This window comes from Wyeomyia smithii, chromosome 1 (assembly GCF_029784165.1).
Source record: "Wyeomyia smithii strain HCP4-BCI-WySm-NY-G18 chromosome 1, ASM2978416v1, whole genome shotgun sequence".
Classification (NCBI taxonomy): Eukaryota; Metazoa; Arthropoda; class Insecta; order Diptera; family Culicidae; genus Wyeomyia; species Wyeomyia smithii.
Window position 1 is genome coordinate 132,814,490 of NC_073694.1, and position 68,511 is coordinate 132,883,000.

At 39.3% G+C, this 68,511-nt stretch overlaps 1 protein-coding gene across 1 annotated transcript; it reads right to left on the bottom strand.

Annotated features, from left to right (window-relative positions):
- Positions 1-23,924: 23,924 nt before the first annotated feature.
- On the bottom strand, positions 23,925-43,029 carry LOC129732204 ((E3-independent) E2 ubiquitin-conjugating enzyme). Its single transcript, XM_055692845.1, has 8 exons — positions 42,610-43,029; positions 42,039-42,152; positions 41,778-41,917; positions 39,754-41,125; positions 37,973-38,959; positions 34,679-35,378; positions 34,409-34,618; positions 23,925-25,343 (listed from the first exon to the last, which is right to left on the bottom strand). The coding sequence occupies exons 1-8, from the start codon at positions 42,880-42,882 to the stop codon at positions 25,165-25,167; spliced, it is 3,975 nt and encodes a 1,324-aa protein (XP_055548820.1). The 5' UTR covers positions 42,883-43,029; the 3' UTR covers positions 23,925-25,164.
- Positions 43,030-68,511: the final 25,482 nt, after the last annotated feature.

The following is a 68,511-nucleotide window of genomic DNA, read 5'->3' on the forward strand; positions in this document are numbered from 1 at the left end:
TTCTTAGCAATCAATTTTCTCAATATTATCCGTCCACGGGTGGCTGCCATAGTCGGTGTATACCGTATGCGTTAAAAAATGGACAAAAGTTGACGATTAATCATGGGTTTATCTTTACACCCACTAAAACTACGTATGCAGCATCAATCATATTGACCAATGAGTCAGCAGAAAAAAATGACAACTCTATCAGTCGAACTCTAACCGTGATGGCGAAAACAGTGAAGCTACTCCGTTCAGAAGTGTGTGCGTTAAAAGAACGGTACCCTGTCGCGTCGAAAAAGGACATCGTGCGGCAGTTCGTGGACACCGGATACGCCCGTTTTGGCATCTACAATATCGGAGCGGTTGAATATCGATGTGGTACCCAAATTGGTGAACCCGGCCAACGTCCCCAAGCGGTAGCGTAGCTAGGGGGGTGCGGTTGGTGCGGTCCGCACCAGGCCCACCACTCAAAGGGGCCCCAAAATCTTACGAACACCGAACCGGTCAACATGCCCATCTGAACTCAACCTCATGTATTTGTATTCGCCACTCTGCCCTCGTGATTCACACGGACAGAGTAAACGTGATACCGATGTTCATTTTGACGTAGAATACGTCTTACGGCAACATATACAGGGGTCCAACTTCAATTCAGGGATCCAATTTCGAAAACCGTAAACATCGAAAGCGTCACGAAAACTGTCCAATTTCAAACGTTTTAAACTCAGTCAGTAACTTTACGAACTAATTTCATTTTTGTCATATGACTTACATTTTAAGTTTAGTAAAGCGGGCAATGTATGCAGTTTGCGAGGATGTGAAAATGAACGGGAATAGAAGGTGTGACTTTTAGGCTTAGAAAAAATTTTCCCTCACCCAGACGGGACACGTGATTACCTATACTATAACAATTCGTAAAAAAATGGAATTTGAAAATTTGGCGCTTACGTCAAAACGCCAGCCCACGGCAGAGCGGAAATCCAACTCAGATATCGTTGGGTGAAAACAGCCAAAAACTGAATGAAACTCGCACTGCCAGGTGGTTTGAGAAGCCACCACCATCCAGCGTGTATGTGGTGCTTATTACGGGAGTCCATTCACGGTGAAATCAGAGTGAAGTGAACAAAATCCTATTACGGGACTCACGTAAGTGAGAAAAACGTCGCAAAGTGACATCTGCCGTGGAATCTAGGTTATTATGAGTGTCATATCAGTGGAGTGAGAACGGAAAAAGCGACGATTCGCGTGGAATTATTTCACGACCATTTTGAACGCTGAAATGATTCCACGTAGATGCCATAAGTCTTATTGATTTGTGATCTAATGGTAAATATTGGATTTATAATTCAGTAACGAAGCGAATCAGAGTTTGATCCGTGCCTTAAGCGGTCAAATGTTAATTTTTTTTGCCCGATGAAAAAAATGCAAACTGTTCAGGAAATTTCCGATACCGGAAAAAACATTTTTTTTAATGCCGAATGTCTTAGAAATGCAGAACACGTCAAGATCTGGTGTTATCTAAAAAAACGGGAAAAAATGACTTTCTGGGACTTAAACATTTTTGAGCTGGGAAACAATCCTATTCTAAATTTCACTTCACTGTCAATCTCACTCCACGGAGGTGATTTTTGTCACCTCACTTGAGGTGGAATCGGGAATAGGTCTAAAAAAGTGAAGTGAGCGTGAGAGTGAAATATAAATATTTCACCGTGAAGTGACTCCCGTAATAAGCACCTGTATATAAGGGCATCCTTAACAGTGCGCTACTATATAAGTTGTTATGGCGACTGTGTACGGCTATTTTACGCACTCACACGTTTTCACACCGGTCGTTGCTATCGTCTCTGTTTGACGTTTCATCCAGCATAAACCTTTAGCAGCGCTGTTACCGGGTTGCCAAATTTGAGAGCGCGATGCTTCCCGGAGGCCCGGCTACTATTTTTCTAGCGCGTTTAGCAGCGACCGGTACGGTATGAAGTGATGATAGAGCGCTGCCAAACGGAGTATAGAAGCGCACTCTTAAGGATGCCCTAAGGGCATCCTTAACAGTGCGCTACTATTTAAGTTGTTATGGCGACTGTGTACAGCGCGGCTATTTTACGCACTCACCCGTTTTCACACTGGTCGTTGCTATCGTCTCTGTTTGACGTTTCATCCAGTATAAACCTTTAGCAGCGCTGTTACCGGGCTGCCAAATTTGAGAGCGCGATGCTTCCCGGAGGCCCGGCTACTATTTCTCTAGCACGTTTAGCAGCGACCGGTACGGTATGAAGTGATGATAGAGCGCTGCCAAAAAATGACAACTCTATCAGTCGAACTCTAACCGTGATGGCGAAAACAGTGAAGCTACTCCGTTCAGAAGTGTGTGCGTTAAAAGAACGGTACCCTGTCGCGTCGAAAAAGGACATCGTGCGGCAGTTCGTGGACACTGGATACGCCCGTTTTGGCATCTACAATATCAGAGCGGTTGAATATCGATGTGGTACCCAAATTGGTGAACCCGGCCAACGTCCCCAAGCGGTCTTTTTAACTGTGTTAGAGCGGTGCCTCGAAACAATTTTCTTATTTCCGGAAAACCGGTTTTCCGGGCATATATTCCGAATCTTAAAAACTCTATGAATATTAGAACAGAATCTTACTATTATTGGTTCAAAGGTCATAAAATAGCTTCCACAAGCCGGGTTTTGGATGTTATGGCGATATGCCCCGGAAATGGACCATCCGGAATAGATTCCACTGGGGCTTCTAGAGCTTCCGGTTTCCGCAAAACAACCATAAACGATTAAATACCACCCGATATGGGTATTTCTGGAATCGAATTGATGCTCTGAGATCAAAAATCAATTTCAGACGCTATTTTTTTAATTAAAGATGGTGACTTCCGGTTTGCGGTGAAAAGTAAAAATTGACCAAATACCACCCCATATGAGTTATTTCGGATTCGGAATTATGTCAAGAGACCTGAAAACGATTCCAGACGCCATCTTGAATTCCAAGATTCCGGTTTCCTGAACACAACCCAAGATCCCGGTTTCCGGAACACAACCCAAAATGGCCGAGTACCGATGTGTGTATTTCACGGATCGGGATGATGCGCAGACACCAGAAATCAAGTTTAAACGCAACAGTCCACATAAGCACTGATAATGGTTGCATGTAGCAGCCGAAATACGTATCTGCGGACGGTATTCGATTTTTTGTAGTGGAATTAAATGGAAACATAACCTATTCTCAATAATCAATTCCATTCTACTAAGACGCTCGAAAAGAAATTTATTTGAAGTTTAAACGCGATTTTTAAATTCAAGGTGGTGCTTCCGATTTTGAAAAACATCCAAAATTGGCCAAATACCATCTCATAAGAACACTTTTGGATTCGGAATGATGCCAAGAGACCTGAACACGACACCAGACGAACCGAAAGTCACCATCTAGAATTTTAAAATGGCTTCTGAATTTCCATCATTTTATTTTCAGCAAAACACATATTGGGGGCTACTCGACCATTTTGGGTTGTTTCCTAGAAACCGTAAGTCGACATCTTGGAACCCAAAACGGCGTCTGGTGTCATTAAATAGAGCATCATCCCGATTCCGAAAATACCCACATTATTTTCCAGAAACCAGAAGTCGTCTTTTGGAATCCAAAATGTCGTAATCCTCGCTCTGGACATCATCTCGATTACAAAAATACGCTTATTGGAGGGTATTTGACTATCTTAGGTTGTTTTCTAGAAACCGAAAGTTGACATCTTGAAATTCAAAATGGCGTCTTGGCCATTTTCCGATCTGTGCGCATCATCCCGGTTGCGAAAATATATTGGATGGTATTTGACCTTTTTTATTATTAATGTTTGTTTATTAGGGAGTGATTTTAACCATTTGGTCATTCATCACTCTGCATATTTGACCTTATTTTTTCATTGTTTCTATGGCTTCTAGAAGTCCCAATTTATCGCGGAAGGACCATTTTGAAAGCATATCAACAAAACCATTAAAATGGTTGTAAGATTCTATTAATTAAATCATTTCATTTTTCATTTTCGGGTGCAGAAGGGGGCCGCAGGGCCAAGTCTCGAGTGCTTAAACACTTTCCATGCTGCACCAATGGAGAGATTAGATTTGGCATCGCAGCATAGTAACCCGAGAGGTCAAATAAATTCTGCGTTGGAATGCCGTATAGTAAGACAAGGTTGAATATAGGGGATAGTCGAAGGGAACAGTGATGGTAGTTGCAGTAAGGCGGCATTCATAAATTACGTAACGCACATAGGGGGGAGGGGGGATATCCTAGAGCGTTACGATTTGTTACACAGGGGAGGGGGGGAGGCGATTTGAGCGTTACGTAACAAAAATTCTCTGGAGAGATTCTCCAAAACGAGTTACGTAATTTTTATGGGGAGGTAGGTGTTGGCGTTACGTTTCGTTACGTATGGGGAGTGGGGGTCCAAAAGTTAGCTTTTTTGCGTTACGTAATTTATGGATGTCGCCTAAGGTGCATGAAAAGAAAAATAGAATAGTTGTAACTGTGGTTGATGTTAATAAGTTTTGTCCATTTGTAATATATGTATATAATATTTGTTTCGTATACCGGTCTGCGTCCAGGGCCTCTCAAGGCAACCCCTCCCAACCGCACATATATTTAAATATTTTAATTCATTAAAACTCTTGTCAGATGAAACATTTGATAAATAGTAATAACAATAGTAATAGTGACCTGCTGTGCTTTAATCCGTTACTTACCCCGTTTTATGTTTGTTACCTTTAATCACTCTTTCATTGACCTTTGTTTGATTGTATTCCTCGGGGTAATTGCTTGATTTTTCGTTTGCTCTAATTCTTGATTTTTCTCGCATTTTTTTTGACGTCTATATCGAAGTTAGGCACCTGAATTTGAAAATCTAGTAATTCAACCAGGGAAAAGTGGTCAGGATTTGAGCGCTTATTTTTCAGTCATTTATAATCAGGTTTTCGAGGTTTTGGCATCAATCGATCAGAAATTCTTTTACGGTTTAATTTATGTAACAAAAACAAACTATTGTTTGAGATACACTATTGAAAAATTGGTAATTATTATCGATTGTCTAAATCATACCGCGCAGCCAATCACTACCTCTCTTCCCAAGCACAGTCGACACTAACGGATACAATCGATCTGACTTTGTTGTTATTGTTGTTGTCACTTTCTGTTTCCGATGCTTATTAACGTTCCTTGTCATTTCATTAGCTACTTAGCCCCTCCTTCTTTCTAACTAACTGACGAAGCCTTGGTATAAAGGTACCGTTCGAACATTTCACCCCATCAGTTAAGTTTACTAGCAGCAGGCAGCAGCAGCGGACATCAACACCGATGGCAGTAGGCGAAGTGGATCAGCAGCGGGCAACAGCGGCGGTGGTAGTGGTTGGCTGCAGTTCTTACCTCTTTCAGTTTGGCTCCCCTTCGATCTGAGTTGGACCCCATCAGCGGTAATCCGATTCAGATATCGTTGGGTGAATACAACCCGAAACTGAAAGAGACTCGCACCGCCAGGTGGTTTGAGATGCCACCCTCATCCAGCGTATGCATATATAGGGTGTGAATATCTGTAGCGTGTTTCCCTAATATATAAGGTGTGTGGCTTGCTATACAGCGTATGTGTATGTTTATGGCGTGTATGCATGTCTGTAGCGCGTGAGTGCATGTTTATAGCGCGTGTGGCCAGTGATGCCACATATACAGATTTATCTGCATTTATACAGATTTTTGGCATATTTTTCATACAGATATCTGCATATACAGATTACAGATTTTCTGGAAATAATACAGATTTATACAGTTTTTTTTGGTTTTCTCGGGGTCGTAAATTAAACTTCTTTATATATTTGAAAAATATAAATTAACTCAAATGCGGTGGAGCGTGTCGGAGGTTTTATTATATTCATATGCTACGCATAAACGTGTGCATAAATGAATTCGCGGAAAAAATGTTAAACAAGCTATATTGCCTTTTTTTCGAGAAGGATATGTCCAGTACATATGCAGATTTTATTTTACAGACTTTTTCAAATTTTACCAAGGTGATAAGATATTTTGAGCTCCAAAATACAAATGAAAATGTGGCATCACTGCGTGTGGCACCGCCAGGTTTGAGAAGCCACCATCATCCAACGTATGTCTTTGGGCTATATAAGAGACTGTTTCTCCTCAAGCAAAGCAGAGGGACGAATGACCATTTGGGGTTAAAGTCCCTTCGAAAGAAATCAGTCAATCAAACCCCATCAGTTTCATTACTAAACCGTACCGGTTACATACGGACGCTAGGTGTTAGCAACTGAAAGGAGAAAAGACAAAATAGTACCGGTCATCTCGGGCCGATTTCACCCGTAATGCTGGTGGCTGTTAGTAGTACATGGCTACTGCAAAATACTGAAATGTTTGGAATTCTGGACGGATTAACCAGTAAACAAGAATAATCGGCAACTGGTACCTTTTGGTGCCTCGAAGTTTTGTAATAGAAGCGTTGCAATTCCCTCTACTTTTTGTTTTAATGGAATATAAGAATACGGTAGTCAACGTCATGCGGTCGTGTCTTGAATACCACCCCCCTACTATTTTTTAAAAAAGAGGAAACTGGATTAATAATTTGGTTTGAACAATGAAAATTAATGTAAATAAGTCTGAATTACGACCGCGCATATATCTAACTACTGGTTGAGCGTTGGCTTTGAGAAAGTTAATAACGCAATCTTTTGATTACTATACCAATTTCCTTTACTGAGCCCTCTCGGCACCTCAGTAGAAAGCATGTCTTAGTTGTCACAATAGTCAATTAAAACTGCTTAATCCGTAAAAGACGAGATCAATCAATCTGACCTTTTATCAAAGTGTTAAATGATTCAAACATTCCACCCAATCATTATCATTAACATTCAACTTCGTCTTATTACGGCCGTTACAATGAAAGATTATAATGAGCTTTATAGACATTTAAAATTATTTTACAATGGTCATGCTGTATGCAGTATTAGGTTAAGTTTTATTGCTTCTTTATTTTGATTACAACCGAAAAGCCCATCAAAGTCTTTTCAAAGAACGTTTGAGGTGTTTTGCAACTAGCATCTGGCCTTATTAAACTGGATCTATCTTGTATAATACATAACCGGAAAGAGTATTTTAGTTCACGATTTTAAACCAGATATTACTAATTGCAAAACCGTCAAGCCCCTCAACCTAAGAGAGGGAAGATTCTATTAATTAAATCATAAAACCATAATATTCCTTAGTTTCGGAGCATATTCGGATATCACTGGTTATTCTTGAGTAATTTCTGTACAAAAACATTGTTATTAAACACCTTTTTTTTGTTACGGTTAATGGCACTTAGTGCGTACGTTTGCCCCACGCTCTATGCGTACTTCTGCCCCACAATGAGTTTTCCAGCTGGTTTGAGTTTTATGACAAACTTCAAAATATTTTCGGCAAAACAAATTCACACTACAAACCACAATTGGTCGGCGTGCGACCAGAACGAGCCAAGCGCCACTTTTTTAAAAATTGAGTTATTAGCACCAGTGGATGTGCAAACTGATAATCTATGTTCCATTAAAGAATGAAATCATTTGAACAGTTCATGGGCGTGTTATAATAAAAAATCTCTGTAGCACTTTGTGAAAAGAACGAAATTGCGTTCGACCAGAGTGAACCGTAAACACAGACATGGCATCTAAAGAAAGTGATTGTTTGTGATTTAAAAGCAAACTTTGCGATTTATTTTAACCAGTAACTGATTTCTCCGCTTCAGACAGCTCGTTAATACGACTGTCATCAGAATTAGATAAATAAACAGCCAGCTGGTTTTCGTAGAGCCGAATTTCGATTCAATGGGCACATCACTTTTTTTTCAAGATCTTGTTGAGCCAGACCGAACCAAGTGCATTTTATTTTCATTTGATAATTTTCGAATAAAATCAATTTTTTTCTTGAAACAAACGTCAGAACTGGGTTAATATACGTTAAATCAACAAAATCAGACAATACCCGCTTCAAAATACCAGAGCATTTTATATTGATACTATTTTAACACTTAGTACTTGGTGCGCTTTGGCACCAGGAAATAGAGCAACAGAAATAAAGCTTTGCTTGTCTATCAGCTTGAACTGAGAGATAAAGCAGCGTTGATATCTATGTATTACCACAGAACGGAAGGTCATCTGTGATACGAAAACTGCTAAGTGCTCAGTGAATTTTGCAGCGCTCCCTAGGGGTGGAAAGAACGCTTTTTACACGGAAAATAAACAAAATTTATACTACTTTTATCGAAATCAATCAAACACACTGGTATAAATCTGTCGGCGAAAACACTACAGGTTAACCCTGCTAAGCATCTGTAAGAAGGAAATTACATTATTTCTAGGGGCTTGACAACTTTATTTCATGAAAAATATTTCGGTAATGGTTGATATATATATTAATATCTATCATTTATTTATCACATTAACTTCCCAACCATAGCGTATAGGACATGGTGAACCGGTTTGATCAACAAGTAGGCACGAGCGGGGAAGCGTTTTTTTATTTTGTACGGTTGAAGACGAGGCATCACCAAGCGACAGCAAATAACTTTTTCTACTTGTTAATAGATTCTTACTAACTAAGCAAATGAAAATCGCAAATTCATGTGTTTCAAGTTGTGAACTGCTTCTAAAATGAATGAATATCAGTAGCAAGGTATGTAGCTTTACCGGATTTATAATTTGAATGCATCGAAATAGTATATTATAAGATGCGATGAATTTTGGTCATCGGTTGTTTTAATAAACAACTTTAGTCTTTGGCATTTTTTTTGCAATATAGCCGGTTGTACTTTTGACATACCGTTTTACTATGTTTCTATACACCAACATCACAACAACGATAATATGACTTCAAAGAGTTTTGATGTAACTAGAGGAGTGTCTGAAAATGCAACGATAAACACTTAGAAACAATGAATACAATCAAATTTTGCTCGTTGCACTAAATGCGTAGCCCAACTAGTGAAGGACTTTCACGCGTTGGGTTGAGCTATCCAGGTTGCAAGATGACACCGGTTGTTTCTTTTTGTTAGGATTACTAATCACCTATTGGGTTACGCAGTGTCTTGCCCCTAGCATTCTTCAAAACAGCTGACTCAGATACCGGCATAGATGGTTGTAGAACTGTTCCTTTATTGTTTTTCAGTAATCTACTCCTTTTAACTGTGAAAATAATCAGATTATTAACACGAGGTACATAAAGTGAGCGTCGCATCTTTTGTTTCAAGTCTCTAATTACCATCTCGTTTAGAGTCCTCTTAAAGAATATTCGTATATTACGTAACGTGAAATTTGGCAATTTTCAAAACCCCCATCAACTAAGTAACGCAAATTTGCATGGTGGTCTTATGCAGTGTAACACTTCGCTGGATACCTTTCCTCCACCTCTCCCCTGAGCGCGTTATGTATTATACAAATGTTTCCATATATGAACGAACGCTAGAGGTAAGGCACTATTGATATACAATGGTGATTCGCTTACCAGTTGCTCCTTAGTCGGGGGTTTGTTAGTTGGGCCCTAATCCATCTAAAAAGCGCTCTTATGTCATAATGGAACGACATTCAAATGCATGCAAGAAACCCGAAAAGTGAATAAAAAATAAAATAAATTTTTACTACTCGTACTTGAGTTTATTTGTCATTGATTGTTGGTGGTTACCTTTGATTACTCGAAAAAAATGACATTGATTACTTTGGAGTATTCTCAGGTTACGACGCATTTCAAAACCCCTTGAAACGAACCTCTTGGGATCCTTTTTTAGTGTTCTGTAAGGTTGTGACTTTCGGTTGTCAGCAAAGATACCAGATTTGTCAGCAAAACGATGATTTGTTTTGATTCGCAGGTATGTGCGGTATGTGTTTTCAATCTCCATCCCGCATAATCAATAACCATAAACGGATGATAATCCATATGGTTTAACGATACCCCATACAGTCGAAACTATATCCCGAACTAGTTGTTAGGCACGTTTTATGGTTATTGATTATGCGGAAGGTTAACTACATTTTTTTTCCTATGACTTTCTCAAAATGTGTGCAGTTTTTACAGATTTCTGCCTGCTCGAGCGCATTTTTTCGAATCACGATTAGATTTTTATCAGATTTAAAAAAAGGACTGCACAATGAAACCGGTACCTCTTACAATCGCATTATTCGTTGCTCTAGAAGCTAACCTGATTTTAATTAACCTTATTCAGATTATTTTTGTTTAAATGGCATGTCGCATGTCCCATCAATGAGAAGAAAATCTATATTCTCCAGAATGGACTAGAGTCAATCGACAAAACATTTAATATAATCTTATAAGAGGATGAAAATAGTTTATAAATTTCATTTTCGAATAAAAATGTGATTCATTTATTATAAATATTCTGAAAATTTGCGTTAAAAAATCCATCTGTGCCATGATTTTTAAAAACTCAAAGTACTTTCTTTAGTTGAAAAAAAAAATACTCACGAGCTGCATTTTAAATTTTAACAATTTTCAAAAATAGCCGTCTATGACACATGGTACAATTGTAAATGGAAGAATTGCAACATTAACGTTTTAAAACGCACGATTTTTCAATAACATTGATTGTTGTTCGTGTTTCAAATCAACATTTGTCGATTACAATACCTTCGTTACACTATTGTAATATGACAAACTCCACAAATGTGAATAATTGCGAATTTTTACCCAAAACGTTTTTGCATCGAACGTAATAGATTGTATTAAACGGGTTAAACTGTTGAAATAACCGTCAATTCAAAACATCGAATAAATTATGCCACATTATACCACTGGCAAAGCGGCATAAACGTACACGACAAATATATATTGCCCGAGAGCACAGAAAATTCAATTGTCATTTTTCAGTCCTTTTTGTGTGCACTTCCTGTTCGATCATATACCTGAAGTTGACCTTCCGTTCTGTGGTATTACGTTTGACTAGTGAGAAAAATTAGTTTGTTTAATAGTCAAGTTGATATATTAAATACGTTTGATCAGATCGAACTGAAGACCATTTTTTAAAATTTTTATTCGACCAGAGTGAACTGAGTGCATAGGTGTCAAAAATAAAAACCAAATATTCTATCAATTATTGCTATTTTTCGTGAATTTATTATAACAGGACATTCATTAAGCCCTGTTCATTACGTGTTAGCATTGAATTAATGATAAGTTCAAACACGATTAATTTATGAGTGGTCAAACTTCAAATTCTAATTATTCAAAACAATGTGTTTGGCGCTTGGCTCGGTCTGGTCGCACGCCGACCAATTATACAAGAGTTTTTTGGGTTCTGTTAATTTCGAGTTTCTGTAGTTTTCCAATAGGTCAATCATAGTTCCCAAAACTAAGAAAATTAGATCAAAACAGCCCAAACACAATTTTCCTCATAGCTTGGCACCATTTAAACGGAATCTTATATATTTACATGTGTGATTACCTGACGTTATAATACTGCGAATTCATACAATGTTGCCAGTTTATTTCGCTCGTATGTTTCGAAAAGGCCAATGCGTACTTTTACCCCGTGCGTACTTTTGCCCCTCACTACTTTATAGCGTGTGCATTATGCTGTTCCAAAAAAAATCAATGTTGAAAAAGTCAAGGTGCTCAGCCGTAATTTGAAAGATAAAACTAAACCAACCAACTAAACCATGCAAAATATTCAAAAACAACCCTACAAAAATAAAAAAATATATGGAAAAATTTATGGCCTTCGACAGGGTGAGACACTCATTCCTCTTTACGAATATGCGCTCTCTTGGTATCAACACGCAACTAGTGAACTTGCTTCAACGAGTCGCTGCTCTATCTTCCTCCCGCTTGCTGATAAACGGGCACCTTACACAGTCGATCCCTATACAGCGCTCGGTGCGGCAAGGGGATCCCATATCAATGCATTTATTTGTGTTGTACCTACATCCCCTAGTAGAGGCCCTCGAACGTGCGTGTGGTACAGACCTGGTCGTGGCATATGCTGATGATATCAGCGTAATCACCACATCGGCACGCAAGCTGGAAACAATGCGTAACCTTTTTCATAGGTTCGGACGTGTTTCTGGAGCAATTCTTAATTTGCGCAAGACTACATCCATTGATGTAGGATTCGTCAATGGAAATCCGATTCATGTAGATTGGATATAAACAGAAAACAAGATTAGAATCCTTGGTGTGATCTACGCCAATTCAATTCGGCTCATGGTAACTCTCAATTGGGACGAATTGATTCGCAAATTCGCGCAACAGGTTTGGCTGCATTCGCTGCGGACTCTTACTCTTCATCAAAAGGTGATTCTTCTCAACACTTTTATTACGGCCAAAATTTGGTAGCTGTCATCCATTCTGCCGCTATACTGCGTCCACACTGCTAAAATCACAGCAACTATGGGGACGTTTTTGTGGAGGAGACATCCAGCACGTGTGCCAATACAACAACTGGCCAGGCCACGCGACCAAGGAGGACTGAAGCTACACTTGCCAGCGCTGAAAGCAAAGGCGCTACTGATCAACCGTCATCTCAAGGAGATCGAATCCATGCCCCATTATAACTCTTTCCTCTCCCACGCAAATCCTAATCCTTGCCCAACTGATCTTCCCTGCCTAAAATTGATCCTGCAAACACACTACCGTTTGCCTCACCACATCCAACAAAATCCATCCTCCGATCAAATCCATCGCTTTTATATTGATCAAACCAACCAACCGAGAGTAGAATTACGTCATCCAACAGTCGATTGGAAAAGGGTTTGGCGCAACATTGGAAGCAAAATGCTGACATCGGTTCAACGTAGTGCTTGGTTTCTTTTAGTCAATGAAAAGCTTGAGCATAGACTGCTATGGCACACAATTTAGCGCGCTGATAATGATCAGTGCCTTCATTGTAATTCAGCATCAGAAACGCTGAAGCACAAATTAAGCGAGTGTCAACGAGTGACTGCAGCATGGTCGCACCTGCAGAATCTTCTGATGACGACTCTAAACAGTAGAAGAAGGCTATCTTTCGAGAACCTGATACATCCGGTATTAAACAACACACCGAGACGACAACAAATAAAAATCATGAGACTCTTCATTGATTATGTCATCTTTGTCATGAGTTGTGACAGTGTAGTAGACGTGGAAAAACTAAGTTTTAACTTGCAAATTGACGCGTAATTGATTGCTTTGTAACTAGTTTTAGACAAAATCAAATCAGAATAAACTAAAATATGTGTTAAAAAAAAATCGAACAGAATAGAAAAAAGTGCAAAAGAGTGAGTTTGTAGCTAAAAAAAGTCATTTTTCATAAATCACGTTTGGGCAACAATTTTTTAGAAAGTCGAAATGTTCTACAAAAATGCTATAAATAACATTATCTTTCAATTTAGGGCTGAGCACCTCGACTTTTTCAACATCGATTATTTTTGGGACACCCTAGTGTGCATGTTACTGCGTGTAAACTATTTATTATTATTTATATTATTGTTGTTATTATAACTGTTATTATTTTTTTTTCTTCATCTATAATTTATTTGACACGGCACAAATACAATTTAATGTTTAACGGCGCCAATTATATCTGGTAGCTTACTTTCTAAAGTATCTTAATAACTAAAAGCAAATTTTTTATCCTCGCTGCCGACTACGAGCTGAAACTAAATCTAACTTAAAGCTAGAATGTTTTGCATTAAAATCACTGATTTGTTGTTTGATGGTTTTCCATCGCCATAGGTAAGCAGCATATTGAATATGTTCCGCTGCTGGGCCAAGATATTACGGACTGGCATATTGGGTTGTCTCCCTCGGGGCCTGAGAGTATCGTGCGGGTCTAGTTGCCGTTTCCGGATCCGGGGTCTTAACGTGTTCTTGTCGTTTGGTTGGATGTAGGCGGAAAGGAATAGGATTAACCTGGGGCGTGGATGGATTTCAGGAAAACGTATATAAGGGTCATGTAGGTCACGGCTCGCCAAGACATCACGAACAGGAACAGCCGGCTGCCTACTTTCGGCCTGCAGGGAAGCTATTAATTTAGACCTGGCGTCACGGTGTACAGGGCATGACCAAACAACATGCTCTATGTCGTGATAACCTTCACCACAGGCACAGATACCACTTTCCCCGAGCCCAACACGACGGAGATGCGCGTCAAATCTAGAGTGTTTGGACATAAGCCCGGACATCACGCAAATGAAATCCCGACCTACATCCAACCCCTTGAACCACGGGTTCGTCGATACTTTGGGGATTATGGAATGTAACCACCTTTCCAATTCCCCTCTGGTTCAAGCATTTTGCCAACTGATGATCGTATTCTGACGTACAAATGCGAAAAATTCATTAAAGGCAATTGGTCTTTCATAAATATCACCGTTTGTTGCGCCCACCTTAGCCAAAGAGTCCGCTTTCTCATTACCCGGTATCGAGCAATGAGAAGGGACCCACGCTAAGGTAATCTGAGTAGATTTTTCGGATAAAGCACTCAGATGTTCCCGTATTTTCCCCAGGAAATACGGAGAGTGCTTAACATCTTTCATCGACCGGAGAGCCTCAATGGAACTGAGACTGTCCGTAAAGATGAAATAATGGTCCGTGGGCATTTTTTCGATAATCCCTAGGGTGTACTGAATTGCAGCTAATTCTGCGACGTAAACAGAAGCAGGATTATCGAGCTTATGGGAGACGGTTAAACTGTTATTGAAAATACCGAAGCCAGTGGACCCATCAAGAAGTGATCCGTCAGTGTAGAACATATTGTCGCAGTTGATGTTTCGATATTTATTGGAAAAAATTTTGGGGATCTGCTGCACGCGTAAATGATCCGGGATTCCACGAGTTTCTTCTATCATGGATGTATCGAAAAACACAGTAGAATCAGAAGTATTTGATAAGTCGACACGATTTGGAATATTCGAAGAAGGGTTAATATTTTGGGACATGTGATTGAAATACAATGTCATAAAACGGGTTTGAGAATTAAGTTCGATTAACCTTTCGAAATTTTCAATCACGGGACGGTTCAAGACCTCACATTTGATAAGAATACGAGAAGACAGGCTCCAGAAGCGGTTTTTCAATGGTAGTACTCCAGCTAAGACCTCCAAACTCATCGTATGGGTCGACTGCATGCAACCTAAGGCGATACGCAAACAACGATATTGTATTCGCTCCAGTTTGATCAAATGTGTGTTTGCTGCGGAGCGGAAGCAGAAACACCCGTATTCAATAACAGACAATATCGTTGTTTGGTAAAGTCTTATAAGGTCTCCTGGATGGGCTCCCCACCATTGTCCGGTTATTGTACGAAGAAAATTCACTCTTTGTTGACATTTTTTCATCAGATACCTCACGTGACAACCCCAGGTGCCTTTAGAGTCGAACCAGACACCAAGATATTTGTGTACCAAAACCTGAGAAATCGTTTTTCCCATTAATTGTGTTTGAAGCTGAGCAGGTTCATGCTTCCTAGAAAAAAACTACTATCTCAGTCTTCTCCGGAGAGAATTCGATACCTAGCTGTAAAGCCCAAGCAGACAAATTGTCCAAGGTATCTTGCAATGGTCCTTGCAAATCGGCAGCTTTGGCTCCTGTAACAGAGATTACACTGTCGTCTGCAAGTTGTCTTATCGTGCATGAATTTGCCAGACATTCGTCGATGTCATTTACATAAAAGTTGTAAAGAAGGGGGCTTAAACATGAGCCCTGGGGAAGACCCATGTAGCTAATACGAAAAGTTGCCAAATCGCCGTGCGTAAAATGCATGTGCTTTTCGGACAACAAATTGTGCAAAAAATTGTTTAAAATTGGAGAAAATCCTTGTCGGTGAAGTTTACCCGAAAGAATGTCAATAGAAACGGAATCAAAAGCCCCCTTAAGGTCCAAGAACGCAGACGCCATTTGTTCTTTGCGAGCATACGCCAGCTGAATATCTGTTGAAAGCAACGCAAGACAATCATTCGTCCCTTTGGCACGGCGGAAGCCAAACTGACAGTGGTGGGCACCATTCCGCTAATTCGCTAATTAGCGACGCTAAAATTCAGTTAGCGATTTAGCGATTTCGCTAATTTTTGAGCTGGTTAGCGAAACTGTTAGCGTCGCTAAAATTTTGGCCTTCGAAACGCTAATCGCTAATTCGCTAAATTTTGTAGAGAAGCGACAATAGAAATATTTAGAAAAACTGTGAATTGCTGATGGCGTACATAAATTGCTTCGAAAGATGAACATACTTTACTGCGAAAGTTACTTTTGTCAGTTTTTTTACCCTAGAATGGAGTTCCAGTTATCGTACAAGCCACAGGAGCATTTTGAAGAACAAGCACAAGGTCTAGATTGAATTTTCGGCACACCAAGAACTTTGGCAAATTGCAATGCGCTTGAAATTATGACAACTTTGATTCTACTTTTTCGATTCAGATAATAATAGAATTTTTTATGAAAACATTCCTATGAGTATCTATTTTCAATGCAAGCCAAATAACTTTTGTTATTCTTGTTTTTACAAAATCAAATATGAATACCGTTTCGTGAACCTCTTATTGTAAATAGCGTTAAAAACTAATTGTTTTCGTTTGTTTAACCAAAAAAAATCAAAGTGGTCCAAATCTTACAAAACACGAGCAATAAATATAGCGATATGACTATTTACATATTAAAAAGTTAGCGATTAGCGATTAGCGAAAGTTCCGCTGATATGGGTTTAGCGTTTAGCGATTATCGAGCTAAATTTTCTGGTTAGCGGCTTAGCGGTTAGCGTCGCTAAATTTTCGATTAGCGGTGCCCGCCACTGCAAACTGAGTTTCTGATAGTAGACCATTTGATTCGACCCAGTGGTCTAAACGACGGAGTATCATTTTTTCCATCAATTTCCGGATACAGGATAGCATTGCAATCGGCCTATAAGAGTTGTGATCAGAAGCTGGTTTCCCTGGTTTTTGGATGGCGATCACCTTCACTTGCCTCCAATCCTGCGGTACAATGTTTTGCTCCAGGAACTTATAGAACAAGTTCAACAAGCGCCTCTTGTCATTGCCGGGTAGATTCTTCAACAAGTTGAATTTGATTCTATCTAACCCAGGCGCGTTATTGTTACAGGACAGGAGGGCAACTGAAAATTCTGCCATCGTAAAAGGTGATTCTATCGCGTCGTGGCCCGGAGACGCATCGCGAACAATATTTTGCTCAGGAACAGAGTCCGGACATACTTTCCTGGCAAAATCAAATATCCACCTACTTGAAGACTCCTCGCTTTCGTTGACCGTTACGCGATTCCGCATTCTTCGGGCTGTGTTCGAAAGAGTGCTCATCGATGTCTCCCTCGACGTCTTGTCCACGAACCGACGCCAATATCCGCGTTTCTTTGCTTTAGCCAAGCTTTTAAGCTTGGTAACAAGCTCCGAATACCGTAAATAGTCGCCAGGTATACCTCCCTTCTGGTAGGCCAAAAACGCGTCGGATCTTTGCGTGTAGACATCGGAGCACTCTTGGTCCCACCACGGAGTGGGAGGCCGTTCTTTAATTGTTACGCCGGGATATTTCTTCGTTTGGGCTTGCAACGCGGCATCGAGAATCAAGCCCGCGAGGAGGTTGTATTCTTCAAGTGGTGGATGATGTTGAATCGAATCGACCGCTTTTGAAATCATTTCCTCGTATAGCTTCCAATCGACATTCCGTGTGAGGTCATACGGAATGTCAATTGGTCGCATGCGAGTTGACCCGTTATTAATTGAAATAAGAATAGGCAAATGGTCGCTACCGTGGGGATCAAGGATTACCTTCCATGTGCAATCCAACCGTAGCGACGTCGAACATAAGGATAGATCCAAAGCGCTTGGGCGCGCTAGAGGTTTCGGGATACGTGTCATTTCACCGTTGTTTAAAATAGTCATGTCGAAGTCATCGCAAAGGTTATAGATTAAAGAGGAGCGGTTATCATTGTAAGGGGAACCCCAAGCCACACCATGAGAGTTGAAGTCTCCCAAAATCAAACGTGGCGAGGGAAGAAGTTCTGTTAAATCACAGAGCAGCCGTTGCCCAACCTGTGCTCTGGGAGGAATATATATTGAGGCAATACAAAGCTCTTTACCTTGTATTGTCATTTGACATGCGACAACTTCGATGCCTGGAATCGAGGGGAGGTTAATACGATAGAAAGAATAGCACTTTTTAATCCCTAAAAGTACTCCTCCATATGGGGTGTCTCGATCAAGGCGAATAATATTAAAATCATGAAAGTTGAGGTCAATATTTGATGTAAGCCAAGTTTCACAAAGGGAAAATGCATCGCATTTGTTTTTATTTATCAAAACTTTAAACGAATCATTTTTTGGTAAAATACTTCTACAATTCCACTGTAAGACAGAGATAGAATCCTTCATATACGCAGTTGAATTAGGCATCGAAGGATACAATCGCTGCAAGGAGGGGCCATTGGGCAGTCAACTGCTTCAAAAATTATCTAACTGTTGGGAGGAATGCTGTAAGAAAAATTTTAATTGGATCGGGTACATTAAAAGTTTCAAAAATCCAGTCCACAATGTCAGAAAATTTCACTAATCCAGAGTTTTTGTTTCATCAACTGGGAGTGTAAAAGGAACAACTGGGGTTTTAGATGTTCCTGGCAGTGCTGGGAACTCCTTCTGGGACTCTAAATTTGCAAACCCAGGAGGAGTTTGCTTCGGTTTTTCCGCAGCACTGTTTGGTTTGTTTGTAACTTTCATTTCACTTTGAAAAATCGTAGGACCTTTTCTGGGAAGTTAAGGAGAGGAAATATTTTTCCTCTTTCTAGAATCCCCAGGATTGGCGTAAGATGTTCCCGCTGGTGAATCGTCAGAATCGGTTTCATCAGAGGATAACAGATCAAAAGGGTTTGATGTAATGGGAGAAGTGGTAACGGTCTTCTTCAGCATCTCAGCGTAAGAACGCTTCGAACGCTCTTTGAGAGACCTCTTTATTTTATCCCTGCGCTGCATGTACACCGCACATGTCGAGAGCTCATGCTGACTCTCCCCACAGTGAATGCATTTTTCAGCATTTTTACTACAGGAATCATCCGCATGATTCTCCCCACACTTGCCACAACGTGCCTTATTGCAGCAGTAGGCGGCGGTGTGGCCTAACTGCTTACAATTCAGGCAGTTCATGACGCGAGGCACATATAATCGCACAGGGAGACGAACCCGGTGGATCGAGACGTGGCTTGGTAGTGCTGACCCGGCGAACGTAAATCTAAACGAGTCTGATGGAGTGTATACTGTTTTGCCACCGATGATCGATGCTGACCGCAGTTGCTTGCAGTCGAGCACCTTTACATCGGGAAATGTGTTGTTCTTAAAGCACCCTTTGGCACTTTCCAATATACACTCGACGGACAGACTCGAATCGGTTATGACACCGTCTATCTCCACGTCTCGTGCGGGTATGTAGACGCGAAACTCGCGTGTGAAGAGCTCAGAGCAAGCTATATCGTTGGCCTCTTTCAGGTTACTGACCACGACACGGAGCTTGTAAGGCCGGACCTCGGAAATTTCGGTCACGCCCTTGTACTCCTTCGTCAGGTCTTTAGAAATCAGCAAGAGGTTCAACCGATCCGATTTCGGTCCCACCTTTGGCCGAAAATAGACAGTATAGCTGCCCTGGGCTCCGTCTGGGTAAAGCCTGGGGCGAGAGGGGACTGAAGAATGAACAGAGGAGGGGGTAACAGAAGGGTCAGGGTCAGAGGGGTTCGGGGATGGTGGCGCGGGAGGCGAGGGATCTACATCCATCGCGCTAATTCCGAAATTTTACCTTCACCATCCCTCCTGGCATATTTGTGACCATTGATGCACTTACTGCATGTTTTGGACATGTTCGAAGTGAGTGAAAATAACACAGTATTATATATATATATATATATATATATATATATATATATATATATATATATATATATATATATATATATATATATATATATATATATATATATATATATATATATATATATATATATATATATATATATATATATATATATATATATATATATATATATATATATATAAAATAAAATAAAATAAAATATGACTTAGCCGTTACCAGCAATCCTTCTTGAGTCACTTACTAGGACCCAGTTAATATTTCCATTACCTTTATATCAGTGTAACATATAACGACTAAGTCGTAGAAATGAATTGCACATGTGCATGTTATACATGACTTTTCAGGATAACAGAAATAACCTTGTTCACTCTGTTCCTAGAGGGTTCATGACTGCCTCGCTTTCAGTCAGAACAATACTAATAGCCTTCGAACATTCGAAGAACTAGGTTAACTTCACGCTACCTGTGGCACGTTCCAGATGAGTCTTACACGACTCAACGGCGGCTGAAATTTTCAAGCTGATTGATGATTATGTAACAGAAAACAGTATTCCATTGGAAAATTGTGTTTATGTATGTACGGATGGTGCGGAAGATATGGTTGGAAATGTTTCTTGAGTCGTGGCAGGAATTAAGGACAAGGTAAGCAATCACTGCAGTCTTTCACGTTAAAAACAAAACCTGGACAGCTTTCCAAATTTGGAAAACACCCAAGCAGAAATTGCGCCGAAGATAACATCAACAAATTTCCAGGAAATCAAAAAGCATTTGCAGGCAGGTATTATAACAATTAAAACCCTTCCCGTTGATTAATTCCGAAATGCGCAGGATTGGTTGAAGAGTCTGGAATAATACTTCCCCAATGAGTTCCACAGAAAAATCGAAGATATGGCATAGGTGGAGCAGCCTTTCTCGATATCAGCGAAGCCAGAATCATTGTCCAATAAAGCGAAGCTTATTCTCCTGCCATTTTCCACCCCATATAGGGGGGTGGACAAAATGAATGAGACAGGCAAAAATTTGTCAATTTTTAAATAGGGTCAGAATTCAACGAAAAATTAATTAATTTTGGTGAAAACGGTTTTATTTTACTGGAATTTCCAAAAATTACTAGGAAATTAGGCGGGACCGACGGACACCGGAAATATTCCGGATTTTAGGAGTGCGTGTCAAAATGTGCATTTTTGTAACGCGTAGAACTTTTTCTGACATCTTGTTCCTTTTAGGTTTGTATGTTTCCAATAAACTAAAATTCATCCCGAGTTTATTGGTACCCAAAGGTTGTAAATCCGTCGAGGAACCATCGAGATATGAAACAATTGAGTACCGTAGAACGGGGTATCATTGATCAGCGGGGTAACATTGATCTGTTTTACCCTTCTCATGAATAGTTGAAATAAAACTGGTCCGGTATTGCTTGTACTAAATTTAAATATAACATCTTAGTCTTGTGTCATTCGTGGTCTGAACAATATTGTATTGGTTAAATTTTTTTTATTGTTTTGATGACCAAATTTTAAAATTCCCTGCGATAAAACTGAACCTTGACGTGGTGCATGGGCTTATAGACAAATCAGTAAATGAACAGCGGTCACATTCACTTCTGAAAGTGGGTCTAAACAAAAGTATGCATAAATGTTCTAAAATTTCAAGTGGGAAAAAGGGGAACAATTTCATAGAATGCGACTCTTGCGTTGTTCAGAAAGTGTTTTACTTTTCTCTAAAGTAAAGCCATAATAAAAGAATTGCATCTTGCTGCAAGGAGTGAACAAGGTTATTTCTGTTATCCTGAAAAGTCATGTATAACATGCACATGTGCAATTCATTTCTACGACTTAGTCGTTATATGTTACACTGATATAAAGGTAATGGAAATATTAACTGGGTCCTAGTAAGTGACTCAAGTAGGATTGCTGGTAACGGCTAAGTCATATTTTATTTTATTTTATTATATATATATATATATATATATATATATATATATATATATATATATATATATATATATATATATATATATATATATATATATATATATATATATATATATATATATATATATATATATATATATATATATATATATATATATATATATATATATATATATATATATATATATATATATATATATATAAAATAAAATAAAATATGACTTAGCCGTTACCAGCAATCCTTCTTGAGTCACTTACTAGGACCCAGTTAATATTTCCATTACCCTTATATCAGTGTAACATATAACGACTAAGTCGTAGAAATGAATTGCACATGTGCATGTTATACATGACTTTTCAGGATAACAGAAATAACCTTGTTCACTCCTTGCAGCAAGATGCCATTCTTTTATTATGGCTTTACTTTAGAGAAAAGTAAAACACTTTCTGAACAACGCAAGAGTCGCATTCTATGAAATTGTTCCCCTTGTTCCCACTTGAAATTTTAGAACATTTATGCATACTTTTGTTTAGACCCACTTTCAGAAGTGAATGTGACCGCTGTTCATTTACTGATTTGTCTATAAGCCCATGCACCACTTCAAGGTTCAGTTTTATCGCAGGGAATTTTAAAATTTGGTCATCAAAACAATAAAAAAAATTTAACCAATACAATATTGTTCAGACCACAAATGACACAAGACTAAGATGTTATATTTAAATTTAGTACAAGTAATACCGGAGCAGTTTTATTTCAACTATTCATGAGCAGGGTAAAACAGATCAATGTTACCCCGCTGATCAATGATACCCCGTTTTACGGTACTCAATTGTTTCATATCTCGATGGTTCCTCGACGGATTTACAACCTTTGGGTACCAATAAACTCGGGATGAATTTTAGTTTATTGGAAACATATAAACCTAAAAGGAACAAGATGTCAGAAAAAGTTCTACGCGTTACAAAAATGCACATTTTGACACGCACTCCTGGAATCCGGAATATTTCCGGTGTCCGTCGGTTCCGCCTAATTTCCTAGTAATTTTTGGAAATTCCAGTAAAATAAAACCGGTTTCACCAAAATTAATTCATTTTTCGTTGAATTCTGACCCTATTTAAAAATTGACAAATTTTTGCTTGTCTCAATCATTTTGTCCACCCCCCTATATGGGGTGGAAAATGGCAGGAGAATATGCTTCGCTTTATTGGACAATGATTCTGGCTTCGCTGATATCGAGAAAGGCTGCTCCACCTATGCCATATCTTCGATTTTTCTGTGGAACTCATTGGGGAAGTATTATTCCAGACTCTTCAACCAATCCTGCGCATTTCGGAATTAATCAACGGGAAGGGTTTTAATTGTTATAATACCTGCCTGCAAATGCTTTTTGATTTCCTGGAAATTTGTTGATGTTATCTTCGGCGCAATTTCTGCTTGGGTGTTTTCCAAATTTGGAAAGCTGTCCAGGTTTTGTTTTTAACGTGAAAGACTGCAGTGATTGCTTACCTTGTCCTTAATTCCTGCCACGACTCAAGAAACATTTCCAACCATATCTTCCGCACCATCCGTACATACATAAACACAATTTTCCAATGGAATACTGTTTTCTGTTACATAATCATCAATCAGCTTGAAAATTTCAGCCGCCGTTGAGTCGTGTAAGACTCATCTGGAACGTGCCACAGGTAACGTGAAGTTAACCTAGTTCTTCGAATGTTCGAAGGCTATTAGTATTGTTCTGACTGAAAGCGAGGCAGTCATGAACCCTCTACACCTGTTTGCAAATTTTAATGACCCCGCAGATCCACAAGTGATCAGCATCTACAGCTCCTGCCAAGTCATTTTTTGTTTGAAATAGAAAGGAAAATTATAGCTCTTTCAACTGCAGTTTACTCAGCTGCAGGTTTGTGGTAGTGTGACGTATATGTTTATGGCCAATATAACTCTCACTGAGTTTGACCCCTTTTGCGCATACGTCCTTTCAATAAAATTCACTCAGCATTCGTACAGCCAAAACAATGTAACAATGCCAATGTTGTTTATTATTTTTAATCACTACTGAAAATTATTCCATGTATACAAACGAACTGCACTAGAATAGTTACTTTTCGTTAGTAATACACAGCGTTTGTTATTGTGCATTTCGCTAATTTTTATTTTTAAGTAAGTACATACTAAATATTATGTTATTTCAATAGTTTTTAACAGTGAACAATGTATGCCAGAGCAATTCGGAAATTCCAGTTTTCCCTAACTTTTCATCTTTAATGCATGGACTACTCATGGATTCATTAAAACTTGATTCTTTCGCAGTCGACTTGCTTTTGCAAAACATGGCTAACATTAAATTGCAAGAAAGAAATTTACTTTTTTACAGCTATTATCTAAAACTTCAAAATAGTGTGAAATGTGGTTAGGACTACGTACCTACATTATTTGCGACTGTAGGCAACTCAGAACTTATTTGGTTATAACAATGATTGGGCAGCTGTAGGACCTTTTGTTAGCACCTACTTATGTAATTTAACACTAAGATAAGCCTGGTATAGTTTAATTTTTCTTTGGTATTATGCTATTGTTTGAAATGTTAAATTGAAGCCATTTTGTCTGTATAAAATTTCGCAGGGAAGATCTGCGTGAGATGTCATATAAAATTATTAATTTACAAAGTAGTCATGTAGTAACTAAAAACCATTTCGAATGAGATATTTTTATAAAACCCGAATTAAATTTAAAAAAATAGGTACGAATGATTCGCTGACTTTCTTCAAATATAAAAAAATATAATAAAATTTAAAGTCTTGCTTTTGCACAAAACAAATATTAATTATGTGTTATTGGTGCTCTTATTTTTCAAAGCATTTTTAGACTCTAGTTTTTTAAAGGCGCAAAATTGTTTCTATTAAAAATAATCCTATACGAATATCATAATATGTATCTCACTGTTTATGTTTGAATATTTCAAATATGTAATTGATTTCAATACAGGCACAGCACTTTGCATTAATAGTTTAAGTTGCTCGGAACCTGATTTAAATAATAAGGAACAAGATTTGATCAGTATAAATATAAGCCGAGCGTTCTTGATTCTTGAAAATCCTAACTTTATTTGTTATCAAAAGTAGAATTACTTGCGTTACGCACAGGCTATTCTAATATGCCATTTTTAAAAGGCGCGCTTTGTTCTATGTTTTGAAAATATCCTATTCAATGGCAACAAAACAAAGAGCTGCAATAAATATTTTGAGATCATAAAAAATACATGTTGTTTTAGAATTATTCAACATAAAAAATATCGTTAATAAAAAATAAAACTAATTATTTCAACTAGGCATAAATGCGGTGGGATAGAGGTTCCTACTTATGTTTACTCGCTGCCAATTGAATCTATTATCTCTTTAAATTTTTTCAACAAACCAATCAGGGTGAGGCAAAATCCACGACTAGCTGGAATTAATGGAAACTCCGGTAGAATGATCGGATGTGTTGACACATTGACTGCTTCCAAACTACTTGCCTTGCCAGGCGAAGTTGATGTAGACGATTCTGAAATGTCCAAATAGTATATTTAAATATAGCTTACCAAAACGACATGTACATTGTAAAAATATATGTATAAATATGAGTTCTAAAGTGTTGATATTTATTAGAACTGCAAGAAGTGGTATACTGCTAGGAAACATGTTAAGAGCCTACTATTTATCACTTTTTTAAATCAACGATTACCCCGTTAAATAAAAAAGCCCAACGCCAAGCATACTGGAATTAAACGACCGAATAAGTACTTCTTTTTTAATATTGCATAGTATCGATTATTATCTGTCATGGGGAGTTTCGAAGCCGCAAGGTGTCCGCTTTGGCGCAAGTTGGTGGTAATTGATTTGAATTTTAGTAAAACAAGGCCATTCGATGTCGAAAGAACTTTAAGCATAACCCATGGGTGTCTCCTACATATAAAATTTCTCTTCACGTTTTATTTTTATAGCTTGCTAGAGGAGGCAATAAGATTGATAAAGAAGATAAGGGAATGGTAAGTCGGAGGAGACAAGCACGAACACGTAGCAAGTTACTTCTCATCAAGTGCCACTGCAAAAAAAAAAGAAAAAAGTGCGAAGACCTCATCAATGGCCTATAAATGTTCCGAATAATGAACATGCTTTATTACCAGAGTTACTTTTCAAATATATGTTTCATTAAAATGTTTTGCTTTTATCAATTTTTTCATGAGTACACTACTTATACTGAAAATCAGAATTACTTTTGTTATTATTTGTTTTTACAAAACCCTCAAGCATAAGCCCAGTCTTGAACATTTTGAACCTCTTGTAAATAGCACTCAAAGTTATTATTTTTGTTTGTTTTGATGTACAATAAATTTAACAATCATTCGGGTATCATTTCTGAACTTGATATTCATAAGCTTTTAATCCCAGCAAACCATCGCTATTAAGTTACACATTCTTACGCATGCAAGAGACAACTTATAGCAAAGAAATATATGGTAGCTTTCGTTGATGATTTTGTTTCAGTATTGCCTGCTTTAGGGGAGCGAACAACATATAGCGAATGTTTCACGAAATAATCGTATACGATTGCACTCGAGCGATCACAGCGATTCTTTCAAATGTTGGTTGCATGCAGGCGTAATTCGGTTACTTCACGTCGTGCTTTCACCGTGATATACCGCGATGATCCTTAGTGATTTCAAATATCACATGCTAATGCACCATGCTACCATTTCCGTAAGCATTGATGATACCTATTTGCTCCGGTAAGCAAACAGTCAAACGCAATCTAACGTTCATTTGGATTCATAATTTTGTATCACTGGCGATAATATCTCAAAGATTCTAGCGATACCGTTGAATGCAAGTGAACTTGGATACAATAAATACTATCGTGTTTGAATCATTCAGTCTTCTTCTATAGTATTCGGAACTCTTAGAAGCGAAAAACAATCAGCAGCGTTTCTATGGAAAACTTGTACGCGAATGGAAACAATTGAACGATACCTGATGAATCAAAGAACACATTTGCATGAAATATTGCTAGTGAGTGAAAATTTCCATGCTTGACCATATGACAATTCACATAACAAGTTAACGATTAGCGAAAGAGTCAGTAATATGCATTTCACGATTATCGAGCTAAATTTTCCAGTGAGCGGATTAGCGATGAGCGTCGCTGAATTTCTGATTAGCGGTGCCCACCACTACCTTTGGAGTTTATTTGAAAGTAAGTGTAGTAGACATGAGAAAGAAAATTCGAATCCCATATTTTAGCATAGCATAGCAACAAGGATGGAGAAATCATACAATTGATAATTAATCAGTAGTCCAAACTGATTCTCTATCGCTTTCGATAATTTCAAAAGGATATGTGGTGAAAAATTTTCACTCGCGATTACTTTGATTTGTTTGTTTCGTTTCGCGCTTTCGATTTTTTTTCACACGTGTAGATGGGTACAACACGCGCGAACCGAGAAGCTAATTTTCTTCTTTTGCAACAATTAAGCAAGAATGAAAGCTGGATGTTTTACGGGGTGTTGTCTTCTAGAAATAGGAATTTAGATACTGCTATTGTGGCCGGGGCGCAGCAAACAGATTTCCAGAAAGCATGTATTCGAGTACCTATATTACATGCAAGCTTTCATGTTATATAGGGTGGTGAACGACTTCGGCAGGTTCCTGCATAAGATCGCTGTAGAAAACCTGCCGAAGAAAACCACTGACGAAGCCTTTCGCTACCCTATTGAAGTACATGCAAGATTGAGATTTGAATTGCCTTATAGTATGGAGGTTTAAACCAAGAAATACATTACAGAATTATCGAGAAACTAGTTTGATACTTTCTATACTTTATACTTTATGAGTCCAATTTTATATCATTGTGAGACAAATCTTTAGAGTATGGCATCATTGTCGTTGATTCGATGTTGAATGTACTGCAAAAATTGCAGCTTAAAACTATTGAACTGAAAAAAAAATCGGTGAGAGAATTTGCGTCTTTAGGAAACGAAAATTTTCAGTATTGATTTTCCCGAAATTATCATGAGGGATTCTTTTTCATTTCTGTAACTAAGCAGCCGTATCATTGTTGACAAATAAAAATTAACAAAACGATTCCATGCGATGAAAAATCGGAAGTGATTCTCCGAGTGAGTGATTTTTTCCATTTTTGCATAGCAAAAAGGGTTGCACACATCGTAGGTGGCTATACAATGATCAGCTTAGGATGAATATAGTGATAATAATAATAACTTCACAATCACATCATCTGTTGTCACAGGAAAGAACTTGGGACTAGTATCCTTCTTACAGATGATGTGAGTTGCAAACTAAGCCTTTCATTGGATACCTGGCTACGTCCTTACAATCGCCGGGGAAAGGAAGTAGGAATGTTAGTTCAACGTCTACTTAACCCTTTATAAGGCAGTGGCAACTATATTGCCACCAACAAAATTTATTTTTTTCGCTGCACTCAGAATATTTTTTCCAAATTTGACTTAACCAAAGACTTCTACAGGTGTCTTAGAATACTTCAGTTTTGTCTAGGACTGCTAGAAGTGTACAATATTGATTTTGGGATCATTTTTATGTGAACAAACCGCAATTTTAGACCGTCTTCAGGAAATTCATTTTTATTTTGGTGAAAATCCAACAAATTGGTAAATTTTCACCAGGAACTTTCTATTCAGGACCTACTGTGTTAGACTATGCAGTTTTTTCGTTAAAATACATGGTGTATTGGACGACAAATTCAAAACTTTTTCCTGAAATTTTTTTCTGGATACCACTGGAAAAACCGTTTACTTCGATCTTTTCCATGCAAAATAAATGAAGTCCTACTGTTACATTCGAATTACTATGATTTTTCATTTTTTATAATTACAAAAAATCAATCAACGTAAATAAATCGTGAAAATTATTCCCAAATTAACATTGCACACTTCTAGCAGTTTGAGAAAACTTGGAGTATGGTTATATATCCTCAGAAGTCCGTGTTTAAGCAAAATTTATAAACAACTAGCTGACCCGGCAAACTTCGTCCCGCCTATTTTTGTGTTTAATTTAATAATTTTAAACATTGCAAATTCATTGATTCTTTGCAATTTGTTTATATCGTTTAAAATGATTGGTTTCATCGGAATGACAACATCCTCGACTTTTGGCTTTTGTACCCCGGCAAACAATTTTGTTGATTTACAGCTTAATAAGCTATTATTCAGTGGATTTCGGCTGAACTATAGCTTAACAAGCTGTTATACAACAAAATTGTTTGTTGGGACATCACCTCTATTCCAGAAATACCCATTTTGAGTGGTATTCAGTTATTTTCATTGTTTTCCAGAAACTGGTCCAGAAAGTGGTCATCTTCGAATTCAAAAGGGTGTCCAGGGTCAATGCTTGGCTTCTAAACATCATTTCGATTACGAAAATATCCATATGTAGTATTATTCCGTTATTTTCGGCTCCCAGTAGTTGCCATCTTACAATTCAAAATGGTGTCCAAGGTCAATTTCTAGCTCCTTGCATCATTCTGGTTCCGGTGATACTCATATCACTTAAGGCTATTTTTCAGAAACCGGAAGTCGCCAGCTTGAATTTTGAAATGATTTTTGGAAACAATTTCTGGCCCCTGAGCGTCATTCTGGTTTAAGAACACCCATATTGGGAGTTATTTGGTCATTTTCGGCTGTTTTCCAGAAACCAGAAGTCACCATCTTAGAAACCGAAATGGTGTCTGTGGTCGATTCTAGCTCCTGTGTATCATTCTGGTTCCAAAGATACTCATATTGGATGAAAATCGGCCATTTCCGGCTGTTTTTCAGAAACCGGAAGTTGCCATCTAACAAGTCAAAATGTTGTCTGAGGGCGATTTGTGACTTCAGTGCATCATTACGATTCCGGACATACCCATATTGGGTGGTATATGGTCATTTTCCGCTCTTTTCAATAACCGGAAGTCGCCATCTTGGATTTAAAAATGGCATTTGGAGACAATGTCTGGCCTCTGACCGTCATTCTGGTTAAAGAAACACCCATATTGGGTATTTGGTCATTTTCGGCTATTTCCAGAAACCGGAAGTCGCCATCTTGAATTTTAAAATAGCATTTGGAGACAATTTGTGGCATCTGAGCGTCATTCTAGCTGAAGAAACATACATATTGGGTGGTATTTAGTCATTTTAGGTTGTTTTCCAGGAACCGGAAGTCGCTATCCTACAATTCAAAATGTTGTCTGAAGTCGTATTTTGGCTTCAGTGCATCATCACGATTTCGGAAATATTGGGTGATATTTGGTTATTTTCCGCTGTTTTCCAGAAACTGGGAGTCGCCATCTTGGATTTTAAAATGGCATTTGTTGAGACAACTTCTGGCCTCTGAGCGTCATTTTGGTTGAAGAAACACCCATATTGGGTGGTATTCTATTATTTTCGGCTGTTTTCCAGTCACCGGAAGTCGCCATCCTTCAATTCAAAATGTTGTCTGAGGTCGATTTCTGGCTTCAGTGCATCATAACAATTCCGGAAATACCCATTTTGGGTGGTATTTTGTCATTTTCCGCTGTTTTCAGAAACCGGAAGTCGCCATCTTGGATTTTAAAATGGCATTTGGAGACAATTTCTGGCCTCTTACCGTCATTCTGGTTAAAGAAACACCAAGATTGGGTGGTATTTGATCATTTTCGGCTGTTTTCCAGTCACCGGAATTTGCCAACTTACAATTAAAAATGTTGTCTGAGGTCGAATTGTGGCTTTAATTTCGGAAAAATATTGGATGATATATGGTCCATTAAGCAGACAGTATGTGAGTAGAGAAAGAACGAAAAATAAGCGAACTGGAAATATGATACAGATTTGGAAAAATATACCGCATCCCGACGGGATTTTGGTCATTTGCCACTATTTCCCAGAAAGCGGAAGTCTTGGATTTCAAAATGGCATTTGGAGACACTTTCTGGCCTCTGAGCGTCATCCTGGTTAAAGAAACACCCATATTGGGTGATATTTGGTTAGTCATTTTCGGCTGTTTTCCAGTCATCGGAAGTTGCCATCTCACTATGCAAAATATCGTCTGAGGTCGATTTCTGGCTCCAGTGCATCATAACAATTCCGGAAACACCCATATTGGGTGGTATTTGGTCATATCCCGCTGTTTTTTTTCAGAAACCGGAAGTCGCCATACTGGATTTCAAATGGTATTTGGAGACATTCTCCGGATAGAAACCGGACGTTTCCATCTTAAATTTAACAATGGCGTCTGGAGTCGAAAGTTTTGCTTGCTCTCAAAAACCTCAACATATCAAACTTGTTTCCATTTACTCGATTATGCCCCGAGATGCATAGAAATTTGTGTGAAACCCTCCCTTCAATTAGAAGGAGAGGTGTTGAAACATTATGGACATGTTTGTTACCCCTAAAAATATTCACTTGCCGAATTTGGTTCCATTTTTCCGGTTAGTTTGTTACCTCTAAAAACATTTACATACCAAATTTGGTTCTATTTGGTTGATTGGTTCTCGAGCTGTGCGTAATTTGTTTCATTTGTATGGGACTCCTCCCTTATAGAAAAGGGAGGGGTGTCAAACCATTATGGATATATTTGTTACCCCTAAAAACATGCACCCGTCAAATATGGTTCCATTTACCTGGTTAGTTCTTGAGATGTGCAGAAATTTGTGTTTCATTTGTATGGGACCCCTCCCTTACAGAAGAGGGAGGGGTCTCGAACTATCTTAGTCACCTTTCTCGGCCCTAAAACCCCTATATACAAAATTTCACGCCGATCGGTTCAGTAGTTTCGAAGCCTATATGAATCAGACAGACAGGCATACAGACAGAGCTGCATTTTTATATGTTTATATGTGTACAATATTGATTTTGGGATCATTTTTATGTGAACAAACCGCAATTTTAGACCGTCTTCAGGAAATTCATTTTTATTTTGGTGAAAATCCAACAAATTGGTAAATTTTCACCAGGAACTTTCTATTCAGGACCTACTGTGTTAGACTATGCAGTTTTTTCGTTAAAATACATGGTGTATTGGACGACAAATTCAAAACTTTTTCCTGAAATTTTTTTCTGGATACCACTGGAAAAACCGTTTACTTCGATCTTTTCCATGCAAAATAAATGAAGTCCTACTGTTACATTCGAATTACTATGATTTTTCATTTTTTATAATTACAAAAAATCAATCAACGTAAATAAATCGTAAAAATTATTCCCAAATTAACATTGCACACTTCTAGCAGTTTGAGAAAACTTGGAGTATGGTTATATATCCTCAGAAGTCCGTGTTTAAGCAAAATTTATAAACAACTAGCTGACCCGGCAAACTTCGTCCCGCCTATTTTTGTGTTTAATTTAATAATTTTAAACATTGCAAATTCATTGATTCTTTGCAATTTGTTTATATCGTTTAAAATGATTGGTTTCATCGGAATGACAACATCCTCGACTTTTGGCTTTTGTACCCCGGCAAACAATTTTGTTGATTTACAGCTTAATAAGCTATTATTCAGTGGATTTCGGCTGAACTATAGCTTAACAAGCTGTTATACAACAAAATTGTTTGTTGGGACATCACCTCTATTCCAGAAATACCCATTTTGGGTGGTATTCAGTTTTTTTCATTGTTTTCCAGAAACTGGTCCAGAAAGTGGTCATCTTCGAATTCGTCAACATATCAAACTTGTTTCCATTTACTCGATTATGCCCCGAGATGCATAGAAATTTGTGTGAAACCCTCCCTTCAATTAGAAGGAGAGGTGTTGAAACATTATGGACATGTTTGTTACCCCTAAAAATATTCACTTGCCGAATTTGGTTCCATTTTTCCGGTTAGTTTGTTACCTCTAAAAACATTTACATACCAAATTTGGTTCTATTTGGTTGATTGGTTCTCGAGCTGTGCGTAATTTGTTTCATTTGTATGGGACTCCTCCCTTATAGAAAAGGGAGGGGTGTCAAACCATTATGGATATATTTGTTACCCCTAAAAACATGCACCCGTCAAATATGGTTCCATTTACCTGGTTAGTTCTTGAGATGTGCAGAAATTTGTGTTTCATTTGTATGGGACCCCTCCCTTACAGAAGAGGGAGGGGTCTCGAACTATCTTAGTCACCTTTCTCGGCCCTAAAACCCCTATATACAAAATTTCACGCCGATCGGTTCAGTAGTTTCGAAGCCTATATGAATCAGACAGACAGGCATACAGACACAGCTGCATTTTTATATGTTTAAATGTTCTTAGTGCAGCGAAAACTTTTTTTTTTCGTTGATGGCAATATAGTTGCCCTGCCTTTCGAAGGGTTTACTTTTTTTTTGTAAGATTTGGATTACTGCGACCATTGTTTTGATCTTTTGTGGTATACCTCTTCTTTAGTCTAGGTACTCTTGGCAGACATATCACAATTGATGGAAGTGATCGTCGTGGTCATATCGCACCCTTTCTCTCAATTAGGCACTGAATTTCGTATGAAATGTATTACCTCATTAGGATTCGCAGACCAGACCTCAAAAGGCCCCAAAGTTCCTTTTCCAAAGGCTCTTATTCTGCGTTGTATTAGTGCACTGCAGTGGCAGAGCAAATGTTCTGCGGTTTCACATTCGAACCCGCAGAGACGACAAATTTCGTCATCTGACTAACCAATTTGTTTCAGGTGATGCTTACTTGGACAGTGTCCTGTAAACAGTCCGGTAATTGTTCTTAGTCCCTTTTTATTTGAACTAAGCAATTGCTGGCTATTCTCGACGCTTGGTTTTATAAAGCGTTTAGACTGGCGTAGCCCTACTGAGCATATCCAGTTCTCTTGTATAGTCCTATGTTCCCAGGTTTTCAATTCTGCTTTCAAGGCACAGACAAACAGACGTAACACTGGAGCCTAGCTCCATCGCCTCAAAAACGTTCATTTCAAATTTTCAATCGAATAACAGTCATCGCGCGAAAATGTCGTCTCTCATATATATTTTGTAGTTCTCCATTTGACACATGCAGTAACGCTGGCGCTGATGTCGAAATACACGAGGCAGCGCGAACACGACAGCAGATGGTGCTAGTGTTACTAACGTAAAGTACTTGAATCATCCAAACGATGATTTTATTGAAAGTTTGTTCGACGTGTTATGTCTGTTAGTCTGTGGAGCTAGGTTCCAGTGTTACGTCTGTTAGTCTGTGGTATTACTATAAACTAATGCCTTTTGAACAAATAACTTAACCCTCTATAGCCCAGTGCCGCCTTTAGACTCGCTTCAGTTGAACCTTTAAAAAGCTTCAATATATGCTTAAGGGGCCATCCACATTCCACGTGGTCAGATTTTTAACGATTTTATATGAAATATTGTTACTCTGTATCGCTTTTGTTTATTTAAAAAAAATATTTTTCTGAAGCTGACTAACGAGGAGATCCTTTTGGCAAATTATTGTTTCAGAGCCAGATTTCAATAGACTCCTTTCAAAGAATAACAATCGTGCACCCGAAATTCGAACAGATGATGTTACAGCTTTTAGTTTTAATTTTGGCTATTGCTTCCGAATTCCATTACTAGGTATATACCCACTATATACAATGGTAGTGACTTATTATGGCTTTGAACCTACCATTATTCACATTTCGATTAGCTTCATTCGATATATCCATCCAACTTTTGATTCTATGATGCATAGAGAAGCCATGTTCACGAAAATGAGCCATGATTTGAGTGTTGAAAATTTCTGGCGGATTTGCAATCATTTTTGACATCGACTGTACAAGCTTCAATATCACCATTTCATTGTACATGCGCGAATTTTCTTTTCCCTGTTGAGAACCTATAAGTAATATAAAACTTACAAAATTGAATCTTAGGATTTATTTGTTTTCATGCAAACCTCTCTGCTTTTCATATCCAGCTTCGTTAAAATAAGGTTCGTCCACCAGAATTAAACCTTGAATGGAGACTATCACTTGTAGAAGAGTGCTGTTTGGACCCCACATTTCAGTTCCTTTACCGGACCAGGTTCCCAATAGTGAAACACACACCTTACCGTCTTCATAAAGATTTGGATTCAATCGATCTGAACAATAGCTTATGTAATGGCACAATGGAGGGACGCTAGGATAGTCCTGCCCAAGCTGGATATCAAATAGAAATAGACCACCTTCGTAAGGAGTTTTCCTAGGTCCTTCAATCATTACGCTGAACAAGTCCAAACGATCCTCAAACGTGCGTACCCATACACCAGGTGGTAAGGCAGTTCTCAGCAACTTATGCTCCCGTTGTACGGCTTTGTAGAAACTTTGTGCATTACTTGTTTGGAATACCGTCAAATGATATTTATGAGTACTAGGTGCTGTTTCCAGAACATGAAAGTTTTCGACAAAAATAAATTCATAACTAAAATCCGGCGTACAGTTCGAACCGTCCATCGCATCTTGCTTTTTCTGATTTGAAATAGGTGTATCATTTACCGTATCCACTTGAGACGGTGTTGAGGAAACCGGACGTGATCCAAATGGTGGAGTTGAAAGAAGCATTTCTTCGATAACGATCTCTTTAAAAATATCATCGTGGCCAAAACGCTGATTTATCTGCAATATACATAATGAATATTATATAAAATGCATGTAAAAAATAATTAAAGTTATAGCAGTATCAACAATTTGGTTTTCACAACATCCCACTATGTTCGGAGTGGTGAAATTTCATGACCAAAATCTGTCAGTCGGAAACCATTGATGCTAGAAGTTATAAACAATATACAAATACACAAATACAAATAGAAATTGTAACTTCTTTATCTGAAAGAGCAAAAATTTCTTCTACAAAGTTATAGATAATTTAATTTCATGAAATTTTGTTAAAAAAAATTGCTCCATCTTGTTTCTACACTGTTTTAGAGCGATTATTCATTTTTTGCTCTACTTTTTTCAGATTTATTTCAATTCGAAAGCGACTATTAAGGCTTAAAATACATATTTTGACGTTAAAAGACAGTTGCTAACTTTTTGGAGGAAAATGTGTTCTAAAATGATGATTTTTCTGGGTACCCTACACCCTTGTTCGCAAATATTCACAACAACTGTATATTTAGGATGAAACTATGTATTTTCACCTTCAAAATCTTTGTTGTAATGTTTGTCATCTCTCGTAACCTATAATGTTAAAATGCATATCATATAAAAATTGTTTTCATAAAAAATTGGCAAATCTGCCGTTTGAAACCATCTAGATATTTCTGTTCTATTTAAATTTGGAAAATTCGTTCGACCGACTTTTGGGACATAACAAGTACATATTTTGACTTCAATAGACTGATTTTTTTTTATGAAATTGCACAGATAAATAGAGCGGACTTCGACAAGCTTTGTGACGTGACATTCAATATGTATGCTGCCGTTCCAAGCATAGTTGTCCCAACGTGCATAAAGTTTGTGTAGAACATGGGACTACTATGATTGGAACGGCAGTATGGGAATCTATACTGGTGGTTACATATGCCTGCCATACTTATTAAAATTGATATTGATATAGAAAATGTAACAGTAAATGGTTGGTGTCTATTCATGTCGTTGGTGCTAGGCATGCTCGCATGTGATTGGTTCCTTGTTCCTTTAAATTCGTTCATGAAAATTTTTTATCAATTTCTACCACTGAGCAATGAAATAAAAATCATAACTAGCGTATTATTATAAAACTATTATAAAATTGTTCAACATTTTATCTATCCAACAACATATTGGTTACTGTTATTTATCACGTGGTACGCATGTAAATCATTTTGAAACATAAACCGTTTATATGACTTGATTCGCAACGGTGAGGAAGCGGTTAAGAGCCGCTCTAAAAAAGAGATGTTTTGCCCACTCCTGCCTGCAAAAAAATTCATGTAAGCTACCATGCACTTTTCGTGTTTCTTATAGATCCTACAACAACTGTGTTAATTTTCAGATCGATCGGTGAAATTATATTTTTGCGCCCGATTTTTTAAGTTTCCATACGATTTTACATGGAGAAATCCACTTATTCAAAACTTATTCTGTAGAGATGTCCAGTTGGCTCCTAAAAAAATATCGATACATGATATTTGTAGGAAATTTTCCTGAGAAAAACTCTTCTGAAGACCGTAAGGCGCTAAGATGCTTGTAGAAAAAGTTATTCTTTCCAAACTGATTAAATGTCTGACGAACGGCTCACCATTGAATTTTTCCAGCAACACTGTTACAGCATGCTCCTATTGTAAATTGCTCAAGGATGAGGAACAATTTAGCATGAAATTAAGCTTGAAAGTGTGATTTTTGCTCATAGTATCTGCGGAGAAGCCTCTAAGATAAATTTTACGAGATATCGTTTCTTATCACATGGTTGAATTTGCAACAGCTGCATGCTGCAGCAGTATTGCTAGAAAAATTTAATGTTGGGCCGTTCGTCAGATATTCAATCAGTTTGAAGGAAATAACTTAATCTACAGGCATCGTAGCGCCTCACGGTCTTCAGAAGAGTTTTTTCTAGAAAAATTTCCTACAAATATCATGTATCGATATATTTTTGGGACATCTCTAGAGAATAAGTTTCGAAAAAGTGGATTTTCCCATATAAAATCGTATGGAAACTTTAAAAATCTGGCGCAAAAATATAGTTTCACCAATCGATCTGAAAATTTAAACAGCTGTTGTAGGACCCATAAGGAACACGAAAAGTGCATGAGAGCGAAAAAATAACACCTTCGCTTTTTTCCCATATAACCGTGTCCCAGTTTAATGTCGTTTTCGTTTTCGCGGTGTAGCTACACTCGAACGACACTTTTGACACCGAAAATGTTTTATTTGACTTTTCGGACTACCCTTTTTCTGTCCCTGACGACACCCGAAAAAAGCAGAGTATACTATAGGAAGTTACCAACACATTCACACGTATGTGTCAAAACTGGTTTGTTTTGGTTCTCGTTCCACATGGTAAAGTGTCAGGTAAATTTTTTTTCAGCACATTTGCGAGATGGACATATGAAATGGAAACGAGACAAAATGACGAATGCGCTAATGATAAAACAAAACGAATTGACAGCTATCCCATTATTACGCATACCAATGCAACGACACTGAAAATGTTTCATTTGAAGCTGCAAAGTATAGTTCGAAAAAGGTGTAGCTACACCGCGAAAACGAAAACGGTATAATATACATACCTCTTGTAGCGCCTTCACTAATTGTGCTTTAATAAGTGAACAGAGCTTTGCAGAAACATTATCTGTTTGTGTTGGAAAACTGAAAACTGAGCTAGTATTATTCATATCTTCACAAATATTCATGTAAACATAGTTCACTTTATCTAGCTCTGCATTTAGTAACAAATCTCTACCATTATCGGTACTGCTCTGTTTGCAATTTATATCACTTTTGATCGAAAAATTTCCAGAGTCTTCAGCAGCGCAACCGGAAGAAATGATATTCTGAACAGCCATACCCGTGGCATTTTCTTCTATACTAGAAATATCCGAAGATGTTGAAATATTGTGTCCTGTAGTGAACTTGAAAGACGACGCTTCATTTTTGCTGGACTGCTTTGGTGTTGAAAAACATTTTTTCGATGATGTTCCGACACTATTTCCACCACTGGACGAGAGACTATGATTACTATTAGATGAAAGTTTTGGATCGATGACTGGACTATCCGCCGTGGGAGTAATGGTTTTCGAACCACTGTGATTGAACAACCTGATTTTTTGATCTAATGCTCGTTCCGAAGTGGTTTGGTTATTTGATTTGCGTACTCGTTCTACCAAACCCATAAAATGGTCTTCGTGAAAAAATGATGTATTCATAAGTCTATCCAAATAACGACATTTTTTGTATACCATCAAAAGTTTTTTCATAATCTCTTGGTTTTGAAGATGTGGATTAATTATAAACAGTTCTTCCAAACGTGCCATCGCTACTCTTGCTCGTTCCAGATTAGCTGCTAGTTTTGGTTTTGACACTCGCTGAGGAGAAATACCGCCAAGCTCTGATATTTCATCTTCAGTTTCCCATGAGTTGTTGTCCGATTCATTTCCCCAAAAGTTGTTGTCTGAATCATATTGCCCAACTTCAAAAATATCTTGCGGCCAACACATACTCACATGGCCATCAACCCACCAAACTTTCACCATTCCATTTGGGTAGTTGTCGATAACCTGAGAAAAATAATCTCATTATCAGAAAGCTGATTTTTTAACTAATTTCTCATAATATTTGTGACTAACTAAAACAACAGACAAACCAATAAGAGCTTTCAGGTGTGATTTGAGGATGATAGAAAAATAACGGTTTTGTGGAATCACAACGAATGTGGCGATTGAAATTACGCGTAGTCTGTCTAATTTAGTGATTTACGTTGCATGTTCAAAGTAAAGTAGCTTAACCCTTCAACATACCGAGGCAAAAAAAATCCACCGAATTTTGTTTTGATCAGAAATGACTATTAATAATAGCTCATAATTATGAGGCAGAAAAAAAAAAACGATAATTGTTGGTGGCCACTGTCTTATAAAGGAATAAACGGATTTCGTCCCTCTTAAATTGCTTTTCATGATTACTCATCGATTCTTTTCGTGATGAAAAATTGATGATTAAGATTTATCGTTGATTTGTCATTTTCGCCTTTTATCAGTGAAAAAATTGACCTAATAGCTTTAGTTCCTGAATGATAGTGAATTGTAAAAGCATCAGATTCGTACGCTAGTCGCTAATCAATGAAAATAGTGAAAATAAAGACACACCACTGATTTGCGTTTTTATGAATATAAACAGAAAATTCGGATGTGGAGTCTCCCGCTGGTATGCTTCTTCGGTAATTCCTAGCATATTGGCTTCGCGAATAGATATTTTTATGTGAACTGAATTAACCGATTCTTATAACTCATGATTGTTCCACACTCATCAGTCACGCTAAAAACTGCTTATATAGGATCATTTCAAGTACACATACCTGACCAGCATTACATTTCGAACCATTACCAATAAAATTCGCAACCCGGATGACAATAGTACCTGGTCGATACTGAAAATCAGGATGATCTTTCAAATCATATACGCTGACCTCCGATTCACCGTTGTATATTGGTTGAGGTTCATCGAGGCAAGTGTAAGTACTGAACCATTTAACTTTTGCCGTACGTCCGTGATGATCTACATTTTGAATCACACCGTAATCTCGGAACAACGGGTTTTGTGATATATCAGTGTTTCCAGATAATACGAAATCACCAGGAAAAAATTCATGATCATCGAGATGATGAATCGGACACAAATCTGTGGACGGAATGTCAAATTCAATCGTACCATCTTGCCACACGACTGTGGCGGTACTATACACAACTAAGGTTTCTGTTATTAACTCATCTCCAACGGAAGGAATCTTATCTGCACTTGTAATAGTAGATGTTGCCCTTTTTCGTAATTTTCGAATCTTATTGGCCAACAGTGGTGACTTTTTGGGACTACTTTTTGAGGTGGCAGTACTTGAGCATGATGAGGAAATAGCACTACCTCCCCCATCGGAAACAGTCGGCTCACAATCTTCGACCTCGTCGTCTTCCTCGTCTTCTAAATCAGTTTGCCATTCATCACTATCAGCCAGCTTGCAAGCAGCAGAAACTGACGCTGTCGGTGAAGTATTGCACCTTGCCGAGTTTCGTCGAAGTTTGCCACACTTTGATACTTCCTTGTGAGCAGTTGGGCACAACTTTCCACTATCCGACTCCGCTTTCTCTCGTGGAATATTCTCAAGCGTATTATTGGTAACATTAATTTGATGGTCTTCAGTATCACAGAACACGTTTTCTTGCTCAAATCCGCCGTTATTCATTATCTTTACAAATCTTGAGCTTATCTCTTTTCTCCATTGACTTTTTCTACAAAAGGAATCACCAGGCTGGATTTTTAAATAATTTTTGTCGTTAATTTGCAACATACAGGATTCGAACAAATTCAATTTCCTTAATCTTTTTAAATTTTCTCCAGTTACATAGTCCGGTGGCTGCTGTATACCACCCTCTTTCATTTCTGCATCAATATCATCACATGATGCTTTGCATTGCCAATGAACCCAAACACCTTCAATTTCAACCGACTGAACAGTAAACTTCCGATCTATCATTTTGTGCTTCCTATTCAATTTCATTTCTGCAGAAGTATTGATCCATTTTGCATTCTCCAAATCACTTATTGGACCAACTAAAGTTTGCCCAGGATAAAACAAAGTACCCGCGAAATAGCCACATCGTGATCGTGTATCACTGTCTTTAAGGGTACAGTATTCTATATCCGGGCGAATTTCCACGAGTGATCCACATTGTGACCTAAAAAGCATATGTTTATTAATTTGAGCAAGTGGGAGTTCAGAATATCGAATATATAATTTAGATACAATCAAAGGTATAGAACGGTTTCAGCAGGTTCTCTGCAGCAGTCTCACGCGAAAATTCGCCAAAGAAAACCACTGCAGACGTTCGATAACCTAGGTCATTGTTTATTAGAATTTCCGTACGATTATTTTATCATTTCTGAATCAAATCATTTCAAAGTTATAAAACTCCGCTAAATCCTGGAGATCCAAAATTTCGTGCAAAATATAGGTAAACAATTTATTATTGCATTTTCAACTAAATGCCCAATTTAAATTAAATGCCCAATTTAATAACTTGTTGATAAAAAGTAAAGCCTTGGTGATACATTCCGATTAGAGACTCGACCTTCTGTTTTTTATTAAACACAGATTGCATAGCCAACTGTTTATTGTACAGGACAATTATGGAGCTACTTTGCAATCCTACTGACACTAAAGGCCCAAACACAATGGATACGCTGCGGCTGTGTTTGCGAGTCGAGGCTTGTTGGGCTAACATCGTACTTCGAGACCAGCTAGGAGTTAGCAAAATACTTATAAACGCTTTAAATCATTCGCTTTATACATAGTGTAATTTTCGATTTTTGAATCTCTTACTAACTTACTTCAATATTAATTTTTCGTTGACGTTTCTTGTGCTTCCGACCCAAGAATCCAAACAAACAGCATTATCCTTTGGCATTGACATCAACGGACGAAGGCGGTCAGAAGGAACATTCTTCACTACATATTTAGTACCAGCAATCTGCAAAATAAAAAAAAATGCTTTCAACTAAACAAGGGAAAAATTTGATTTTTGTCATTTGTCGAAAAGTTGTTTCGAATTTTTAAAACCAGATTTAAAGAAAAAATATAAGATTTGTTACCTTAACATCTGCTCTAACAAATATTTCATGACAGTAACCTCGTTGTGTATGTTTTCCGGGAACTATCTTTCGCACAACATCTCCTGGCATAAGAGTTCGATCGGCTAGACCAACCTGAAGGAGAATAATGTTGTAAACGATTTATTTATGGACGTGAAGTATTAATAAATTGAAAACATGTGTTTTTGCTAATTACACACCTCACTAGAAAAAAAATGAAGCAAAACAATTTTGTATTAGCAACCAATTTCTCTCACAAAATGCAACTGTGTGAAATTTTGGATGAATTTAAGTTCTCCTTTAATGACATATAAACTTTCGGGGTCGACAGTAGCTCACCAATTCTACTAACTCAATACAATCTCAGTCAATATCCGCAGATACGACGACCAGCATTTTTGTAATTTTGTTTGCTACGATATTTCAATTTATTTTGTAGATCGAAGATGGAGACTTTGAATTGCACTAAATGTAAAACCTTTCAGGTCTTAATAGTCAATAAAAACGAATGTTGTATATTTACAGGTGCTATAAATCTGTACTTGGCCTGTTGCTAAAACGTATAGTTTACCTTATGTTGCTCAACTATTTCTTCGAGACCATCAGGATGCCAGCAAGCACGGATTTCGCCTCTTTTCAGTGCATCTTCTTCGAAACCTTCCTCTTCGCTAACCTCGAAATTTTCTAGCACCAAGCCGAATTTTACACGACCCCGGTTATCAATGCAGAAGATTTCGTCCTCGTAGAAATATTGATTTTCATGAACATCGTCACTCTGATTTTGAGCTGCAGAAACGCTTTTCAAGTGTTTATTTGATTTTGCAAAATTATTTGAAGCCATCATTTAGCTCTACACATCTTATGCAGTTTAGTCCAATTTTTTTCTATTAACTCGAATTCGAAATATAAAACGAAACACTCGCCTGCTGTAAATACGTAACGTAGAAATTTGACGATTCAAACCTATGGGGAAACAAAGATGCCAGAATGCAGCGATGCCAGATTGGAAGACATATCTTCAATACCTTCAATAGACTACAGCAGGGATGCCAGGTCATTTTTCCAAATATCTTCACGTTCCAATAAAAAATGTCTTCACATGTCTTCCAACCCGAGATGGCTCGTTAGGACCGACTAAGAGCAAGCGCACCGGTGAGTTGCCATTTGAGTTGCTATTTTCACAACGCTGGCCGTTGCTATTTTGGATAGCAACCGATTTTCGCACCGGTCGTTGCTAATGGGGATTACCAATTCCACTATTTCTTTTTCACACCGGCAGTTGCCAATTTCTGGAGACCGTCACTAGCCAGCGTTGGCAAAATGTTTGTTTGTGATGTATTTCGATTATTTTTTCCGGATCTAGTAATAACCAACTTATCCGTCAGTCAATCGTTTCCGGAATGATCTACGTTCTTTCTACTTCATAAAATGTTCCCTCCATTTCACATAACTTTGTTTCCGTTCCCCCAAGTTATCGATAACATAATTTTTTGCAGATTTTTTTACTTGTGCGTACATAAATTTTTTCATTCTTATATGTTTAATTAAAGAAATTCCGTAAAACTGGGCACGTCCCGCAACGTTGGCTTAAATGACTATTCTACTGAAAGCTGGCGAACTGTCATTAGTTGTATTCTGTATTTCATGCTGTCTCGGTTCCCACAGTTTGCTATTCTTATTTGAAAATTTGCCGCCAAAAAGAACTTAAATATAGAACGCGTAAATTGTTTTCGATTATTTGATTGATTCTAGTGATGAAGAAAGTGATTTCGCAAAACAAATTTACTTATACGCGATTAAGAAAATGGTTTTTGGAAAGATTCGGGGCGACTCTCAGCCTAGTAAATACCCAAAAAAAACCGCCATACGGAGGAAGGTGCCATCCAGCGTTTTAACAACGGTCTATACCGATGACCATTTCCAACGCCGCTTTCGAACGCATCTTAGGTTGTTTTTGAAACAGCGGTAAAGGAGAAAAGTGTTTTTTTATACAACGACCGAGCGAAACGGGAAAATAGTTGGTAATACTCTCGAGCAGATTTGCTTAAACCTTCCAGGTTTATTGAATAATTTTGGCCAATCTTGTGAGGATTTGAGCTTTCCGCATCGTTTAGGTTGCAGACCAAAATGCCAACCAAAATGGTCATCTCAATAAAAAACCTATACAAAATGTTTACCTGCCCGAGAAAACACCCTGTGCAAAATTTCAGCTCAATCGGAAATAAAATTGAGTAGTGGTTCACGTCGACACTTGCGTCCTACGACGTGTTTAACAAGCGAGGCAAAACACTTCGTCTTCCGAGGCCGACCAATTGAGTCCGCATTCAAAACACTCATCATCTTCGTAATATTATTACGAACATCCACTATCGAGCACAAAAAAAAACAACAGTTTGACATTTCATCAAATAGCAACGATTCGGCTCGTTGCTATCGCGTTGCCAAATTTAATAACTCACTACTACCCGAGGTGGGGATTGCTATTTCCCAAACCAACATAGCAACGCCCGGTGCGGTTGCCGCGTTATGGTGGGAGTTGCCAAACTAGCTTTGGAAACTTCAATTTAGCCACTGGTGGGCTTGCTCTAAAGACTGGAAAAGTTACCGCCAATCGTAAATGATCGAGCAAAAAAAAAGTTTCACCACCTCTGCCAAAATGCGGGTCATATCACATATTTTCGAATGTCTTCACATATTTTTGAATGTCTTCCATTTGTCTCCACAAACAAAGATGTCTTCACCGCAGGGTAAATGTCTTCCATTCAAAGACATGTCTTCCAATTTGGCATCGCTGGACTACAGCTCGGCAAAATCCAGCAAAATTTTGCTGGTTTACAGCAAAAGAAATTGAGTGTGTATGATTCATTCATTGACCCTTTTGAATATGCCTGCACACTTAATTTATCTCGGCAAACTTCCCAACAGCTGATGAACATTCAGCAAATATATCGATCTACCGTAAGCCAGCAGGTATTAAATTTCGTTTGCCGAAGTTCTTGAAAATTCTGCCGAAAACTTGTAGAACATTTCGCTGAATTTATCAGCTGTTGAGTTCTCGGCAATAAAATCTAAGTGTGTGGTATGTTCCTAACTTAATCCAGAACGGACTCAAAAGTAGAAATAAGCTAACACTACACTATTTATTTCCGACATTGAGCAGCGGTGCTGTTCTCATGCTTCACGCTAAACCGTATTAACTCCTTGCGCTTGTACGCTTTGTACTTTATTTTAAATGCTAACTTGAAAATATTTTAGATTATAACAGGTGACATCATAAAAAAACATAAATCAAAACAACGAAACATGTTGTTCAGCAACACTTCCAGCAAGCCTGATGATAAAATTTAACGCATTCGGGGTTTTCAATTTCAACCAATCAACGAGTGGTTCCCAAAGTGGACGCAAATCTTTAGACTATCGCACGGTGACGTCACGCACCTGAGTTTGACAGCTACTGGTAACTTTGTTTACCTTCGGGTGCTGCAGTTTTGTTCTTAATTACAGTAGATCATTTCAATTGTTTATCGTTTATTGTTTCTCGTCTTCGAATAAAAATCGTACAGACTAATTATAGCTAATTCTAATTCCTAATTCTATTTTTAAAAGCCGTTTTCGTAATACCCAGTTCATGGAGGTCACTGACATCGTTATATGCTTTCAGACATGCATTATATGCACTATCACGTCCGTAACTAGTTCTGATTGTGATCAAAATGACCTTTAAATGTTGTGCTTGAGGTGCCAGTACACTAAGAACAATTAAAAATTGAGCAGCATTTCCACTACGCGCGCGATTGATCCATTAGAAAAAAACAAAAATTCAAAAACGTAAAGAAAATTACCACTAACTGTCAGATAAGTGAGGTTAAAGAGAATCGGTGAGATAGTCTATACCTATAGTTGTCTCCCCTTAGGTTTTGACAGCAGTTAGTGCGCTTCCAGGTCAAAACGAGGTGAGTTGGTGGAATAAAGAAATTCGCTATATGTCGTTTTCGTTTTCGCGGTGTAGCTACACTCAAACGACACTTTTGACACCGTAAATGTTTTATTTGACTTTCTGGACTACACTTTTGACGTAGGACTACGTTTTTGTTTTCTATCCAGCTTTTTACGCGCCATAATGGCGGATGCTATAATGAAAAATTCGTAATATTTTACCTACCCTTTTGACAACTCTGCTCACGCCAGTTTGACTCTTCATCACGCCCATTCTGGATAACCCAAAACTGAGTCAAAACCTAATCAGTTTCGCTAAAACCGTATGCACTCAAAATTGAGTAGAAGTTGTTTTACTCATGGTAAACACACTTAGATTTTATTGCCGAGAACTCAACAGCTGATAAATTCAGCGAACTGTTTTACAAGTTTTCGGTAGCATTTTCATGTACTTCGGAAGGCGAGATGTCATTATTTGCTGGTTCACGGTAAATCGATATATTTGCTGAATGTTCGTCTAAATATATTGCTGATATTTGTTAAAAAGTTCGCCGAGCTCGATCAGCTGTTGGGAAGTTTGCCGAGATGAATTAAGTGTGAAAACAGCGTCTGATCTCCATGTTAGGAGCGGCTGATCAACGTCCTGGTGGCAGCGTGGGACTCTAAACAGAGCTGACACGATGGTCCCCCGGCGAGACAGGGGGTTGGGGAAGGCCCAACAAGCCGCCCCGGAAAACAACATGTTACAAACAACGTAAGAGATAATACGGATCGGAACAATCGGCATAGACCTAGGCAACGAAATAAGGACTACGATTGGAAACTTGGGACATGGAACTGCAAATCGCTCTGCTTTCCAGGATGCGACAGGATAATCTATGACGAGCTACATCCACGCAACTTCGAAGTCGTAGCGCTGCAGGAACTTTGTTGGACAGGACAGAAGGTATGGAGAAGCGGGCACCGGGCGGCTTCTTTCTACCAGAGCTGTGGCACAACCAGCGAGCTGGGAACCGGCTTCATAGTAGGGGTGTGCGAAACTGGCTTTTCTGGTGTCGAAACGAAACGAAACGAAATTAACCCTTAATTTCGGTTTCGCCAAGTTAGCCGAAACGAAATCAAGGTGGATTTCGAATTCTCGAGACGAAACGAAATTGGTCTCTAAATTTCGCGAAATTTCGCGAAATTTCGAAAAATAAAATAAATGTTTCTGAAACATAGCATTACAATGATTTGAAACGTTGGAGCGTACGCTAACGAAGTACCCTTCAGCAGCTGATCGCAAGGTCGCAGCTGGCCGACGAAGAATAACGTAGGTATTCAGATATCGATGAACCGACAAAGACGAGAAAATCAAAAATGTTAAAACTAAAATCTTGATGCATTCATTCATACAGATTTTATTGCAGGTAATAGTAGCGCGATTGATACAAATGATATAAAGGTCAAACTCGAAATGTCTTTGTAAATATTAATTTAATTTTAATAAACTTCTGAACTGATTCTTTTGGTTTAAATGCAACTATGTTTAAAATAGTAATCCTTCTTTCATAGCACTTTCATCATTCAAAATCCAAGTTTTTTCCTAGAGCTCGAACTGGAAAACATGAGAGATGGTAGGTAGGTTTTCAACCATTCCTGTGAGTTTTGGTGTCCCTAGCAAAGATAACTTTTCCAAAGAGTTTTTCTCTATGCAAACGTAAAAGCGACGAATCCGATAAGCAATTCTTCGGCGGCCTTCTGATGCATTTCTGCATTCTCTAAAAGCAGCAAAATTCACAGGAATGGTTAAAAAGCTGTAAAACCTTTGGAGGGCAACCATTTTGAGCTTTAGGGCAACTTTTTTTTTGCTTTTGTCGACCAGTGTTATTGAATTTTTTTTAACACCGTTTAGTCAGACTAGACTAAGTGACATCTTTATCAATTCGAGGAAAAAAAATGCAGTTAACTATTCTGTAAACTTTGAAGTTTTCAATATGTTTCCACATTTTTTTAAAATAACTAAAAACTACTTTTTAACTGAGCAGTTCCACAAAAAATGTCCCAGTTTCAATATTTTTTGCCATTTTAGATTTGGCTTAAACTTTACATAAACGTTTCTATAGGCTGAGAAGCTATTTAAAATGCTATTTTGGGAGGATAATTGTGATTATAAATATTTTCAGAGCCAAAAGTTTTTTGATCAAACATTAAAATTAATATAAAAAAGCTTATTTTCAAAAATCTTATTTTTTCGTATAAAAATTACAAAAAAATTACCGAAGCGATGAAGAAATCAAAAAAAAAGTAATATTTTTTCAAAAAAAAAAACAAATTTTACAACATGTTTATTTTTGGAAGGACAATATTTTTATTTACAACTTTGCCAAAGGCACTATGCCAATCAAACTAACTGTTTCGATTATAAAAATATTTTAATTACCCACAGAGTGCCCAATTGGAGATTCAATTATTTTTTCAGCTAAATCGGTTTGTTTGACTAGCATAACTAGTGGTTCTGGTAAGGTTGTAGAAAATACTTTTGTCCTAAAAAAATATGCCCTGTGAGTTTCTGCGACACTAAAAATTATAAAATTATAAATGGTCCCAAATACCATTCCTAAACTACGTGGTCATATTTTGATCCGTTTTATACCCTCCTACTCCCCCGTGGTCTTTCGTGGTCTTTTGTTTTGTGATCTTATTCCGCATGTATGTACAATAAAGTATGAAAAATGTATAAAAAAGTGAAGGTTTAAGAAAACTGATTATTAGTTATTGCGCAAATTGTAAATAGAATTTTCAGTAATATCATTTTCTCATAACCAAAATAACAAATAGATAATGGTTGTTTAATTTTTAATAATATTTCATTGTCTTTAACAAATATAACAATTTCCTTACCTGAAAGTAATTTAAAATACGCTATTCTGTTGAGTATATTCAAAATGATTTTTAATTTGTTGTTGAGTATCAAAATAAATAAAATTTGTTTAAGCAGTTTGATCATCTATGATAAATTTTTCGCTTATAGTTATGGTAAATTGTATACTCATCTAGAAATCATCTAAAAAAATATTTAGTTGATAATAAGTGAAACCTTACTTTTAGTGATTTTCAGGTATCGGATTTGTAACTTAGTTTTTTTTAATAAATTCCAAAGTTTTTGAATGTCGAACAATATATAAACATCTTTCTTTCTTCCTTCAGTTCACGAACATCCAGGTCTTATATATTGTTTTTAAGAACAAATCGTTGATTTTTTACCGGACGTTGAGTATTAAAATATACTTCCAGGAAAAATGTCATAAATCCCGACGCATTGCAAAGCCTGTTTAAAACAAAAAAAAAATTCTTCGTTCGGATAAATTTGAAATATGTTTCAAAAATGTGATTGCGGTTAATTGATGACAACTCAAAATTTCCGTGACACTTATTAATTATCAAGTCGTGTCAAATAAATTTATTAATTAAAAATTGCGAAAGCTTCGTCTTGACTGAGCGGCAATAATAAATTATAAGTCAGAAAAAAGACTACGTGGTCTATTCGTTAACCCCCACACCCCCCGCGTGATTTTTCGTGGTCTTTTGATAAACAACCCCCCCCCCCCCGTCTCCCTATATATGACTACGTGGTTTGGGTACGGCCCCTTTGAAACAAACCAAAAATTATTTTTCTTTCAACCAATCAACAGTTAGAATGTAATGTTGTAATGCAACAAACAAATAGTTTTCTTTTTACTCAATTAAGTTATGTATTCGTAATCATCCTCGTTCGCTTATTTCTCGTTCTTTCTGACCTTTCTTTCCTTCTACCTTGTATATTCGTGCAAAGTCAGAATCACTTTTATGCTATAATCTGAACTTGTTTTTGACATTGTAAAATTTTGTGTCCCCTAAAACAAGAGTAACATTTCTCAGTTATGTGTTCAACTAGAGCGAACCATGTACTTTTTATTCATTCTTTGATAAAGTATACTTTTCGGTAACAAGTTTAAAATATTTTTGATAAGGTATCTGGCAATTTTGAAACCTATGCTGACTTTGAAGTCAGAGTGTTTTGAAACAATAATAAAAATTCAGGCAATTACAACTTTTTCTGCTTGACACATCGATCACTCTGTCTGCACACTATAAGGCATGATATCTGGTCAGCCTAGTGATAGCAATGAACTATCTGAAAAAACACATTTAAATACACAACGGTGTGCGAAGAGGACTCATCTAACACAGAGTATCCGAAAACGCTTGAAAATTTTTACAAGTCGAGTAGCATAGAACATTTGGCCTGTAAGGTAGAGCAGAAAGAAGATAGAAATTGCTATGCCCTCCTAAACGAAAGACAAAAAGTGACCTCTTTAACCTTGTGCGCTCCAATTATAACCACATTTTGATGTACGTAAAAGTAGAGATCCTCAGAGGGAGAGATAAGCGATGAAAAAAACCGCTGATTTGGCAACTAGGTTTCACATATCAGAGGTGCCAGATCTCTTCTCAAAGCGCAATGTTGACCAATTTTTTTGATTCGGCTCGTATAGCTGATGATGACGGTGGAAGTCCTGGGGAATAACAAGATGCATCACAAAAACCGTGAAGGTGTTAAATTTTATGTTTATGTTTAATTTTATATACTTCCATCATTTATCTGTAGACCATACAAAGGGTTTGTGAACCACCAGTTAAAAATCACTGTGAAGAAGCAACTTTGGAGGATTCTCAATTCATGTTTTAGCAATAGAACATGGAAAACGTGTGAATATAAATATATTCTTTATAGAACCTTATTGCAATACCTTTCAATGTGTTACCTTTCTTGTTCGTTTGGCTCGAATTCTGACATGTTCGTTTGGCTCACAACACTCTCTTCGCATATCTCTCCCTCTGAGTATTGCTACGTAAAAGATGCGTAAAATTTATTCCTACAAACAAATTACTAGATACCTTGTAGCGCATTTGGACGGCTTCATATTCCTCAAATATGACTTCAGTGAAGACATGAATTAAATGCTCTGCGTGAATAAAAAATTCCTCCCGCATGATGTTACGGTTTTGTCTTTAAAAACAAAAATTACCGGCTACGAGTTTATTTTCGCATCTCGCACAGCCTTACTTCATAGTACTGGGTAAGATGCGCCAACGCGTGATTGGGTGGATGAAGGTGGATAGAGGATAAAGGGCCGGTTCTTCAATTACTGCATCATCAACGTGCACTGCACACATGAAAGAAGACCCGACGACGAGAAGGAAGCGTTCTACGCGCAGCTGGAGCAGGTCTACGATAGCTGCCCGCGACGGGACGTGAAAATCGTTATTGGGGACATGAATGCTAAGGTAGGCCGGGAGGCAATGTACAGACCGGTAATCGGACCAGATAGCCTGCATGCCGTGTCTAATGATAACGGCCATCGGTGCGTAAACTTTGCGGCCTCCCGTGGTATGGTAGTCCGAAGTACCTTCTTCCCCCGCAAAGATATCCACAAATCCACCTGGAGATCACCCGACCAACAGACAGAGAACCAAATCGACCACGTTCTAATCGACGGCAGGTTCTTCTCTGACATCATCAACGTTCGCACCTACCGCAGTGCGAATATAGATTCGGACCACTACCTAGTAGCTGTGTGCATGCGCTCAAAACTATCGACGTTGTATAACACCCGCAGAAGTCGAACGCCGCGACCAAATATTGAGCAACTGCGGGACGCCGAGGCTGCACAGAAATACGCGCAGCAGCTGGAGGCAGTGCTACCCACGGAAGAGCAGCTTGGCGCAGCTACCCTTGAAGATGGCTGGAGGAGTATCCGATCCGCCATAGGTAGCACTGCTGTAGCGCTACTAGGTACAAGGGCCCCGAATCATAGAAATGACTGGTTTGACGGCGAATGCAAACGGTTAGTCGAGGAATGCAGCACGGGCGAAAATGCTGCAACACCGCACGAGAGCAAACGTGGAACGATACCGACAGGCACGGAACAGCCAAAACTCGGAGGACGAAGGAAGAAGCGCCAGCAAGAGGACCGAGATCGCGTAGCGATGGAAGAGCTGTACCAAGCTAACGACACTCGGAAGTTCTACGAGAAGCTGAACAGCTCCCGTAAAGGCTTCGTGCCGCAAGCCGATATGTGCAGGAGCTTGGACGGCAACCTCCTTACTGACGAGTGTGAGGTGATCGAAAGGTGGAGGCAGCACTTCGACGAGCATCTAAACGGCGATGCAGTAGAGCGCGAGGACGGTATGGCAACTGATCTTGGTGCACGAGCAGAAGACATCAGAATTCCAGCCCCCGATCTTCTGGAGGTGGAGGAGGAGATTGGTTGGCTGAAAAACAACAAAGCTGCTGGAGTGGACCAACTTCCCAGCGAGCTATTGAAATACGGTGGAGAAACACTGGCTAGAGCCGTGCACTGGGTCATTGTCAAGGTTTGGGAGGAAGAACGAGTACCGGAGGAGTGGATGGAGGGTATTGTGTGTCCCATCTACAAAAAGGGCGACAAACTGGAGTGCTGCAATTACCGGGCAATCACTCTGTTGAACGCCGCCTACAAGGTACTCTCTCAAATACTTTGCCGTCGACTATCGCCATTTGCGAAGCAGTTCGTGGGGCATTACCAGGCGGGATTTATGGGTGCCCGCGCCACCACGGATCAGATATTTGCGGTTCGGCAGGTTATGCAGAAATGCCGCGAATATAACGTGCCCACACATCATTTGTTCATCGATTTCAAATCGGCGTACGACACAATCGATCGGGACATGCTATAGCAAATTATGCACGACTACGGTTTTCCGGACAAACTGACGCGGTTGGTCAAAACGACGATGGATCGAGTGATGTGTGTAGTTCGTGTTTCGGGGGCACTCTCGAGCCCCTTCGAAACCCGAAGAGGGCTGAGGCAAGGTGATGGTCTCTCGTGCCTACTGTTCAACATTGCCCTGGAAGGTGTCATTATAAGAGCGGGGATTAACACAAGTGGCACGATTTTCCAAAAGTCGGTTCAACTGTTTGGTTTCGCCGACGATATTGACATTGTGGTTCGGACCTTTGTGAAGACGGCGGATACGTACATCGGACTAAAGGCTGAAGCCAAACGGATTGGACTGGTCATCAATGCATCGAAGACGAAGTACATGAAAGGAAGGGGTTCACGTGAAGACAGTACCAGTATCAGTAACCTCCCACCTCGAGTTGAAATTGGTGGTGATGAAATCGAGGTGGTCGATGAGTTCGTGTACCTGGGCTCACTGGTAACTGCCGACAACGATACCAGCAGAGAAATTCAACGGCGCATTATGGCAGAAAATCGTGCATACTTTGGTCTCCGGAGGACGCTTCGATAGAGTAGAATTCGCCGCCGCACCAACTTAACCATCTACAAGACGCTGATCAGACCGGTAATCCTCTACGGGCATGAGACATGGACTATGCTTGTGGAGGACCAACGCGCCCTTGCGGTGTTCGAGCGGAAGGTACTGCGTACCATTTTCGGTGGACTGCAGATGGAAAACGGAGTGTGCAGAAGGCGAATGAACCACGAACTGCAGGAGCTGCTTGGGGAGCCATCTATCGTCCACACCGCTAAGATAGGCAGGCTGCGGTGGGCTGGGCACGTTGTAAGGATGTCAGACGACAGCCCGGTAAAGATGGTTCTTGAAACCAATCCGTCAGGGACGAGACGGAGAAGTGCACAGCGGGCAAGGTGGATCGATCAGGTGGAAGACGACCTGCGGACCCTACGCAGACTGCAGAGCTGGCGAACTGCAGCCATGGACCGAGTGGAATGGAGACGACTCTTACGTACAGCAAAGGCCACACCACGGCTTGGGACTGTTTGGTAAGGTAAGTTGTTTTACTCATTTTTGAGTACCACCGAATGTTATAAAAATTGAGTAAATATTACCCATATTATACCTGATGCGCGATGCGTAAAAGTTACTCATTTTCGACTCAAAAATGAGTACTTTAAGCTTCAATGAGGGAATTTCGGAAAAATTATCATTATTGACTCGATATTATTATATTTTGCCTTTTTAATGAATTTTATTTAAAAAAAGGCTTATTTCAAGAAATTTACCTTTCTTCGCCGGGGCACGGGAGATCTTTGAATTGATTCGCCGTATATCCAACCAACGAGTCCTGGTGAAAAAGAAAAATTGGCATTAGTTGCAGTCAATTATTTCAAATTATGAATTACCTACCGATAACAACTAACTTCAAACATTTCTATTTCTTCCTTTTTTCAGACGGTTTGCTCAGTTTGCTGTTTGCTTTTATATGCAAAAAATAACAAAAACAACACGCAAGTACCAGTTACCCCATTTTGAGGAAATTTGCCGTCATGATCAATTTAATTCTACTCATTTTTTGACGTCTTCGAACAACTGAAAAATATGATTAAAATTCAACTCAGTCGCTGAGTAGCCCAGAGTGAGCGTGGCATGTATTTCGCACGAAAAACAATAAATCTAGCAACATAAATGTTGCCAAAACTGCAGAAATCACAAATCTGACGTAAGAGCAAGCGCACCGTTGGGTTGTCATTTGAGTTGCTATTCTCACAACGCTGGCCGTTGCTATTTTGGATAGCAACCGATTTTCGCACCGGTCGTTGCTATTGCGGATTACCAATTCCACTATTTCTTTTTCACGCCGGCAGTTGCCAATTTTTGAAGACCGTCACTAGCTGGCGTTGGCAAAATGTTTGTGTCGTATTTCCCCGAAATTCTGCGGATCTAGCAAATAACCAAGTTAAATGTCAGTCAATCGTTTCCGGCATGATTTGTGTTACTTTTGCTTTTTAAAATGTTCCTTCCGTTTAACACGATTTTGTTCTGAGTTTTCTCGTTTTCTCAAATTGTCGATAACACAACTCTGTTGCAGTTTTTTCGTTTGTGCTGCATCGATTTTTTATCCTTATATGTTCAATTAAAGTAATTCCGTAAGACCATGGCACGTCCAGCAACGTTGCCTTCAATGACTATTCTACTCAAAGCTGGCGAACTGTTATTAGTTGTATTTTGTGCTGTCCCTAGAGTTTACTATTGTTCTTGAGTATTTGGTTGATTCTAGTGACGAAGAAAATTATTTCGCGGAACAAATATTTTTATACGTGAATTTGAAAAGATTTGCACACTTAGGTAATATCACCGAGTACGGTAAAATGAATGACCGAGATTTCAACAGCTGAGATCTCGGTAAAAATCTCGGTAATACATCAAAATACCGAGATTCTGTAAAATCAGCAATTGACAACTTGCCAAACTTCAACGAGATTCTCGGTAATATTTTACCGGGACTCGGAAATTTCGACTCTCGAATTAATTTCGGTAAAAATTACTGAAGTACACATTTTGCGATTTCTAAGATAAATCCAGGAAATGATGAAAACGATCAATTATCCGTATAATTTTATTAATTATCATTTCAAATTATTCAACTTATTACAGCATTGGTAGAACAGGAGAGTTGTGTTGCTTCCTGGAAATAAAACCACATCCATCACTGCAACTTCCATCCTGCGAAGCGAGTCATTAACCTACAAAATTGAGTAAGGAAAGAATTAATTGTTTTCTTTTAGTATTATGTTTGCAATAAACACAAACAAGATCTGAGACATAATATTGTATACTTACTCAACATTTTAGGTTAGTCTGAATATTACAGATTTCTCCAGAATGATGATTAACCGCGAAACCTGTTCCTTTTACATCCAAACCGAAACACGAACAAAACTGATAGTGAAGCTTTCGTTATTTTGACCGTTCTATTTTTCGGAATCTCGGTAAGAGCTTTTTTGCTTCAACGAAATCTCGGTTAAATGATGTCAAGCTTCCGAGATTCGGTGATTTAGTTTACTGAACTCGGAAATTTGCTGTTTTACGGATTTTTTCGGTAAACAAATTTGCGGTATTCCGGTAAACACATTCGGTTTCCGATTTCTCAGTAATTTTGATACGGAGCAACGGTAAACGAAAATGTTTTCAAGTAGTTCGGCATTTTACTTTACCGAGAAAACAATATGCAGTTAAGTGTGTGGGGCTGCTCTGAGCCTGAAAAAATGGCCAAATATTGACCGCCATGCCGAGGAAGGTGCCATCCAGCGTTTTGACAATGTTTTTTTATTTTCCTTTCCGACGCCGCTTTCGATTGCGTTCTTGAAAATTAAAACAGTGGTAGAGGAGAAAAATGGACGCAACGGGAAAATTGGGACTGAATTGGGTATGTCTTCAAAAGTGTCAGCAGAAATAGTCGGTAATCCTTTCGAGCAGTTTCGCTCGAATCTCTCAGGTTTATTTAAATATTGCACAGGGTCTTGTATCCAATCTTGTAAGGACTTGACCTTCCTTCGTGTAGGTTAGAGTGCCAACCAAAATTTCAAAAAAAAAACATACAAAATGTCATATTCATGTCTTTGCGAATAAATGCCCGAAAAAACATCCAGTGCAAAATTTCAGTTCAATCAGAATTAAAATGGAGTTGCTCACTGGTACACGTCGACACTTGTGACACTATGACGTGTTTAACCAAGCGAGGCAAAGCGCTTCATCTTCCGGGCCGACCAACTATGTCCGCATTCGAAACACTCTTATTTTCGTTATATTATTACGAACATTTACTGTCGAGTACAAAAAGAATACAACTTAACATTTCATCAAATAGCAACGGTTCGGCTCGTTGCTCTCCCGTTGCCAAATTTAATAACTCGCTGCTACCCGAGGTGAGGATTGTTAAATATTTCCCAAACCAAGATAGCAACGCCCGGTGTGGTTGCCGCGTTATGGTGAGAGTTGCCAAACTAGCTTTAGAAACTTCGATTTAGAGCAAGCGCACCGGTGAGTTGCCATTTGAGTTGCTATTTTCACAACGCTGGCCGTTGCTATTTTGGATAGCAACCGATTTTCGCACCGGTCGTTGCCAATGGGGATTACCAATTCCACTATTTCTTTTTCACACCGGCAGTTGCCAATTTCTGGAGACCGTCACTAGCCAGCGTTGGCAAAATGTTTGTTTATGATGTATTTCGCATATCTTTTTCGGATTTAGTAATAACCAACTTATCCGTCAGTCAATCGTTTCCGAAATGAGCTACGTTCTTTCTACTTCATAAAATGTTCCCTCCATTTCACGAAACTTTGTTTCCGTTTTCCCAAGTTATCGATAGCATAATTCTTTTGCAGGTTTTTTTTTACTTGTGCGTACATGGATTTTTTCATCCTTATATGTTTATTTTAAGTAATTCCGTAAAACTGGGCACGTCCCGCAACGTTGGCTTAAATGACTATTCTACTGAAAGCTGGCGAACTGTCATCAGTTGTATTCTGTATTTCATGCTGTCTCGGTTCCCACAGTTTGCTATTAATATTTGAAAATTTGCTGCCAAAAAAAAAAACTTAAATATAGAACGCGTAAATTGTTTTCGAGTATTTGGTTGATTCTAGTGATGGAGAAAATGATTTCGCAGAACAAATTTCCTCATACGCGATTTAGAAAATGGTTTTTGGAAAGATTCGGGGCGGCTCTCAGCCTAGTAAATAGCCAAATATTGACCGCCATGCGGAGAAAGGTGCCATCCACCGTTTTAACAATGTTTTTATCGGAAACACCGGTCTATACCGATGACCATTTCCAACGCCGCTTTCGAACTCATCTTAGGTTATTTTTGAAGATTGAAACAGCGGTAAAGGAGAAAAATGGTTTTTTTTTAAAACGACCGAACGAAACGGGAAAATAGTTGGTAATACTCCCGAGCAGAATTGCTCAAACCTTTCAGGTTTATTGAATAATATTGGCCAATCCTGTGAGAATTTGAGCTTTCCGCATCGTGTAGGTTGCAGACCAAAATGCCAACCAAAATGGCCATCTCAATAAAAAACCTATACAAAATGTTTACCTGCCCGAAAAAAGACCCTGTCCACAATTTCAGCTCAATCGGAAATAAAATTGAGTAGTGGTTCACGCCGACACTTGCGTCCTACGACGTGTTTAACGAAACGCTTCGTCTTCCGAGGCCGACCAATTGAGTCCGCATTCGAAACACTCATCATCTTCGTAATATTATTACGAACATTCACTATCGAGAACAAAAAAAAAAACAACAGTTTGACATTTCATCAAATAGCAACGATTCGGCTCGTTGCTATCGCGTTGCCAAATTTAATAACTCGCTACTACCCGAGGTGGGGATTGCTATTTCCCAAACCAACATAGCAACGCCCAGTGCGGTTGCGTTATGGTGGGAGTTGCCAAACTAGCTTTAGAAACTTCAATTTAGCCACTGGTGGGCTTGCTCTTAGCCACTGGTGGGCTTGCTCTAAGCAGAGAGGTTCACAAATTACGAACGCGCATCATAGCACCCGCCATTATGGTGCGTAAAAAGCTGGATACTGGATTACATTTTGTGAAATTGAAAATGAAACTGGCAAATGTTGCGTCAGATTTCAAACGATTATAACAAGCGAACGACTTAATGCATCTTATTAATTTATATATCGGTGGATAGATAAAATGTGTAACAATTATTTGATATAATGTTTAACATTGTTGCTTTACTGCTTAATGGTGAAAAACTCCGCCCGTATGGTTCGCTTGGTTCAGTTTAGCCTTTACGAATAGACTTGAATTATTGAGAACTGGAGCAGAGGGTCCAAAGCCCCTGTAAAGGAGGATGGTTGCAACAGTTCTTAACCATGGCTGCTGCGTAAAATCCAATGGTTAAAACCCCTAAGCTAAGGTGTTATGCAACCCGTGACGATGGATGACGTGGTGAGGGGGGGGGGGTTAATAAATACCCAGCCTCTAATGGCGCCTGTGGAGCACCAGGGCACACCGGGCAGAACGGAGGAGATGGAGCATGAGGATGATTTCAACCTCGACAGCGAATCGCTGGACGGGGGAACCTCTGCTTCTTCCTTAATCCTACGTTCTCCACAAGGGAATGACGAAGTCAAATGGACTTAGTTCCCGGTCCAGATTGCGCAAAGGCGGCGACTGAGCAAAAATCTTCGCTCCAGTCTCTCGTACGAAGAAGCCAGGAAGCTGGCCCTCCTTCCGACAGAGCAGCTTGCTCAAACAAACCAAGTCGCCGTCAAGCGTCAGCGGTCGGACGACTTGGTGTCCCAAAACACCAGTACTAAGTGTTCACAGCCTAAAAACTGCGGAACGGCCCGAAGCCGCTCCCGACGGCCACTTTTAGGAACATGGCGGGAGCTATAAGCCTTGCGGTTACCCTACCCACCCCAGCTCCCTACTCACAACGGACCAGCTTCAGATTGTCGGGACCTCCATCCTCGTTCACATTGCTGACCAGGAAAATCCATCCACCAAGCCCAAGTTTAACGGTTGCCATCTAAAAAATAGCCGACACCGACACAGTGCAGTGGTTGGAAAGGGAGGTACCTTCCCTCGTACCGTGGGAGGGAGCACAGCTTCGTGTATACCAAGGATCTGTGAAGGATCTGCCGAAGGCCAGACGCTATGTCGGTTACTTCGCGGACAGTGCGAACTCTCCGGACGAGAAGATCCTTCGTTCACTCCAGGATCAGAACGACCATCTCTCTACCAAAATGTGGCGAGTCTGTAACCGCAAATTGGTAAAGACAATGGTCGAGCTAGTTCTGGATATTGACGAAGAATCGGTCAAACTCATCGGAAATGGAACCTATGAACTGCACTATGGTTTCGGCAAAGCACGCATCCGAAAGGTAAGCGGAAGGCCGAACGTCACAGGCAGGAAAGACTTCGTCGCAATGTCAGGGAAGGTACGTGTGGGTAACTCCTCCGGGAGTACCCTGCCACCACCCAGGCAAAGCGATCCTACGAATGGGCTAAAGGTTTGCGTGGGAAACACCTCCGGGAGTGCCCCACAACCACCCAAACGCAACCCTGCGGCTGGGAAGGTACGTGCAGGATGCTCCCCCGAGAGTGCCCTGTCACCACCTAAACAACGCAACCCCGCGGCTACTCGGACGGTTCCGCCGAAGACTCGCAAGAGTGTGCAGCATCAACCACCGAACAGTCGCACCCCCGGAGTCAAAAACCGCCACAGAGTGCGCGACGACCTTCTGTTGCCAATCGACTGCTGCAACTGAAGCCGAACAGTGAGGAAGAGCAACTTCCATCAACCAGCCAAACCGCTGTTGGCAGCCGTCAGCCAATACCCGGATCATCTTCCGATCCGGACAAAGACGGCAACATCACTGCAAAGTAAGCAGCCTTCGCTGCGTGCAAGCGAATATCCATCACGCAAAAGGCACCTCGGGCGTTCTTTGCAGGCGTTCCTAACGGTAGGTTAATCTACTGCGACACGCAGTCCAAACCTGCTAAATAGAGAACTAAATTTTTTACTTATTACAGAATTTATCCAACGCGATGTCGTTGAGGTCACGGTTGAAGTACCGACAACCAGAGGAAAGCAGGAGATTGCTGTCACGTTGGCCTACTTCCCGGGCGACCAAGGTGATATACCGCCACCCGAAGTTGCTGCGTTCGTGCGGTACTGCAAGGCCATCAACAAGCCGTTTCTGATCGGCTGCGATGCCAACGCCCACCACACGATCTGGGGCAGCTCGTATATCAACACTAGGGGTGAGTACCTACTTGAATACCTTACTTCTAACGATGTCAATGTATGTAATGAAGGGAATAACCCCACCTTTCGTCCCTTTGGCACGGCGGAAGCCAAATTGAGTATCCGATAGTAGGCCATTTGATTCGACCCAATGGTCTAAACGACGGAGTTTCATTTTTTCCATCAATTTCCGGATACAGGATAGCATTGCAATCGGCCTATAAGAGTTGTGATCAGAAGCTGGTTTCCCTGGTTTTTGGATGGCGATCACCTTCACTTGCCTCCAATCCTGCGGTACAATGTTTTGCTCCAGGAACTTATTGAACAAGTTCAACAAGCGCCTCTTGGCATTGCCGGGTAGATTCTTCAACAAGTTGAATTTGATTCTATCCAACCCAGGCGCGTTATTGTTACAGGACAGGAGGGCAACTGAAAATTCTGCCATCGTAAAAGGTGATTCTATCGCGTCGTGGCCCGGAGACGCATCGCGAACAATATTTTGCTCAGGAACAGAGTCCGGACATACTTTCCTGGCAAAATCAAATATCCACCTACTTGAAGACTCCTCGCTTTCGTTGACCGTTACGCGATTCCGCATTCTTCGGGCTGTGTTCCAAAGAGTGCTCATCGATGTCTCCCTCGACGTCTCGTCCACGAACCGACGCCAATATCCGCGTTTCCTTGCTTTAGCCAAGCTTTTAAGCTTGGTATCAAGCTCCGAATACCGTAAACAGTCGCCAGGTATACCTCCCTTCTGGTAGGCCAAAAACGCGTCGGATCTTTGCGTGTAGACATCGGAGCACTCTTGGTCCCACCACGGAGTGGGAGGCCGTTCCTTAATCGTTACGCCGGGATATTTCTTCGTTTGGGCTTGCAACGCGGCGTCGAGAATCAAGCCCGCCAGGAGGTTGTATTCTTCAAGTGGTGGATGATGTTGAATCGAATCGACCGCTTTTGAAATCATTTCCTCGTATAACTTCCAATCGACATTCCGTGTGAGGTCATACGGAATGTCAACTGGTCGCATGCGAGTTGACCCGTTATTAATTGAAGTAAGAATAGGCAAATGGTCGCTACCGTGAGGATCGAGGATTACCTTCCATGTGCAATCCAACCGTAGCGACGTCGAACATAAGGATAGATCCAAAGCGCTTGGGCGCGCTGGAGGTTTCGGGATACGTGTCATTTCACCGTTGTTTAAAATAGTCATGTCGAAGTCATCGCAAAGGTTATAGATTAAAGAGGAGCGGTTATCATTGTAAGGGGAACCCCAAGCCACGCCATGAGAGTTGAAGTCTCCCAAAATCAAACGTGGCGAGGGAAGAAGTTCTATTAAATCAAAGAGCAGCCGTTGCCCAACCTGTGCTCTGGGAGGAATATATATTGAGGCAATACAAAGCTCTTTACCTTGTATTGTCATTTGATGTGTCTCGATCAAGGCGAATAATATTAAAATCATGGAAGTTGAGGTCAATATTTGATGTAAGCCAAGTTTCACAAAGGGAAAATGCATCGCATTTGTTTTTATTTATCAAAACTTTAAACGAATCATTTTTTGGTAAAATACTTCTACAATTCCACTGTAAGACAGAGATAGAATCCTTCATATACGCAGTTGAATTAGGCATCGAAGGATACAATCGCTGCAAGGAGGGGCCATTGGGCAGTCAACTGCTTCAAAAATTATCTAACTGTTGGGAGGAATGCTGTAAGAAAAATTTTAATTGGATCGGGTACATTAAAAGTTTCAAAAATCCAGTCCACAATGTCAGAAAATTTCACTAATCCAGAGTTTGTTTCATCAACTGGATGTGCAAAAGGAACAACTGGGGTTTTAGATGTTCCTGGCAGTGCTGGGAACTCCTTCTGGGACTTTAAATTTGCAAGCCCAGGAGGAGTTTGCTTCGGTTTTTCCGCAGCACTGTTTGGTTTGTTTGTAACTTTCATTTCACTTTGAGAAATCTTAGGACCTTTTCTGGGAAGTTTAGGAGAGGAAATATTTCTCCTCTTTCTAGACTCCCCAGGATTGGCGTAAGATGTTCCCGCTGGTGAATCGTCAGAATCGGTTTCATCAGAGGACAACAGATCAAAAGGGTTTGATGTAATGGGAGAAGTGGTAACGGTCTTCTTCAGCATCTCAGCGTAAGAACGCTTCGAACGCTCTTTGAGAGACCTCTTTATTTTATCCCTGCGCTGCATGTACACCGCACATGTCGAGAGCTCATGCTGACTCTCCCCACAGTGAATGCATTTTTCAGCATTTTTACTGCAGGAATCATCCGCATGATTCTCCCCACACTTGCCACAACGTGCCTTATTGCAGCAGTAAGCGGCGGTGTGGCCTAACTGCTTACAATTCAGGCAGTTCATGACGCGAGGCACATATAATCGCACAGGGAGACGAACCCGGTGGATCGAGACGTGGCTTGGTAGTGCTGACCCGGCGAACGTAACTCTAAACGAGTCTGACGGAGTGTATACTGTTTGGCCACCGATGATCGATGCTGACCGCAATTGCTTGCAGTCGAGCACCTTTACATCGGGACAGGTTTTGTTCTTAAAGCACCCTTTGGCACTTTTCAGTATACACCCGACGGACAGACTCGAATCGGTTATGACACCGTCGATCTCCACGTCTCGTGCGGGTATGTAAACGCGATACTCGCGTGTGAAGAGCTCAGAGCAAGCTATATCGTTGGCCTCTTTCAGGTTACTGACCACGACACGGAGCTTGTTAGGCCGGACCTTGGAAATTTCGGTCACGCCCTTGTACTCCTTCGTCAGGTCTTTAGAAATCTGCAAGAGGTTCAACTGTTTCGATTTCGGTCCCGCCTTTGGCCGAAAATAGACAGTATAGCTGCCCTGGGCTCCGTCTGGGTAAAGCCTGGGGCGAGGGGGGACTGAAGAATGAACAGGGGAGGGGGTAACAGAAGGATCAGGGTCAGAGGGGTTCGGGGATGGTGGCGCGGGAGACGAGGGATCTACATCCATCCCGCTAAGTCTAGCGTACTAGCGCCGACAAGAGCACGTACCTTTTTACTTCTCCCTTCCAGTAAGGTTGGTTGTCCGATCGTTCGAAGTTGCAGCCGTTACAGCCAGCAGCACCAATACAGCAGCACCAAACAGCCACCAGCAGCGAGCCAGGTGTGAGATCACTCCACACAGCGATACAACTCAACTGTCAACTGATGGCTTCTTCTTTTTCCTCTTTTGTGTCTCGTCCACTGCTGTAGCACATTTCAGCCAGCAGCCAAATCGGCTTACGCATCAGCTGGCAGTCACGATGCGAAACAGTTGCACAAAGGCGCGACCTTGAACCCGGATTTATTTCACTCGACCAGGCAAACAATGCCAACACTTGTTCACACGTCTTTTGTTTTATATTCTATCGGAGCGATCACCAAACACGTCCGATACTGATGCGTGTTCGGCACAGAATGGTCATCACAAGGTTGCTTTCCTTAAAATAAAACATCTGTGAAAAAACAATACGCAACATCATGTGACATTATCGTTATTTAAAAGTATCATAAAATATACAGTTGGAACTAGATTGCAGGAAACTACTAAGCAACTTCTAGTCTTGAATTACCAGAAGGATACACATAAATAACGCAATGTTGCTCAATTCTTTTAAATTTCATTAAAGCAACCGAAAATGTTTCTTGCATCGTTAATAAAGTTTTAAAACAACAAAAATTTACTAGTACCATTTCAAAATATGTTGCAGGTGCTGCTTGGGATCACTCCTCCAACACTGAATGGAGTCTGACTGGGCTTCAGCAATTAAGTCAAAACCTCGGAATTATTCTGGATAAGAAACTGAATTGGTCTGCGCAACTGGATCATGCCGCTAAGAAAGCGATCGCGGCGATCTGGGCTTGCAGAACTCTGTTCGGTAAAACCTGGGGACTGAAAACAAACTTGACACTCTGGTCTTACAAGAATCACCTATGCTGCCCTTGTGTGGTGGCCCAAGGTGAACGAAAAGACTGCGCAAGCCAAATTCAAAAAAGTTCAAAGACTTGCATGTCTTTCGGTTACCAGCGCTATGCGAACAACTCCAACTGCAGCCATGGAAGCAATGCTCTGCCTACTGATTCTAAATCTTCATGTGAAAAAGGAAGCAGAGCTTGGCGCTCTAAGGTTGCAAAGGAGGATAACTATACTCGAAGGGGACCAAATCGGCCATCTTCGCATACTTAGGGAGTTCAAACTAACTCCGCTATTAACTACAGTCTCCGACTGGATGGACGTTAGGACCAATATTCCGTATAGAGATGATATTCCGTATGGATATTCCGTATAGAGTGATGGAAACAAACCGCTCTAACAAAATCACAAGTTTTTCTTTCAAATCTTTGTATTTTTCATATACATATATGTAATAAAAAAACAAACCTTATTAAATCATTAGTGTATCTTCTGCCTTAGCAGCTTCATTAAAAACCGCAGCAATACGGTTCACTGTTACCCGGGAACTGTGACTTGAGGTTTTAAATAGTACACATGCCAAAAAATCCATAACCATTCTCATAACTGGAGGAACTCTAATACACGAATAAAAACACTTTTTTCAAACAACAATACAGTGATGATTCGCTCGATGGATGTTTGTTAGTTGGAGGTTCGTTAGTTGGGTGTTCGCTAGTTGGGCTGTCACCCAACTAAAAAGCACTCTAATGTCAGTAATAATGACGTTGAATGCATTTCAGGGGTCCGAAAAGTGAAAAAAATATTACTAAAATATAATTATATTATTTATTGTTGTAAAAAAATTGTAAACATGTTTAGTTATTACGCTTAATCCATTCAGCACTAATAAGTTTGTTTCTCAGCGCTATTAACTGGGCACTTTATGCAGATCATCTCTGGCATAATCAATTGCGTAATTTGAAAAGTACATGCTATAAATTTACTACATTTTGTGTGTAATTTAGAGGTTTACTGTTCGGTTGTTTGTTCTTTTGTTTCTTCAACGCCTTCACCGGAATTATCCAGCGTAGCGATCCTCCATTTTTTAGGCAGGAAGCAGAGTGATGTGCTTGCGCTTTATCATTTTACTTCTCGTTGGAATTTATGTATGAAAAAGTATTGACAAAATTCATCAAATATTTGCTATAGCAGCAAGACAGATTCGTTCATTTTCTTTGGCATAGTTTTACCGCAATGAAATTAGGAAATTTTTCAAAGCAGGAAGAAAACAAACAATCGGCGCTCCCCTTTTGAAAAATTTGCCCAGTTGTCAGTTTATCCAACTAACGAACACGATTCGCTAGTTGCGTGGCAGTTGTGTTCCAACCAACGAACTTCGGCTGTACAACACGTTTTTCCAAACAACAACTTATTCTTAGCGAAACGTTTTTTAATGTTTTCAATACCACTCAAAAAAAAACAGTAAAGCAGAAAATTATGACAATCTGAGTAACTTTTACTCAGTTCGGTAAACGAAACTCAATTTTTGACGTTTTAATAGACAATGTAAAACTGAGTCAAAGTTGCTCAATTTAGAGTAAAATTAAAGGAGCGTGTAAGGCAGGCGCCCAGCAAAAGTTCTATATATTTCACTTTAGTCGGGGAGACTCTTCACTCATTCAACATTGAAAGAGATAGCATGTTGCCATCCCCCAAAGTATTTTGAAGTTAGAAGGTACGCTTATAGGGTCATGATGTATGTACTGTAAAGGGAGCAAAAAATAGTTTCCATAGAAAATTGAATGGCTTGGCGAAACTATTTCACTGGTGTTAGTGAAATACTGTACGGTCGATCATACCTTTTAACTTCAAAATCAAGGGGATGGCAGCCCTATCTAAACTCAACACGTTTGACAGTAGCTAATATATCGGGGCTTTATTTAAAAATAAAGCCCCGAGGCAGGCGCCCAGCAAAAGTTCCATATACTTTTCACTTTAGTCGGGAAGACTCTTCACTCATTCAACATAGAAAGAGATAGTATGTTGCCATTCCCCCAAGTATAGATGACAGTTCTAAAAGGTATGCTATTCACGTCGGTGCATTAGTATTAGTGATCGTTATGAACTTTTTCAAATTTTGTATGAAATTTGAAATGATTTTGCATTTTAAACTAAACTTATAAAACATACTTTCCTGAAAAGTTATAGAAATGATGTTGAAACATGTTTTATTTGTGGGGAATACATAAACATGCTGCAATTTAGGTAAAATATGCTGTTTTTCATCAATTTGCCGGTAACCTTTTTGCACTTTTCGTTTTTTTCTTGTACTCTAATAGCGCTTCTAAATAAAGTCGCTTATGTTTCATACAGTAACAAAAGTCATGAGGTATGACAATGACTAAGATTATGCTCCATTTATTAGAAATATAGCATTTTTATATATTTTATTTCGATATATTGTCGCAATTTTTCACACTAAATCTAAATTAATATCAATTTCTAGTGTGTTTCAACTGGAGATTCACTCTCCAACCAAAAAAAAAATAGATATAAAACAACATAAAACGAGAAATTTCCAAAAATGTTCTGAATTCCATACAAAACGCGAAGTTTTTCATAACAAGATTCGTTTGTGTGCGTGGATAGACAAAAATGTAGCATACCTTGTAGAACTGTCATCATACTTGGGCCATTCCCCTGTTCAAAATACTTTGGCCATCCCCCTGGGAATAGGATTTAAAAAGGGACTGCTCGAAAAATATTACACGTTGGTTCGCATGACCATATGAATGGGTAAATTTAACTAGTTGTAAAGAAAATATCGACAGTTTTGATCACCAGCTAAAGCATGGTCGCTATGATCATGATCATTACGGGCACAGAGAACAGACGTTAATCTTCTTTTCAAAACATGTGTAAAAACTTGCAACCGTCATTTACCACCAAGAGGTAATGCTCCCGCTATGTGGCGCTTTTGTCACCTACAAACCAAGCACTTATATCGATAAAATATCGATACAGAAATAATTATGCAGTGCAACTGGGGCACCATTAGACAGATGTCGTTAGTGTATTAACGTATTTTGATTCAGATTTTTACACACGATTTAAGAATTTCTTTATATCGTCATTGGAATTCAATACTGGCACAACTCGAAACTCATAGTTTCGAGAAAAACGCGTTTGAAAATTTGCGTCAAAAATTTCCTTTTTCATTTTCGTGAAAAATTCCAATATTAAGACTTCCCATTTTTATTGAACTTGTTTGGGTCTGTCATGTGTATGTAATGAGCAAGTTATAAGAATTGTAACCTCATTTTTCTGTCTTTTGACGTAGAACTACGTTTTTCTTTAGCCTACCACATAGGGATGTAAATAGGAAAACTATTACCGAAAAGGGGACGAAATATGTCCCTTTTTAAATGCTTATAAATCGGTTTGTTCTCAACCGATTTCCTTCATTTTTGCAGCAATTGTTTGGAAAATTATACACGCATCCACCCAAATGTAGAAAATTGTTGATTGATTATGCAAACTATTGTACTATTGATAATTGTCAAGCCTTGTTTAAACAAAAATTACGTCCTCTGATTGGTCGTTATATGATTGCTTCCCAAGCACGGTCGACAGAATCATATACCTTGCAATTGAAAACATACTATTTGGCCTATATAAGAGCCTGTTTCTGCCGAAGCCGCTCATAATAGTTCTAGACAGCGACAAAAGCAGTCGTCCTCCCGCAGCAGCAGCACTAGCCCTCTGGTTGGTCACCACGTCTCAGGAGCAGTGCGGTTCTTCTCAGCGTGCCTCGCCAGACTGCCATTATTCCCCCGTGTTAGGGCAGCATGAAGATCGTCATCACCAAATCCAATTTTAAACAGCAAAATGCCTTTTTTCAAGGCAAATAAACAAGTCATTGAAAGTTAATAATTTTTGACAACGTAAGCAAGCATTCTGTGCGGATTCTAGCAGTTACATCTGTCGCGGCCGTCTAATTTACAGAAGGTGAAATAGCTTCCACAGTGCATGTTGTTCGTGTATCTTAACTCCCCCACTGTTGGGGCAGCACAAAGGTT

What these genes read in the sequence shown, in the direction of transcription:
- LOC129732204 (XM_055692845.1), bottom strand. Translation starts at nt 42,882, where the DNA reads ATGATGGCTTCAAATAATTTTGCAAAATCAAATAAACACTTGAAAAGC. An exon ending in TGGATATGAAAAGCAGAGAG is followed by an intron (nt 34,619 to 34,678) that starts GTTTGCATGAAA and finishes TATTACTTATAG; the next exon opens with GTTCTCAACAGGGAAAAGAA. An exon ending in TAATCGAAATGTGAATAATG is followed by an intron (nt 25,344 to 34,408) that starts GTAGGTTCAAAG and finishes TGGACATTTCAG; the next exon opens with AATCGTCTACATCAACTTCG.